The following is a 56,475-nucleotide window of genomic DNA, read 5'->3' as shown; positions in this document are numbered from 1 at the left end:
CAGTTCCTCCCCTGAATTTTCTACACCAAATTTTTTTTTACTATACTATATATAAAAATATTAATTTTCGCGAACCATTTAGGTCACGGAAATTCCAAAATATGGCATCAGTAAGGAGAGTTGTGCAAATAATGTAAATACACAGAACCCAATCCAAATTTTCTTTAGCTAAAAGTATTCATCATTTTCTATTTTATATGTACTAACAACATTCCATTTTTCTATAATTTCGATTAAAAAATTCCAAAATCTGAGTTAAAATAGGTCGAATGCCCCAAATAAACATTTTCTGATTGGTTAAAGTACTATGGCGTCGATGATAAGGATAGCAAGCCTCGATATAAAGCACAAGCTTCACAGGAATAAGGAGAGTTTTACAAATAATGTGAATACACAGATCCTCCATCCTATTTATGTTTTGCTGAAAATATTAATGTTGCAGTGTTCATCATTTCTGTTTTGATTCTGCTAACAGCATTCCATTTTTTCTATAATTCTGATTTAAAGATGTGGAAACCCGTAATAAAAATAGATGGCCTCAATGATTTGAAAGCAACGCAAAAAATTCCGTTAATATAAACATGTTGAACTTCGACCCTGAGTTAATAAACCGATTCACAAATAAAGATCTCCTTGCGCTCAAATGTAATTCTTAGTGAAGTATACGGGTAAATTCGTTTACGGAAATTTATACACACTTTTATCATTAATATATTACCAGGCTTTTGCATATTCACGTTTTTTCATGTTCAACTTTAGTCAAATTCAATTCTATACATTTTTTTTTACGTAAAGCAATAGGAGTAAGAATATTATTTCGCGCCAATTTAACCAGCATCACCACCACCATCAAAATTATTTACCGTTATCTTTGTGAAGTTTCAGTTATATAGTTTATTAATTAGAGAAATTTTGGTAAGTATTACTTATAAATGTTAAGGTTCTACTGATGTGCTTCTCTAGAACTTTTTGTTGAAGTAATAAAATGAAATATTGACAATATGTACACGAAAAACTTGAATTTATATTATAAACAACACAAGTTTACAGTTTTAACAGTGTTATCATGATACGTGATATATCTGTCAACTTCCGGATTTTTTTACCGAAAGTGAACCGTTTGAGTAATTTTTTTTTGTCGTGTGGCCGTCCGTCTGTTATTCAGTATTCGTACGAGAATACATATGAAATTTTTCTTTTAGACAATTTTGAATAAAACTTAACTATTTACATTTATTTAGGGGCTCCATTAAGCAGAGGAAGTTCCCTTTGTATTATGAATCTTTTATGATATCGGAAATTCGTTACCGGCTGAATCAGCTGTTGGGTCATTTTTTAACGTCTCCCGGCCGATCGTACGAGAACATTATGGTCAATGCCTTAGTAGTTAAACACTCCCATTCGTTGAAGCAGAGACTTTCTAAACTAAGTATATACTAGTTTAGAAAGTCTCTGGTTGTAGTTATATACATGTATGTTCAGCTTTCAAAAATATTGAAATTCAAGGTCATCGACAAAAAATATCTTGCTTTCTATGATCTTGCTTTATATGTTTTTTTAACTTACCAGTTTGATTTCTAACAAAAATATCTTTAAATACAGTTAATAATTGTTTGTATAAAATTCCAGAAATACTGATGTTTCTTAAAGTAAGGAAATCGAAGGAAAACGGGTGATTTTTAGCCCTATTGAGAACAAAATCCGCGGTCACAATGTATTTAATGTTAATAATTATAGGTCAAAGTACGGCCTTCAAGGCGGAGCCTTGGCTCACCCCGAACAGCAATCTCAGTTTGTTTTTGCATAAAAATTGCTTCCAAGTCCAAGCAATACTGATGTTTCTTAAAGTAAGTAAATCGAAGGAAAATGTGTAATTTTTAGCCATTTTACTGTGAGAAAAACATCGGCGGGGGCTTAGCCCCCAACCCCCCTCTCTGGGGCCCACACTTGGTGGCCCCCAAACCCCTGCCTCCCCTGAATTCAAACCCTAGTTACGGCCCTGAACAGCCTAATTTATGTACAAAAAATGAACAAAAAAAAACATACAGAAAAAAATCCATTGGATGTGTACTAATTGCATTGGATACTTTAGTTTGGGAGAGCATGATTTATTTATAAGTTGTAATTGCATGTCTTTCGGCTAGATTATAGCTTTTAGTAACTGTGAGTACTCTTATTTCGGTGCTCTGTGTTCATTGGTTTTATGTTATTTGTTTTTGTTCTGTACCGATCTTTTGAGTTAAGCTACGTGCAACTGATTTTTGATAGTTTGTTCTTATGTTGTACTTTTACTCAAATGGCGGTGGCGGTGGTGTGTGTGCGTGTGTTGGAAAAGAGGGGATGGGTAGAGCTTACAAACATGTTAGTTTAACCCCGCCACATGTACGTGCCTGTTCTAAAACAGGGGAGTCCGACTGTTGTTCAGCGGTTGCCGTAAGTATGTATGTCATGTTTGTTTTTATTTAATTGTTTTGTTATAGATTCGGTCGTTAGTTTTTTCATTTAGTTTTTCACATTTTCATGTCGCGGCCTTTCATATCCGGCTATACGGTATTGGTTTTTCTCATTTTTTGAATGCTTTTAATTTACTTCATTTGAACTCTGGTGGATACATGTTATTGTCTCAAAAGCAATCATACCACATATCCCTATATATATATTTATTGAATACCAAACTTTGAGGAAAATTCCAAACGGAAAGTCCCTAAGCAAATTGCAAAATCAAAAGCCCAAACACCTCAAATGAGTCATATTCCTGACTTGGTATAGACACTTTCTTGAGTAGAAAATTGTGGATTAAACCTGGCTTCATATGACTAGCTAAACCTCTCACACGTATATATGATAACTGCATAACATTCCATTTGATTGACAACGATGTGTCAACAAAACAAATAGACAATTATAAAAGGTAAAAATGTAAAACATTAATGGTACAGCAGTCAACATGTGACTGCTATGATCTTTAAAATAACTATAAAAATAAACAAATATGTCAACAAAGAAAAACATAGGCGCAAGGACAGAGTACCTCAGCTGTACGAAAGACAAAATACATTTACCATTGCACTATAACATAATGTATAAGTTCTGAACCACGTCATATGGATATTACCAAAAATATATTAAACATTACCAAGTAATAATTTACAAAGACTAAAAAGGAATACTAAAACACGTTAAGATGATAAACAATTCAGTACGCAGAATCTATACTTCAAGACCACTGTTAGTTTAGTCTATATTCTTGGTGAAGTTCATAATCAACAAGGTCTTGGGTATCTTCCGATGAACTTTTCTTGGATACCGAGTGAGTATTCACACACCCAAAGAATCGAAATATGTATACGTACTTTAATAAGGTAGTATGGGTGTTTTTCGCCATCTTGGATTGTAAAAAACAGAGATTCTAAGGTCCAGATTTTCAACCAAGTTAGCAAAATTTGATGCAAGAATGCAGATTACTAATGTGAATGTTCATTCAAAAGAACCAATTTATAAGAATATAACTTATACATATTAATATTTTGACGAGTGTATATTATTTTGGTTGATTTTATAACTTTTTTAAATTGGCACTTTAAGGGGAGGTCACTCTGAAACAGTGGATTTTCTGAAGGAATCTTCGTGGAATTTTCCTATTTTGTATTTTAGCTGGAAAAAAAACATACGTCGACCCTATCTTTTCTTTTGATATTCTCAAAGCCTTGTCTAAAAGCTATCTTTTTGTAATTTATTTTACAATTCTATCATTTAGTTTAGATTCCAATAACAAAATGGTGTATTTTCATGTATAATTCATACAAAATTTGCCATTTTGTCACAACCTGTAGCTTGAGACAATGCACGGTGACCTATATCATTTCTATTAAAGTTTTGAACATACATCAATATTATGATATAGATATAGGAAGATGTGGTGTGAGTGCCAATGAGACAACTCTCCATCCAAATAACAATTTATAAAGGTAAACCATTAAAGGTCAAAGTATGGCCTTCAACACGGAGCCTTGACTCACACTGAACAAAAAGCTATAAAGGGCTCCAAAATTACTAGTATAAAACCATTCAAACGGGAAAACCAACGGTCTAATCTATATAAAAAACGAGAAACAAGAAACACGTATAAATTACATAAACAAACGACAACTACTGTACATCAGAATCCTGACTTAGGACAGGTGCAAACATTTGCAGCGGGATTAAACGTTTTAATGGTACCAAACCTTCTCCCTTTTTGGCAAAGTATGAACAAATTCTATCATTTTTATTTTAGGGCTCGTACCAATTAATTGAATTTTCTAGACGATCACCAGATGTTAGAGATTGTTAAGGGTATACTGGAAGCGTTTTTTTTTTCTTCTTCTCCTGGCTACCAAATAGTTAAGTACAATGTATGAGGCTCCCGCAGGGTCAAAAACGACCTGCGACCTCTGGGCTTTTTAGAGGCGACTACCGACCTGAGGGCCTTCTAAAAACGACCTGCGACCTGTAAAATTTGGAAAAAAACGACCTCCGATCGACTTCCGTCCTCTGTGTTGGTAAAAAAAAACGACCTGCGACCTGTACATTTCCCTAAAAAACGACCTCTCGACGAATTTAAAAGCGACCTTGCGACCTGAGGGGGGTACCCTGAGGGAGCCTCATGTATATACGTCAACTAGCAAAAATAAGAACTTGATCACGATGTACAGCGTGATTTATATGTATCGTTATGTTATTTCGGTAACCTGCAGTAAATAGTCGCAACATGAAATTCTACGAATGCATTGTCAGCATCCAATTAATGCTGCATAGCAATCCGAACTGAAAACATTCCCTTCAGACTATATAAATCCTTGCCTCCACGTACAAACATTTATATTTTGGCAATTACATATAATTAAAAATATACAAAGATACTATCATGGATAAAAATATTGAAAATCTGATTAACAATCTTGAATTTAATCTTATAAGTTAAAACTTGTTTCAAATTAAGTTGCACACTCTGTATATTCAATATGCAGAAAGCTAACGATTCAGCCCTTATAGAAAGTCAAGTGAGTGGAAATCAAAACATGAAGAGCAAGACATAGCACTTGTCCTTCACAAATTCGAATATTCTTGTCCGGTTTGGGACCCCCACACTTCAGAATTTATCTCAAAGATAGAGATGGTTTAAAGGAGAGCTGCTCGTTATGTCGGTAACACTAGCAGTGTATCATTATGCTCAATACACTCAAATGGCCACAATTAACACAACACACTCGGATTACGTGCACGCCTGATTATGATGTACAAGATCACACATCAGCTTGTTGCTATACCATCTAGCACAATTTTAACCCCATCAGACTCAACAACCAGAAAGCATCATTCTAACACCTTCAGACATATTTATACACCAAAGACTCGTACAGCTTGTCATTCAGTTCCCCATACACAATAGTAACCGCAATGGAATTCATTACCAAATACATGCTTGTTGGAGCAGCTAACATATACTGCTCTCTCCACTCTCCGATAATTTAAATAGCTTCATCTCCTGTAAAAAGTTTTTAAAATCATTACGTCTGTTCTCTGCACCGTTTTTTTTGTATATAACTAATATATTAACTTGTTTTAAATATATAGGATGGAGAACTTAAAGAAGAAAAAGACAGCAACCAAACCTTACCATGAAAAAAATGCTTTTATATATATAGAGGGAGGCAAGGGGTTTAACTGTTATGCTGTTATGGGGCAATTTAATTCTTTGTTATCTGTTATTTTGAAAATATATTTGCTGTTAGCTGTTATTGTCTTATTCTTTGTTAGCTGTTATTGGGCTTTTAGTTTTTTTGTTATCTGTTATTGTGATAATGTATTTGCTGTTAACTGTTTTTGAAAATTTGAATGTTAGCATTTTTTTGACAGTCAATATTCGGTATAAATTGAAGATCATTGAACATTGGGGTCTACCACTACTAATATGTTTGTCCCGTATTCAGAGAAGGATTCCATTAACATATACCCATCACAGAAGTGAGGTCCAGGACAATTCAAGTATATCTTATGATTATCCTTTGTAATAAATTCCATTCTTTTTATGAATGTGTATTTAGAATTATCTTATTTTTTTTGTATGAGAATAATGTTCCTTGTTTTCCGTACGAACATATTAAATTAAAACAATTCTTAATATGACAAAAAGGAAAACATATGGCCAGGAATATCTGACAAGGGTCTCAATTAAGGACTAGGTCCTAACAACCACTTAAACTTTTATATAATATGGTACATAGAATCAGCTCTTTGATTCTTTTCAAAGCAGAACCAAATGCGTTGTACAATGAAAGTTTCAACCATGTACTTGGGTCTGAAGCTGCACATAACTCATTACAAACAAAGATTTATTTCGTTTCAAGCCATTGTTTCCCAACAATGAATATTTCACTTACTAGTACACTTGGTACAATCAAAAACCTCAGCTGATAAAAAAAATAATTAAATAAGGCCTTTGAAAATAGTGGAATAAATTGCTTTTAGAGTGTCAAAATTCGTTCGAAGTACTTGATAAATTGCATACTTATAATTGGTGCTTTTGATTTTTCTACCCTATATAGCACTTTGCCTCATAGTTTTATTAAGAAAAAATCACACACCTCATTAAATGGTCATTTAGAAAAAGTCAGAATATTCAAACTCTTTTAGGTCATTTTTTTTTTATTAGCAACAAAAGGAGCTTCAGTCAATATATATAAACAACACACCAACGTTTCATGAGAACTGCTGAAAGCATTTTTGAGTTATTTTTGAAAACTAGAACATACCACCTTTTCTAATGAATAAAATCCCTTAACTCAATAACAAAATCTAAAATTAATAAAAATCGAAAAGGAGTTTACAACAATAGATATAAACATTTCAGCAAAGTTTCATGAGAGCTGCTGAAAACATTTTTGTGTTAATGTCTGAAAACTGGAAAATCCCCCCTTTTTAATTAAAACCCGTTAACTCGGACACTTAAAATCTAAATTTATAAAAATTGAAAGTGACCTCATGTTAATAGATATAAACAATTCACCAAAATTCCTTGCCGCTTTGTGAAAGCATTTTTGAGATATTATCAGAAAAGGGAGCTCACTTCAGTAGATATAAACAAGTTTAATGCAAATTGGTTAAAGAGTTTTTGAGTTAATGTCCCACATTTGGACAACAGACGGACAACAGTATACCACAATACGTTCCGTAAACGAGCGTATAAAAAATATTATAATATATTGAGTGATAAGTTAAACACATTCTAGATACATAAATTAATACTAAAAACTTAGTCATAGAAAATGGAATGCATTACAAAGGATTATATCCGTAATAAGAAATACTGATTTGTCAAAGACCGAATTATTTTAATATTTCATTTACTGTTATCTGTTTTTGTCCATTTTAATTCCTTGTTATCTGTTATGAGCCAAATCAATTTGCTGTTTTGCTGTTATTGGGATCGCCCTTGCCCCCTCTATATAGTGATCTCTTTATTTTAATTCTAACTTTTATCTTATAATATTTATCTTTTTTCGTATTTCCTATCTACTGTTTCCTGAATACTATTTGTATTACATTATCAAAGTTTTAACGTTGTCTTGACTTTTCTAGCAATAAGCAGTTTACTATCCATATACGTGACTGATTTTAGTATACGGATATGGATAGTTAACAGCACATTGCAAGCAAACAAAGAAATATCGGCGTATACGGATATGGATATGGATAGTTAAAACTGCACAATGCTAAGACGGCGTGCACAAAGTTGACGGCAACTGTAAAATGCACTTTTTAAATAGTTTATACAACTGTTTATAATATTTTTTGAAGAAGAATTGTTTTTATCATAAAATGATGAATGCATGCCATTAGAATCCACATTACTAGTAAGGTGAATTAAAATTTACTCTTTAAAGCATGAAACGGACATGAAGAAAACGACAAAAATACGGTGTAACATTAAATTAGCACAAAATAGAGTTTTTGACCTAAAATTTAGACAAATTCAACATATTTTCCCTCATTTTCGTATAATAGAATTGTTCAGATTTGGACTCGGACATCATATGAAATTTACCGCAAAAAAATCAAAAAGAACCATGGTAGATAAGTTTGGAATGATTTTCGTTATGTGTAAGAAGTAGTAATTTAGAAAGACTAATAATCAAAATGGAAGAATCGGTAAGAAAAATATCTTTTTATTTTCAAAATAACTTGGTATTCCAAATGTGCATAATCTGCAACATATGAATGCCGGTTCGATAGTCCAGACTGAACACCCGATTTTTTAAATGTCCAGCTTTTATGTTAGGGACATCAAAAGTTCAATGAAGGATAAAAAACTTAATTCACATAGTTTTTTCACTGACCCCCACTGTGACCCCCCTCTTAACTTAATTTGGGAAAATTTGATTGACCCATATGGATATATATTTTTTTTTTTATCTTACATTGATCTTTTGATGTCATCGCATTTTTTTTTTTAGCTGTAAACACTGTCCTGACTTTTTACTTTTCACTCTGTTCGGTCCTCAGTGCCTTTTTTTTTTTTTTAGTTAATCCTGACTTTTTTTTTGCAAGCATCTCATCCTGCCTTTTTTTTTTTACTCAAAACTCCTTTCCTGCCTATTTTTTTCAAATTTCATCCTAGACCCCCCCCCCCCCCCCCTAGAAATCAAATGGTAGCTCCCTTACAATATAAATATTTTTATCTTTTAACAAGTGGCCCTTTTTAAACTTATCAATTTTAAGTTTTATTCATTTTTTGATTTTTAAATCTAATCAGTGTTTTAATCTTATGGCAGTATGATCTGTACGGTGTAAATACAAGTTTGACCTTTTATCCTTTTATGAGGGGGGATAGGAGGGGTCCTGATCCCGATTTCTCGGGCTTGAAAAAACGAAATTCCGAAATCCCGGGCTTAAAAACACAAAATCGCGAGGTCCCGAAATTCGCAAAAAAGAATTCCCGGATCCCGAAAGGGTCAATCCCGAAATCCCGAGATTAAAAACACCCGATCCCACCGATCCCGGAGTCCCGATAACTTTAGGTCCTATCCCCTCTTTTATGTAAAACAAAGTTACATATTTAAACCTAACAAATTTTTAATATTTTATAAATAAATAGTACGCAATTTAAAAAATTATCTAACACTAGGATATTTTTAATGCGGTGACTCTGCAAATAGGGTGGACTTCCGAAGAAGAAGAAACAGAAGAAGAAGTTCAAGAAAATTGAAACAGCCTGAATGATCCATTTCCCGTAACTCAGAAGAGTTATCTCCCATGATCGCAGCATCAACAAACAAGATGGAGGACGCATTAGATAGATTTTCCAAATGGTTTTGGAATCCAAATTTTTGGCTTCCTGTGGGATACACATGGGAAGACCTGGTAGCTCAAACTTCCAAAGATGAATATTATCCAAGAGTAGAAGATATATTTTTGCCTTCTATTGTTCTCGGCGTCTGTTTATTAGTGTTTAGATACTGTTATGCTAGGTTAGTTCCTGAATCCTGGTTAGCATGGTTATAGTCGATAATGAAACCGGCATCTCAACATTTCGGCCATGGTCGTTTCGGCCTATTATTTTTTTTTAAAGCACATGCCTATCATTAATGTTTTGAATAAATGATATTAACTGAACTTAATTGAAGTCATATAAATGTGACGGATTGCTTCCCTTATATATAGAGGGGTATTTTTGTTTAGACTGGCTTTAAGGTTCATCATAAGGCAGCAACCTATTTTTTCGCGACAAGTCGAAAACAATTTTTTTCTTTCCATCTACATCTACATCTACATCTACGACATAGCGGAGCTATGTCGTCACTTGAAAAGGGTACTTCGACCCATCACTCAAGTATAGTTTTAACTTTTGACGTCCTCCAACATGACAATAAACTTCTATATTTACAAACAATGGTTCCAAAATTGTGCTAAAAATTTATATACAGGTGCAGGTTAAAAACATTTTCTACCAGTATCGACTGTCTGTGTTGCTAGCCACTACAGAGGAGCTTGGTGAGTTTGGTCTTGAATTCCTCACTGCTCTCGATCTCTAATAGTTCATCTGGTAGTTTATTCCAGTCTCTGATGGTCCTAGGGAAAAAGCTGTATTTGTAGATATCTTTGTTTGGCCTGATTTGTACATATCTTTTAGTGTTCGGTTGGTGGAGTCTCGACGTTCTTCTTGGTTTTATAATGTGCGTTGGAATAGGTATAGCAACTCTTTCATGGATGGCTTTATGAAAGAGTGTTATACGTGCTACTTTTCTTCTTATTTCTAGTGGTGTTAGATTTAATTCTTCTAGAAGAGTTGTTACTGTTCCAGGCTCCCTTGAATAATTGCTTTTGATAAAGCGTGCTGCACGGCGTTGGACCATCTCAATCTGATAAATATGTTTTTGTAGGTGAGGGTCCCATGCGCTGCAAGCGTATTCAAGGTGCGGTCGGACAAGGGCAAGATAGGCTTGTTTTTTAACTGCCTCTGGACATGATCCAACATTTCTTCGTATGAAGCCTAGTGCTTTATTTCCTTTGGTGACAACTTTGTTAACTTGTTTGTCCCATGACATGGTGTTGGTGAGTTCAGCTCCTAGGTATGGGTTTGATGCAACTGATTCCAGGATATGACCATTGATGTTGTAGTTGAAGTTGATGGTTTTCCTTTTTTTGGTTATTGTAAGGACATAGCATTTTGAAGGATTGAATATCATTTGCCAAATTTTTGTCCATTTTACCATTTTGTCGAGATCTTCTTGTAGATGTTTGCAGTCATCCTTTGACCATCTTTTACTTTCAATTTTAGCATTACATATACTACTATCATATAGTGGCAGCTGAGGGTGAAACAAACAATTTTTTTTCTCAGAATCAAAAACAAATTATTTTTTTCTCCAAAAACTGGAAACAAACTTTTTTTTCCAAAAAAAAACATAGCCCCCCCAGAAAATCAAATGGTTGCTGCCTAACAAATGTACAAATATGGTCGTATTTTCACCTCAAAAACTGCTCTGTGTACAGACTTACCTGTGCTGTTTGGAAAGTTTTAAGGCCTAGCATCCACTAGATATATAAAAGTTAAATGCATTTTGTGTTTAAAAAAGATAAAATATTTCTTGGTTTTTGATGGGCATTTTTTTCATTTCTGCAGAAGGTGTAAAAATAAACAAACGTCACTCTTCTTCTTCTTCTTCTTCTTCTTCTTCTTCTGCTAAAGTGACAGAACTTGAAATCTATTGTATACCTATCTTAACTCCTGATCAACAACAAAAGGGACAGTTGACCTTTAAATTTTATATTAAATATAACAATAGAAATTCTGTTCAGTGAGGCATAACTGAGTAGAATTAACCTGATGGAGGGGATCTAATGCTGTAAAGGGGTTTATATTTTTCTTCAAAATTTGTCAATTTCAAAGTTTTTTAAAAGTTTTAAGAAGAAATATAGTATTACACAATAGATTTTAAAGACCTTGGACCACTTTTATTTTGTGTCACAAACCTATATTATGTCAAAAATTTGATCAAATCCAAATTCAGACAGTATCACGCTCGAATATCGTGTCCAAGTTTTCCCCACTCTACCTCTGTGGTTGTATAAGCCTGCGCTTTTCGATGCATTTTATAAATATTGTTATCTATTTTAAATATTTTATCAACACAATGTACATGAATTGATGATAAATATAAATGCTGTCCTACACAACATCTAGTGTTGTCTGTTATTGTGCTTGAATGCCACATGGATATGCTGTCTGTCTGTTTAGTCTGCATGCTTGTCTAAAAAAAGCATGAAAATAGACCATGTGTTGTCAGGTGTATTGCAAAGTTTTTGCCATGCAGGAATACTTTAGATTGGAATAAAATCTTATTTATATGTATTTTCATTTAAGATTTGTTTCAAACAAAATTTCATTTCTTTTGCAGATTGGTTGTTATACCCATGGGTAGATATTTGGGAATTAAAGAACCGAAGAAATACCAGCTCAAACAAAATCCTGTACTTGAAACAGCCTTCAAAAAATATAAATCTAAAGTAGAAAATAATCTTACGGTAAATTTTTACATACTGAAATATATCTATGGATGTATTTACAAATGTGCTTATATAATTTGATTGATGAACAAGGCCTGCAGTACTTCTTAAGACAGTTACAACAAGTTGATGAAAAGAAAACAAACGCTCTGAGGGAGGATTAAGATCAAACTGGTGAATTTTTGCTTTCTTTATCCTCTATATGTTCATCAATTGTCACCTTACTTAGTTAGGGCCTAGTGACTAGTCAACAGATGTCCTGTAACAATCATTCTGTCTTTGTCTATTTGTTTGTGTGACTGTCTTTGTCTATTTGTCGGTGTATCTGTCTTTGTCTATTTGTCTGTGTGTCTTTCTTTGTCTATTTGTCTGTGTGTCTGTCTTTGTCTATTTGTCTGTGTGTCTGTCTTTGTCTATTTGTCTGTGTGTCTGTCTTTGTCTATTTGTCTGTGTGTCTGTCTTTGTCTATTTGTCTGTGTATCTGTCTTTGTCTATTTGTCTGTGTGTCTGTCTTTGTCTATTTGTATGTGTATCTGTCTTTGTCTATTTGTTTGTGTGACTGTCTTTGTCTATTTGTCTGTGTGTCTGTCTTTGTCTATTTGTCTGTGTATCTGTCTTTGTCTATTTGTCTGTGTGTCTGTCTTTGTCTATTTGTCTGTGTGTCTTTCTTTGTCTATTTGTCTGTGTGACTGTCTTTGTCTATTTGTCTGTGTGTCTGTCTTTGTCTATTTGTCTGTGTGTCTGTCTTTGTCTATTTGTATGTGTATCTGTCTTTGTCTATTTGTTTGTGTGACTGTCTTTGTCTATTTGTCTGTGTGTCTGTCTTTGTCTATTTGTCTGTGTGTCTGTCTTTGTCTATTTGTCTGTGTGTCTTTCTTTGTCTATTTGTCGGTGTATCTGTCTTTGTCTATTTGTCTGTGTGTCTGTCTTTGTCTATTTGTCTGTGTGTCTGTCTTTATAAAAAAGAAGATGTGGTAAGATTGCCAATGAGACAACTCTCCACAAGAGACCAAAATGACACAGAAATTAACAAATACAGGTCACAGTACGGCCTTCAACAATGAGCAAAGCCCATACCGCATAGTCAGCTATGAAAGGCCCCAAAATGACAATATAAAACAATTCAAACGAGAAAACTAATGGCCTTATTTATACAAAAAAAATGAACAAAAAACATACATACATAATGTGGCGGGGTTAAACATGTTAGCAGGATCCCAAACCTCCCCTAACCTGGGACAGTGGTATTACAGTAAAACATAAAAACAAACTATAAAAATCAAATGAAAAAAGCTTAACTCATCAGATGGACGAAATCACAAGAGGATGTGGCCAGGTACTTGTACATTTCAACAACAAAAAGACACTAGGAACAGATCTGTGAGTACTCGCAGTTAACTGACAGCTAGTTCGAAGCTACTAACAACTTATAAAAAAATAACTATTTAACTGTGTGTCAGAATACCTGTTTGTTCATCCCACGGGGGGGTAACTTCGATATTTTCTTGGTAGGGTTGTGCCATTTTTGCCTCATAAAACGTACCCATTTTAATATAACATTCACTGAAATTCAGTACCTATAGTTATATACAATATCAAGTTAAAATATGACCCATGCTTATATAAGCACTAACTCACCGGGGTTCATTTGGGAACTTATTTGAAAGCACTTTGTTTGAAAGGTGAACTTTCAAATGAATTGATTTAATTTAATATAATAATTGACCATTAATAATGTATGATTCTCAATAGCATATTTATATATGATATGTAGATCATACCCCGAATCAATATATAGTTATCAAATGTAAATGCATTTTAATATAGGATGTCATTAAAAAGGAGGGTCATTTTTATATAAAATCTCGCAAAATTATGACCCATATTTTTGGCACATCCCCGTATACCCAATAATAGGAAGTTGACCCCCCGTGGTTCATCCAAATCCTCCATATGCTTACCAATATAATTTTGTACAGTGTAACTACCTGTAAAAGATGGGTGTTTTTTGTTGTAAAATTTGCGCACTATATGTGCATTCTCAGTTATATAAATTCCAAAATTAATTTTTACTTTTCAATTATATAAACTCAAAATTTTCTTTTTCTTTTATATTATATAAATTCAAAAAATATTTTTCTGCATCTTTTTATGCTGTAGGAACTCTCAAAAAGGACAAGTATGTCAGAGAGACAGATCCTGAGATGGATGAGAACAAGGGCTAAACTTGATGCACCAAGTGTTATGATGAAATTTGAAGACACATGGTAATATACTGTTTACATAATCATGATAATTGATATGTTGAATTGATGTGCACACAAATTTTGAATAATGTGTAAATATAACTGATTTAGCTGTAGTTTGTAATCCAACTTGAATATATATATTTGTAGATCACCATCTTGTCTGTAGCAATATATAAATTTCAACCAGATTAAACAAGTGTTGACACCTTAAACATATAAGATCAGCCAATTAAAAAATGTAAAGAAAAGTTATAATTGATTTCCTTCTTCCCATTATCAGTTTGTAATTTTCTTAGTTCTTTCTAATTGTAGGATATATACATAATAAAAATTACATACTTCGTTGTCCTCTTCTTTTATCACAATTTCATGTTCTTCCTTCAGTTCAACGAGAAAAACGGAAAAAGTAGCGATTAATGTAATAAATAATATTAAATTTACATGTTATTTTAAAGCCTTTGTTATGTATTAAAGAAACATAATCTGTATCATTTACACTCATTACAGTTACATGTACTGTTTAAATCTTAAAGGTCTGTATTAATACTTTTATATAAGATCCAAAACTATTTATGATGATCGTACGTGAAGTTTCTATACATATATTGAGACTGGCTGTCTTTATGCTTCACTGGACTCCAATTTCTTTACAAAGATGTGTTAGCACATCTTTTAAGACAATTCCTCCAGTTTTTGATAATACCTAGGATTTTTTTTAACTTTCCATAAAATTTTTGATATAATAAATTTTTATCATTTTTAAAAGATGTTGTATTTTCTGGATTTAAGTGTTTCCCGTGTATGTTATGTAGATATTTATATTACTGACTGTTGAGACTAAAGGACTTCTCTATCTGATTCAGATATTTTAGATGGAAATTTGGTGCATTTCTGTCTGACTGAGAGTGAAACAAAGCGTATATTTTATAGTGAGAAATTTTTTATTGTCAAATTGGAGCATGCAGGTTCCTGTTAACAATCTTAGCTTTAACCTTTTTAGATTGTTCCTGATTTTGCAGTCCTTATTACAAACTAAGATACTTTCACCAATCTCTTAGTTAAGACTCTCTACAGAGAACTTTAAAAGGATTTTTTTGCACTATGTCATTGGCTAGATGAAATTCCTTGAACAATCAAGATTTAATAACTGTTAACTAAAAACTTGCAGATTTTCTTGACAATCGTAAATTTGATGTAGTATATTGTCGAGCCTGCAACTCTTGTTGCAGAAAGCTCGACATAGGGATAGTGATGCGGCTACGACAGCGGCGGCGTTAGCTCACTACTTAAAAGCTTTATAATTTAGAAGGTGGAAGACCTGGATGCTTCATACTTTGTATATAGATGCTTCATGTTACGAAGTTTCCGTCAGTCACATGTCCAATGTCCTTGACCTTATTTTCATGGTTCAGTGACCACTTGAAAAAAAGTTCAAATTTTTTGTAATGTTGAATTCTCTCTTATTATAAGTAATAGGATAACTATATTTGATATGTGCGTACCTTGCAAGGTCCTCATGTCTGTCAGACAATTTTCACTTGACATCGACCTCATTTCATGGATCAGTGAACAAGGTTAAGTTTTGGTGGTCAAGTCCATATCTCAGATACTATAAGCAATAGGGCTAGTATATTCGGTGTATGGAAGGACTGTAAGGTGTACATGTCCAACTGGTTCAGTGGTTATAGTTAAATTTTGTGTTTTGGTCTGTTTTTCTCATACTATATGCAATAGGTCTACTATATTTGTTGTATGGAATGATTGTAATGTGTACATGTCTAGCGTGCAGATGTCATGTGACCTTGACCTCATTTTCATGGTTCAGTGGTCAAAGTTAAGTTTTTGAGTTTTGGTCTTTTTATCTAATACTATATGCCATAGGTCAACTATATTTGGTGTATAGAAATATTTTATGATCTTTATGTCAGTCGCGCAGGTTTTATTTGACCATGACCTCATTTTTACGGTTCATTGCACAGTGTTAAGTTTTTATACGACCGCAAAAATTGAAAATTTTTTGGTCGTATATTGGTATCATGTTGGCGTCGTCGTCTGCGTCGTCGTCGTCGTCGTCCGAATACTTTTAGTTTTCGCACTCTAACTTTAGTAAAAGTGAATAGAAATCTATGAAATTTTAACACAAGGTTTATGACCACAAAAGGAAGGTTGGGATTGATTTTGGGAGTTTTGGTCCCATTATTTTAGGAACTAGGGGCCAAAAAGTGCCCAAATAAGCATTTTCTTGGTTTTCGCACTATAACTTTAGTTTAAGTAAATAGAAATCTATTAAATTTTGACACAAGGTTTATGACCACAAAAGGAATGTTGGGATTGATTTTGGGAGTTTTGGTTCCAACAGTTTAGGAATTAGGGGCCAAAAAAGGGCCCAAATAAGCATTATTCTTGGTTTTGCACAATAACTTTAGTATTTAAGTAAATAGAAATCAATGAAATTTAAACACAAGGTTTATGACCACAAAAGGAAGGTTGGGATTGATTTTGGGAGTTTAGGTCCCAACAGTTTAGGAAATAGGGGCCAAAAAGGGGCCCAAATAAGCATTATTCTTGGTTTTCGCACCATAACTTTAGTATAAGTAAATAGAAATCTATGAAATTTAAACACAAGGTTTATGACCATAAAAGGAAGGTTGGGTTTGATTTTGGGAGTTTTGGTCCCAACAGTTTAGGAAACTAAAGGGTCCAAAATTGAACTTTGTTTAATTTGATTTCATCAAAAATTGAATAATTGGGGTTCTTTGATATGCCGAATCTAACTTTGTATATAGATTCTTAATTTTTGGTCCTGTTTTCAAATTGGTCTACATTAAGGTCCAAAGGGTTCAAAATTAAACTTAGTTTAATTTTAACAAAAAATGAATCCTTGGGGTTCTTTGATATGCTGAATCTAAAAATGTACTTAGATTTTTTATTATTGGCCAAGTTTTCATGTTGGTCCAAATAGGGGTCCAAAATTAACCTTTGTTTGATTTCATCAAAAATTGAATTATTGGGGTTCTTTGATATGCCAAATCTAACTGTGTATGTAGATTCTTAATTTTTGGTCCCGTTTTCAAATTGGTCTACATTAAAGTCCAAAGGGTCCAAAATTAAACTAAGTTTGATTTTAACAAAAACTGAATTCTTGGGCTTTTTTGATATGCTGAATCTAAACATGTACTTAGATTTTTGATTATGGGCCCAATTTTCAAGTTGGTTCAAATCAGGATCCAAAATTATTATATTAAGTATTGTGCAATAGCAAGAAATTTTCAATTGCACAGTATTCAGCAATAGCAAGAAATCTTCAATTGCACAGTACTGTGCAATAGCAAGAAATTTTCTATTGCACAGTATTGCGCAATAGCAAGAAATCTTCAATTGCACAGTATTGTGCAATAGCAAATATTTTCAATTGCACAGTATTGCGCAATAGCAAGAAATATCTAATTGCACAATATTGTGCAATAGCAAGAAATTTTCAATTAGAGCTATCTTTCTTTGTCCAGAATAGTAGTTGAATCAACTTAAATCATTGTTTTATACAATATACAATGTATATTCACTTTTACTACCAACTGATAAGTTAAAACAATCTTTACCATTCAGTGATAACAAGCACTTTATTTTACATTTTAATATTTTATGTTGTATTTAAATGAGTAGTTATTGTTGCAAACTCCATTAGAAATTTGAATTGAGATCAGTTTTGGAAAAAGGGAAAGGAGGATGTGAAAAAAAGGGGGGGGGTTACATTTTTCTCATTTCAGATTTTATAAATAAAAAGAAAATTTCTTCAAACATTTTTTTGAGAGGATTAATTTTCAACAGCATAGTGAATTGCTCAAAGGCAAAAAAAAAATATTTTAAGTTCATTAGACCACATTCATTCTGTGTCAGAAACCTATGCTGTGTCAACTATTTAATCACAATCCAAATTTAGAGCTGAATCCAGCTTGAATGTTGTGTCCATACTTGCCCCAACCGTTCAGGGTTCAACCTCTGCGGTCGTATAAAGCTGCGCCCTGCGGAGCATCTGGTTGTGTTTTGGTCAATATTTCTTCAACTATAAGTAATGGGTCACTGTATATGTTGTATAGAAGCATTGTTAGCTGTACATGTCTGCCTGGCATGGTTCATCTGACCTTGACCTCATTTTCAAGGTTCTTTGGTCTTTGTTTAGTTATCTTGGTTAATGTTAAGTTTATGTGACAGTTGTAATAAAGCTTAGCTTTATACTTAGGACTATCAACATAATATCGATGATTAATATAGAAGGGGAGACATTTCAGCGTGTGCACTCTTGTTTTTCTTTATGTCCTTATAATACCATCATGTCTACATGAAAAAGCTGCTTTTGTAATTAAGATTTACAGTAATTTTGCAAGTGAGAACTGTCTCATTTTGATGGTAAAGTTCACATTAGTAAATAAATACAAGATTAAGTGGTTCTTTGATGAATGAATGTTTCATTTTCACTTTTTAATTTTTTGAGAGTTTTTAAGAGACCAAGCTATGAGTTAAAAAAGGAGGTGATGCCAAAAATATGTCAATGTCATATATGTGAGGAGTTAATTAATTTTGGTGGCTACCAATTTTCTTGGATTGAGATTTTTTTTTTATATTTGATATTTTATTTTGTAGTTTAGCTAAAGTCTGCAAATAAGCCATATACATAAAATTTGTTCTTCATTAAACATTTAAATTCATTGTCAACCTATACTCATGCAATCAATGAAAATTGGTATCCCATTTAACATAATGAATAATGAATCCACAGTATATCTCATGAAGTTTATGTGTCATATATGGCTTTATATGTCATATATTCTCATGAAGTTTATGCATCAACACTATATTTACTTTGCATTCCTATACTTTCTTTCTAATTTCTATCTTTCATGTATCATGTTTGTATAAAATATATATATATTCTTTTTCTGCTCTTGTTTAAGTCATATGAGACAATTTAATCATATGAGACAATTTTCTTGAATTTGAGAAGACAATAATTCTATAGCAGTACATATCTGACATTTTGATAAGATAAAGTATTTTCTTTTACAAGGCAGTCCATGTACACTTGTTTTATAGTAAAACTTAGCCATTCAAGTATATATAAAACAACATATTTAACTTCTGTTTTTTAATTATTAGGGTCCCGCCAAAGGCGGTCCCCTATAGTGATCAGTCTGTCCGTCCGTCCGTCCGTCCATCCATCCGTCCGTCCGTCCGTCCGTCCGTCCATCCGTCCGTCCGTAACACTTTGTGTCCGCTCCATATCTAGAGAACCATTATGATTTCATATTTTATACTTTACATGTTTATTTACCACCACCAGAGGGCGTGTCATGATGTATGTACAACTTCCTAGGTCAAAGGTCAAGGTAAAAAAACTTTGGTTTCAGTTGACAACCCTGTGTCCTGTGGTGAAGATCGTGTCCGCTCTATATCTTGAGAACCGTTATGATTTCAAAGTTTATACTTGACATGTATATGAACCAACACCAGAGGGTGTGTCATAATTTATGAACGACTGCCTAGGGCAAAGTTCAAGGTCAAAAACTTTGGTTTCAGTTGACAACCCCATGTCCTATGGTTAAGATTGTGTCCGCTCTATATCTTGAGAACCGTTATCATTTCAAAGTTTATACTTGACATGTATATAAACCAACACCAAATGGTGTGTCATAATTTATGTGCAACTTCCTAGGTCAAAGGTCAAGGTCAAAAACTTTGGTTTCAGTTGACAACCCCATGTCCTATGGTAAAGATCGTGTCCGCTCTATATCTTGAGAACCTTTATCATTTCAAAGTTTATACTTGACATGTTTATAAACCAACACCAAAGGGTGTGTCATAATTTATTTACAACTTCATAGGTCAAAGGTCAAGGTCAAAAACTTTGATTTCAGTTGACAAACCCATGTCCTATGGTAAAGATACAATTTTTTTAATGCACATTATTCACAGCAGGGCCCACAGAGATGGCTCCCATCTCAATGATATCTAGTTTGAAGTATCATATGACTTTTAAACTGAATAAACTGCTTACCCAGGAAAGGGCATTTCTTTTGTATTCATCTGTTCGACATATCTTTCTGATGCTTGAGAAGAGTCTTCTTTTTGAGTTTTTGTAGGGAGGGGATTTTTATTCCTCACATATTTATCAATTATAATGTATTGATGAGGTCAATACATAACATATGGACCTATTCATATTATATTGACCAAGGACAATGTCTGAGTGTCAATAAAATATTGTAACATGTCCATAATCTATTGACATATGAAAGTAGTGTATTATGGAAATGGACTACCTATAGTTGTTAATTTCTGTGTCATTTTGGTCTCTTTTGGAGAGTTGTCTCATTGGCAATCATACCACATCTTCTTTTTTATATTCAAAGTTCTGTATGTGTACTTTTATCACTGAACCAGTATATATATTTGTTTAGGGGCCAGCTGAAGGACGCCTCCAGGTGCGAGAATTTCTCGTTGCATTGAAGACCTGTTGGTGACCTTCTGCTGTTGTCTGCTCTATGGTCGGGTTGTTGTCTCTTTGGCACATTCCCCATTTCCATTCTCAATTTTATTTACATTGTAATTTGCAAGTTTTTTTATATTGCTGGCGACATAGATCTATAAATAGAAACTTAGCGTCTGCATACTTAACCCTCTTGCCGCCAGTTGTTTTTCAGGGTTGCTTTTCATATACCAGAAAATACAACCACCCGACGTTTTTGACGCGACATGCAAATCAATGACGTCATTCGATATATCACGTCATGCCGTAATGACCGTTACATTTGACAGCCATTGTAGAAACATATTACACTTTTTAATTTGCGGTCTTTTATATTGAAAGAGGTACAGCAATGATAAGGAGCTTGCAATAATTAAAACGTGGACATATGTGTCCCTCTGTCACAATAGGTGTGGACATATGTGTCCCTCCTGCAGCAAGAGGGTTAAAAAATACAAACAAGGACATAGATGCATGGAAACCACTTTGAATCCTGTTTTGATTACAAACAATGAAAAATGAAGAATGCTTTACCATATGTTATATTTAAAGTTATGATTTTGGTATTGCAGTTTGATTTCTTTCTTTTCTAATGAAGAAGACAATTCAACTTGGAGTATGGTTACCTCAAATGTATATTTAATGACATGCATCCGTCTTGTTTAATCTTTGTTGTCCAAATTTGGAGGGTTGAGATACAGAGATCAGCTTCATGAAAAATCTTACAACTAAGGTTGATCATTAGTATAATGAATTGTTCATGACTTAAACTTAAAATCAACTTTAGTCCTAAGTTTTTGTTGTGAAACTGATCACTGAATCTTAGATACCCAAAAATAGTCCAAGCAGTGTTAAGCTTAGCTATATATATATATATAAGTGTCTAAGAATGTAACTTTAACACACTAATGAGTGTTATAAAATTAGTTGTTATATTTTATGTATTATTCACGCAATATTTCGCTAAACAAATTAGCTTCATCGGGCGTGTGCATCTATCTAGGTGAAATCGGATGCATGACAAAAAATATCTTTGTAGCTTGAGCTACACAAAATTCGTGTAAAAGTTTAACATATTGATTGATTGTCTATATAAAACATATTTTTGCAGTTTATTGTACGTTTATTGTTGCTATTTTTAGACACTATATATATATATATATGTACGTTGTACATATAATAAAATGGTTCACCATAATTTCATTTACTTACCTAAAATATAATTTTATTTATTATTTCAATATTAAAGGTTAATGACATGTTTGTTCTTCTGTTGTAGCTGGCACTTTCTGTTTTACATAGTTCTGTTTTGGTATGGACTGTTTACCCTCTGGGATGTAAGTATTCAACAAATAGAAAAAAACATGTCACTAGTTTTAAAATACATAAAAGAAAAAAAAACGTTATTTAATTTTCAGAAAATATTTCTATTGGAGATCAGAAATATGAATAATATTAATCATTTAAATGCAAGAATACTGTTATACTGATTTTAAAGATGGTGAAACGATTGTGAGCTGTTCAAGATACACAGGGGAGTGTCAATCATGTGACTTTGCTACTACATGTATTCATTCTCTAGATCTTGGCCAATTGAAAATTGAAACAAAAGTTGGTCACAACTTATGTTTGAGTTAGGAGTTAAATAATATTGAGGAAAATAATAGATTTCAGATTTGTAGAACTTTGATTGTTTACTTTAAAGGGTATTTCTTTTTGCCTTGATTTTCCATTAAAAAAATAACAATTTTGAGCTCTATTGGCCCAATGGGCAAAGTGAGCTTTTCTTATCACTTGGGGTCCTTCTCCATCCTCTGTCACAGTTGTCCATTAAATTTTACAAAAGTCTTCTCCTCTGAAATTACAGAGCCATTTTAACCAAGTCTACAATGTTGAAGAGTATACACATAGACCAAGGTGAGCGACACAGGCTCACATACAATCATATTTGATCAGTATGATTGTATTCAGTGAAAAAAACAACACTTATCCATCATCTTTCAATGAAGGATGAACTAGAGTGATAGAAATTTTGACATGGTCATCATTGCTCATATATAGCATAATGATGTAAAAAGTAAAGACTGAAGGGAAAAATTTGTTGGATAAAATTTTGATTATTGTTTTTGTCCAGTTGAAGATATATTGTAATGGTCTCTCCATCCTTTTGTCTGTGTGACTGTCCGTCATAACTCATCAATACTCACACTGTTTGACAGCAAGCTTTCATACTTGGTAGGATTATTTGTCATCGTGTGTAGTTGACATATTATAAATATTTGACTATCTTACCACAATGACACATTAAAACACAATGATTCGTGAATGTTATTCCTCATTTATGTATTGGAAGGGTCAATGTGCTATGATGTAGCAATCTTGTTCCATTTAATATGCATCATTTCACAGAAAATGTTTCTATTTTAGTACTTACTAATTTTTTTTAAAAGTTTTTAAAGATCTTTGATGCAAATTTGTAGTTTAAAGCAGGACTTCATTTGCAGTCATTAGAAAAAAATCAAAAGTAGACAAGACAAAGCAACCTAATTTTATTCTTTTAAACCACTGTATATAACTGGTACAAACAATAAAGGTATAAAACATAGTATACATTATAAATTGTGCAAATGACAGGACAAGAATTGTATAAATATGTATGTTCATGATCATTATAGAAAAACAGATAACAGAAAGACATAGTAGTTAATTTATATACTGCTTTTGTGAGTAGTGTAGAGATCTTTAACTCAAAAGAAATTAGATTTGTCATCTTATTCTGGATATTGACATGAATTACTCCATCTACTTTGTCTATCTAAACCTACCAGCTTCTATTGGTATTCTGTGATTATCTAAATCTACAAAATTTAATCCTATCTTTATCTGCTTATATATCTTAGTATTTAATTACTAACCTCTGTGTGTTATAATCTGAGTGCCAGTTTTATTAACATTGATGTGTTCTAACTTTTTGGATCAGCTGACACCTACTTCCTGCTACATCCTTGAATATTTCAATGTAGTGAATGATCTTAAAAATTTTCCTCACACATTTCATTAATACTACTGAACAGAATGACTTTAAATTTGATAAGGAATTGGGGAAAAAAAATTCTAAATTATTTCTAAAGTCTAAATAAATATTTTTTGTTTTTGTAATGAGAGACAAGTCTTAAATGTTAATTTTTGCCCCCTATGCAACTTGTTGCAGTGGACTAAGAAACACCTGGCGACTATCTGTCTGTCCATCAAGTGTACAATTTTGGTCAGATTTTTATATTTATATCAAAGATTGTAGTAGCAATGACATGGACAAGTTCGAAATTCAGAGTTGATCATTTATTTTTAAAAGAGTTATGCTCCCTAGTAATGCCCTATATCTTCAGTCATGGTTCATTGAATATGAATGTTTTGCATAATTTACATGTTCATGTGATGCTATTTTAATTTCAACATTTGCATTTTATTATTTTACAAAACTACAAGTAGGCCTGGCATATCTCTATGTCAACAGTTTATTATTCAACATGGCATAAAAAGGCAATTACTATTGAATTTTGACCATCACACAAAAAGAATATGTGACAAACTGATTCAATAAAAAAAAATCATGAAAAGAACCATTTCATATAGAAAACCAAAAATTGTGTCTTGGAGAAGATTTTTTTATGTGTCACAAGCAAGGACTGAGTATTGTTTATCTTTTACAGAAATCCTGGTTTGTCAAAACTGAAAATTGCTGGGTAGGATGGCCAAAACAGGTATGGTTTATTTTCATTCAGTGGAATTTTTTATCATATATCATATCAAGACAAATTACATGAAATGAAATCAGACATTTTAACCATTTAGTATTCAGTTAATATGAAAAAAATATATGTAAACATGGTTAATAGCAGATACACTTTTAGTTCACATGATTTGGAGGCCCAAGTGAGCTTTTTACATCATTTGACATATAGCTAGTGAACACAGTCATCATGGGGGTACCTAGTTTAAAAATGTGTCCAATGACCCTACATGCCAACTTACATGGTTAGGCCTACATGGCTAGATATAGAGAATTGTTATAAAATGCAAATTATTCAAGTTTGTGTTAATGTCAGTTTATAGGGAGACGTTTAAGAAGTCAAAGATATTTGATATGCGGTTGTATTAGGAGATTAGCATTGGCATTTCTAATATCCATATAGGTAACTTGGCAATGCACCATTAGCCATGATTTGATGACTATGGATGCTTTACATAGTTAATGTTAAAGTTAGCTACTATAATTTCAACATTTGCAAACTTTTGAAGTTTTGAGATGCTTTTCTTCAATTTTGTTTAACTTTATGAAATTATATCAACGAGTTATGAGGTAATTGTTTAGAATTTCTTGGTTTTTTACAGCATGTTACAAATGATGTGTACTGGTACTATGCAATAGAACTGGGATTTTACTGGAGTTTATTGTTTACGTTATCAACAGACCATAAAAGAAAGGTAAAGTAATACATATAAGGAGAAAGAAGACATAGGGATTTAGTCCATCATTACAAAGTTATATATAGAAGTAAGGAGATGTGGTATAATTGCCAATGAAACAACTATTCACCAGAGTTTAAGTGACAAAGATAAAACCTTATTGTTGGCTTTTAAAGGCCAAAACATACCAAAATGTGAAATTTCAAACCAGAAAATTGATATGACAGGCATACCTGTATTTTAGCATTGCACAATGTCATGTTTTTCTCTGACTTTACACTAAATTCATTGGATGTGTATATGTAGTTTATGTCCTGATTAATACTTTAGTCTTAGATACATGATTAATATGTTTTCTTAGTTGTTATTGGCTTTGAACTGTGCTAATAACTACAAGTATTGTTGGATCTGTCCTTAGTGGCTTTTTTGTTGTAGGGATGTATAATACCCTGCCATGTCCTGTAATTGAACACACTATCAATATTGATGTAAAATACAAGGCAAACTGAATAACTAAGATTTTTTACTTGCAAATAAATATTACTTTGCAAAAAGTATACCAAAAATTGAGTTGTTAAATACTTTTACATGTATAATCTTATAAATTTCATTTGCTTACAGAAGATGATAGTAATTATTCGAAAACATTCAATAAGAATTGAAAAGTCATTGTATTTTGTCAAATTTAATCCAACTTTTTAAGATCAAGATTACTAACAATCTGCATTCTCTTACAGGATTTCACAGAAATGGTCACTCACCATGTAGTTACTATATTCCTTGTGTTTTTCTCGTGGGTAACTAATTTTGTTAGAATTGGGACTCTGGTACTGTGTGTACATGACGCTGTAGATTATTTCTTAGCAGTAAGTATCAACTATAAGTCTCAATTTTATAATTAGTTGTCTCCTTTAATCATCTTTGTAATAAGGGTACAATTTGAATGTGGATATTTTTTTTGTCATTTAAAGGTTAGTTTTTAGCATGGCTTGATGCATGTTTCCTCCTGGCTTACGGGGAATTTATTTCAAAATTAACATAAGAGTTATTTTTGTTGATTTTTAAAGATTTGTCTTATGTAGTTGCACTCTGTAAATACAGCTGTTTCACAAACCACACCTCTTTTGGGGAGATAAATGATATTCATGGATATTTTGTTTTGTTTACATAAAGGTTCCCAGATATCATCTCTATGTTTCATCTCATAGAGACATAAATACACATGGTAGAGGCAAAAAATTGAATTCTGAGGAAGACCCAAAGTGAAGATAAGGGTAGTACAGAATTTGAGTACCAGTTTAAAACTCTTAGAAGTTTGGGGTATTTGAATGTTGAAAATATGACGCACAGCCCTACATTTTGACCTTTGAATAAAATAATCGTGCATATCAACTTTTCATTCTAGGATATAATTTTTTACAAAACTTCATAGTAAAAGTGGCACAGTTTAGCTGTAAAGGAAATTCCAATTGGAAATTGCATTGTTGATATTTATTGAAGTGCAACCTTTAGTGTAAATTTAGAAGTTATTATATGCATTTATTATTGTCATTGTTGGACAACTATTAAAAAAATGAGAGATGTTTATTTGATTTCAGGAAATGCTATAAAAATTAAAAATGTAAGTTTTGAAGGAGAAGGTTTGGTGTTTCATATTTGTGAGTGTTTACCTTACTGAATTCACTTATAAATCACCTTTAATTGGTACATACAAGCTGCTGCACAACCCTAACACTGAACCACAATAAAGAATATCAATGATAAGACTGAAGTAATAAACAGTGTGAGGCAAAAACTACTTTTGTTGAAATCATAGATACTTTTGGGATGGTGGATGTATAACTACACTTAAGATTCACACATACATGTGGCAGGGGTGTGGAAATACTTGTTGTGAGTACTTGTCCCTGGGCAAGTAAAACTCAAAATTTTACTTGTCCGGAAAAAAATTTACTTGCCCTGATGATCCCAATAAATATTGAAGTATTTCTTGTTAACTAATACATGATTCTTACTTAGCACTATTGTGCATAATAAACAAATGAAATCCATTTGTTTTAAATCTGTAAAAAATTAGGACAGTAGGAAATGGGTTAACATCAATGGAACAGAAACCTAACAGCAAACCAACCAATGAAATGACATATTAAAGGACAATTTTGCAGCAGTTTTGGAATAAAAATTGTAGCCAGTAGGTACATGATATACTAAATTTGAGGACAGTGATTGAAGAAATGTAAACTAAATAATAGAAAAAATATTGATTTTGTGGTGTTTCTCTCAACAGACACACTTGTTTTTTCTTGATTATTTATTATTGTCTTGATGTGCAATCAAAGCGTCCCTTCTATTTACCAGTTTGACAACACATAATGTTAACTTTTCATCTATAAATAAGACAAAAATTTAATTTATTTTCCGAATTTCCATAGATAGCCAGGGGCAATCTGATATCCACGATGTCTGAAATTCTCGCTTCCGTTTTTTTTTTTTCTTTTTAAATACTCTGTGTCCTCCGTTTGCATTTAAGGTTTTCTACTCGACTCATGATTCTTTTTGTCTTGCTTGCCCAGCTTTTTATTAAGTATTTGCCAATCTGAATCTCGATACAAAATTTAAAGAAATGACACTTCCGGTAAATGATGGATAAAACTTAATCGACGATCCAGGGTCAATGGACAAAGCCAATGCAATGTTACGCGACTTAGCATACTTTATCTTATTTATTTTGGTTATCGATCTATTTCCGGTATCATGTAATATTTATCGTCATGAACATTGATGTTTTTACTTGCTGAACATTGGTTTCTTTTACATAAATTAAACATCTTTATATGTTTTGAAATTAATTTCATGTTTTTGTTAAATTTGAACTTTGTCTTGTATATTTTTTTACTTGTCCACGGGCAACCAAGACAAAAATAATAACTTGTCCGGTTGTTCAAATGTACGAGTCGGGCGAGTCGGGCATAGCATTTCCACACCCCTGTGTGGGATAGTAAACAAGCACAAGACTTACAGAATGTCAAAGCCTTTAAATGAGAAATATTTTTTTCCCAATAATAGCAGATACAATATTAATTCAGTTTGATAAATTTTAATGAAATAATTTCTCTGTTCATTTAACAATTTGAATTCACATAAATTTGGAAGTCTGGCATTAATGTACTAAAATTTGCAATTTCAGGGACCAAAATACAGCTGTTATCATACCTTCTTTTTTAATAGGATACAATTGAGTCACCTTGTGTATTGTATAAGAGCACTGAAAAAACCTGCACATATGCATCACTTTTTGAGCTTTATATATAACATGTTTTTAAAGTTTTCATGCTTAACCGCACATGTCTTGTATAAATGTTTTTTTTACTTAACATATGTATGTCTAGTATACATGTTTGTTACCAATGTATATTATATTAATATAAGAGGATGTGGTATGAGTGCCAATAAGACAACTCTCAATCCAATCCACAATTTGTAAAAGAAAAAAACATTATAGGTCAAAGTATGGTCTTCAACATTGAGCCCTGGCTCACACTGAAGAGCAAGCTATAAAGGGCCATATATATATGTGTGTAGTATATGAGTAACTAATACTGGGTCAGTCGAAACACCTTACTTTAAACATTTGTTAGGAATATCAATATGTTAAAATATCATAGAAGATATGATGCATATTAACAACTGTCTAACTAAATAGTACATGTGTTTTGAACAATTTACCTTTCCACTACTAAAACATTGACTGATAAGAAATTATTGAAATTTAAACTACCTGAATGCCTGCTTGACAGGCTCCTTGTTTTATATTGATAAAATTACCCAAGATTTTTGTATGTTAAAGGGAATCAATCATCCTGTTTATTAGCAAAAATAATTAAACTTTTTTACATTCATCAATTTCTTTTAATAAATAAACTTTAAGAAAGATTGGATCCATTTTTTAGGCTTTATGTGACTTTAACCATTTGTTGGGGTATTGTGACAATTACTAACCATTTGTTGGGGTATTGTGACAATTACACCTTGTGAACACAACTCCTCTGAAACGATATGAAAGAAAGCACTCATATTTGGTTCTATTGTTTCCCTTCAAATGCAGCATATAATACAAGCATTTTGAAGGCAGTTGTGTTGACTTGGATTTTTGTTTCAAGGATTGTTAGAATAACACTTTGCCAATACTAGTACTTCTACTCTGATACTGTTAGACAGAAAACCAATTAGCATTATATATGGGTAGTATTTTTAGCCATAAAGTTGAATTGACCATAGTGTAATCATATTGATTTGACCCTTTTTATACAACCGCCAAAAAATTTTGGGATCTTATAATGGTATCATGTCATGGTCTGCATCATTTCCGAAGACACATTGGTTTCTGGACAATAACTTTAGTTTAAATGAATGGATTTCTATGAAATTTTTTGATTTTGGGGATGATATGATGGTCCCAACCGTTTAGGAATTAGGGGCCCAAAACAAGTAGTTTTCTAGATTCAGGATAATAACTTGTGTATAAATATTTCGATTGCTCTGAAATTGTACCACAATGTTTGATACCACAAGTAGATGGTTGGGATTTATTTTAGGGATTATGGGGCCAACAGTTTAGAAAATTAAGGGTAAAAAAAGGGCCAAAAACGAACATTTTTCTAGTTTCCACACAATAACTTGTGTGTAAGTGTATGGATCTTTCTGACATTGTACCACAATGTTCTATATAGCAAAAGGGAAGGTTGGGATTGAGATTGGGGTTAATTGCCCCTAACATGTAGGAATATAGGGACAAAAAAGGGACAAAAACCAGTATTTTTCTAGTTTCCAGACATTAACTTGTATTTAAGTGTATGGATCTCTCTGAAATTGTACTACAAGGTTCCATATTTCAAAGGAAAGGCTTGGATTGAGTTTTGGGTTTATTGCTCCAAGGGTGTGTGTGGTGGGGGATATTTTTCTCACAATTGTTAAGGATTCATATTTTCAAGAAGAAGTCTTCAATTGCACAGTATTGCCCAATAGATTTAAAAGATCTTTGACCACATTTATTTTGTGTCAGAAACCTATATTATGTAAAAAATTTGATCACAATCCAAATTCAGACAGTATCAAGCTTGAATATTGTGTCCAAACTTGCCTCAGCTGTTCAGGGTTCGACCTCTGCGGTCATATCAGACTGCGCTCAACAAAGTATTTAATTACTGAAGTAATGGTACATTGTACTTTTTTAGTGTCCTAGTATTCTTTGCCATCAGGTATTGTTGACTATAATATACCTTCTTTTGATCTGACCAGTAAATCAATCCCAACCTTCCTTTTCTGTATGGAACCTTGTGGTACAATTTCATAGTGACCTATAGACTTAGCTTGTACTCAAGTTATTGTTTGGAAACATGATGATCCTATTTTGTTTGCCCCTTATTCCTAAATAGTTTGGATCATAACCCATAACTTCAATCCCATCCTCCTTTTTATACGACCGCAAAAATTGAAATTTTTTTTGGTCGTATATTGGTATCATGTTGGCGTCTTCGTCATCGTCGTCCAAAGACATTTGGTTTTCGCACTCTAACTTTAGTAAAAGTAAATAGAAATCTATAAAATTTAAATGCAAGGTTTATGACCATAAAAGTAAGGTTGGGATTGATTTTGGGTGTTTTGGTCCCAACAGTTTAGGAATTAGGGGCCAAAAAGGGCCCAAATAAGCATTTTTCTTGGGTTTTCGCACAATAACTTAATTATAAGTAAACAGAAATCTCTGAAATTTTAACATAAGGTCTATGACCACAAAAGGAAGGTTGGGATTGATTTTGTGAGTTTTAGTCCCAACAGTTTAGGAATTAGGGGCCAAAAACAGGTCCCAAATTAGCATTTTTCTTGGTTTTTGCACAATAACTTTAGTATAAGTTAATAGAAATCTATGAAATTTTAACACAAGCTTTATGACCACAAAAGGAAGGTTTGGATTGATTTTTGGAGTTTTAATCCCAACGAATTAGGAGCCAAAAGGGGCCAAAATTAAACTTTGTTTGATTTCATTAAAGAATGAATTATTGCCATATTGTGGTTCTTTGATATGCTAAATCTAACTGTGTATTCAGATTCTTATTTTTTTTTTTTTTTTGGTCCTGTTTTCAAATCGGTCTACATTAAGGTCCAAAGGGTCCAAAATTAAACTTAGATTGATTCTAATAAAAATTGAATTCTTGGGCTTTTTTGATATGCTGAATCTAAACATGTACTTAGATTTTTGATTATGGGCTCAGTTTTCAAGTTGGTCCAAATTGGGGTCCAAAATTATTATATTAAGTATTGTGCAATAGCAAGAAATTTTCAATTGCACAGTATTCCGCAATAGCAAGAAATCTTCAATTGCACAGTATTGTGCAATAGCAAGAAATTTTCAATTGCACAGTATTGCACAATAGCAAGAAATCTTCAATTGCACAGTATTGTGCAATAGCAAGAAATCTTCAATTGCACAGTATTGCACAATAGCAAGAAATATCTAATTGCACAATATTGTGCAATAGCAAGATATTTTTAATTGCACAGTTTTGGGCAATAGCAAGAAATATTCAATTGCACAGTATACGTATTGTCCCATTTTCAAATTGGTCTACATTAAGGTCCAAAGGGTCAAAAATTAAACTTTGTTTGATTTCAACAAAAATTGAATATATGGGTTTCTTAAATATGCTGAATCTAACCATGTATTTAGATTTTTAATATTTGGGCCCGGTTATCAAATTGGTCCACATTGAGGTCTAAAGGGTCTAAAATTGAACATTATTTGATTTCATCAAAAATTGAATTCTTGGGGTTCTATGATATGCTGAATCTAACCATGTGTATTTAGATTTTGGATATTGGACCATAATAGGTAAATGTCCAATTTAAAATTTTGAGTTTTTGAGTTTAAGTTCTTAGATCACATTCATTCTGTGTCAGAATCCTATGTTGTGTCAACTATTTAATCACAATCCAAATTCAGAGCTGTATCAAGCTTAAATGTTGTGTCCATACTTGCCCCAACTGTTCAGGGTTCGACCTCTGCGGTCGTATAAAGCTGCACCCAGTGGAGCATCTGGTTGAGGTATGAAACCTTATGGTACAATTTCATAGAGATCCATACACTTAAACAAAAGTTTCTGTCCTGAAAGAAGAAAAGTAATTATTTTTTGTCTCTTTTGGCCCCAAGTTCATAATAAGTTAGGGCAATAACTCCAAAAATCTATCCCAACCTTCTTTTTGTGGTATGCAACCTTGTGGAAGAATTTGGTAGAGATCTATACACTTCTTCATTTTTATGGTTAATTATAAGTTATTGTGTTTTGGTCTGGTTTTCAAGTACTGTAAGCAATAGGTCAAAAGTATAAAGTGTATAGAATGATTGTAATGTTTCAATGTCTGGTTATATCTGACCTTATCTTCATTTTCTTGGTTCATTGGTCAATGTCAAGTTTTTTGTGTTTTGGTCTGTTTTTCAAATACTACAAGCAGTAGGTTTTTTCTGTTTTATGTGGGCAAAATGACACAAATAACAAGTATATGCATTAAAAGAGTGATACAGACCTAAATCAGCCTCTTGTTTATTTGACAAATTGAAATTGTTAACATGTATTTAGTTATTATTTTTTTTTATTTCACTGATATAGCATCCTTTCTTTTCTTCAGGGAGGTAAAATAGGAACGTATATGAAAAGCGACACACTTGCTACAATTCTGTTTGTAATGTTTTTGCTTGTGTGGATTGCTTCAAGACTCATCATTTTTCCTTTCTTGTAAGTAAAAGTTAGGCAATAGATGCTGTACCTTATGAATGACAGTATTATTATCTAGATCTGTGTTACTGGAGGTTACAGAGAGTAAACTATGAATATTAATCATCTTAAAAGTCAGAGGACACCTATGATCTTCACTTTTGACCTAGAAAAATATTTTTCTAATAACCCAAAACTTTTAAATATATACGGAAAATTTAATGAATCATGAGTGTTCTACATAATAAGACAAAATTAGTTAAGTAAAGTGGATATCAGGGATCATCCACGCCCCAAATGTTTAAATATCTTGAAAATGGATGACACCCCAAAAACCATATATTTCTTTGCTTGTCATGTCAAGAAGAATTAAAAATGATATATAGGGTGTGTCTACCCATTGCCATTTAAGAATATTTTATTAAATTTTATACATGTTTCTTGTAAATGGTTTAGATTGCCGACCCCTAAAACATATTTTTTTGTGTTTCATATCAACATGAATTGAATTATATTTTGGGTAAGTCCCAAGGGGTCATCCACATTCCATGTCCTCTGCAATGTTCAAAATCTTGTGAAAAGTAGTGATCCTGACCCTCAGCCATAAATTTTATATTTTAAAAGTTCATATCCTGGGTAGCTTTCCTAAGATTTAAGTGAGGATAAACTTTCCTCCATTCATTCTTTCATATTGTCACCTATTTGTTAAATGGACAACGTTTGGCCATTTTTGTTGAATGATGTATTTTAAAATGTATTGATCTATATATCCTTTCACATCCACTCTTCAGCATGACAGTGCCTAACATACAATTATATATTTATTTATGGTTCAATCTCTATTCCAGCGTTATTTATAGTGCTTCGGTAGAATCTAGGATAATACAAGGGGTGGCAGAAAGCTCCACATATATGTTTTTTAATGGATTACTGTACATCCTACAAGTTCTACACATCATTTGGAGCTACATGATATTTAGAATAGCTTACAGAAAAGTAACCCGTGGCAAGGTTTGTGTGTGTCTTACTGTAGTGAACTGGAATTTCTTATTTTTAGATATAATTTTGGCTCTGTTATAGGACTTATTATTATGCCTTAGTTTGATCAATTTAAACAATACTGTGGATTCATTATTATTCGTTGGATACCAATTTTCGTGGGTTTCGTGGGTACAGGTGAACCACGAATTCATATGTTCAACAAATTACAAATTTCCTATAGGCTTTGTATATAGAAATCGGCAAACCACGAATTCAGATATCCACGAAAATGTAAATTTTCTTCAATCCACGAAAATTGATATCCACGAAAATAAATGAATCCACAGTAACTCTTATCCTTAAGGAATCATGGCTTGTTTTATGATAAAATCATAATGAGTCAGTTTATTAAATTGTTATAGGAAGAACATAAGCTTATAAGACTGTTTGACTTAAATGGACAGGATAAATAGTTGAACTTTGTAATTTTTGGAGTATTTCCTTGCATAAGAGGAGCATTTCCGGATAACTTGTATTACAGTTTGAATGCTTGGAAGTTTTCACTATTTTGAAGGTGTGCATATGTGGTCAGGGTTTTGATTTTTAGCTCACCTGGCCCAAAGGACCAAGTGTTCTTTTCTCATCACTTGGTGTCCGCCGTCCTTCATTCATCAGTGTCATCCGTCGTCATCATTAACCTTTTACATTTGAACATTTCTAGAGAACCACTGAATGGAATGAAACTAAACATGGCAGGAGTGTTCTTTATGAGGTGCTTACTAAGTGTTGTTACTTTGTAGCTGATCCATCATCCAAAATGGCCACCAGCGGATGACTTAGTTTAACATAGGACCCTATGGGAAATACATACAAAAGTCTTCTTTTAAAGAACCACTGAATGGAATGAAACCAAACATGACATGAATGTTCCTTCTGATGTGCTGACTAAGTTTTGTTACTTTGTAGCCAATCCATCAGCTTAGATGGCTGACAGCGGGGGGACATAGTTTAGCCATGGCATTGTCAGTTTATTTTTTGATCTATGAACTTGACTGTCCCTCTGGTATCTTTTGCCCCTCTTTCATTGTGATACAAAATGGTTTTCAAAAAGAAATGAATATAGTTTCAAGGAAAAAAAAATGTTTCCAAATTATTGTTATATCAGTTATAGAACTAAGACTAACAACCGTGTGCTGCATTAACTTCTTTAAAAATAAGTTTGTTTTCACTATTGTCCATCATTTTACAATGGGTGCCACTTTCACAATTTCCCCAGAATATCCCGTTTGTCATTTTATAAAGATCATATGTTATTCACATAAACCAAATAATTTTGTTATCTAAAATAGCTAGTGTACTCTGAACATGTTTGTGTTATATACTTTAAAATAAAGTAACAAATAATTTATACATTTATAAGTTTGTTACTAATTAATCACCTTTTATTAAAAGCCTTTATTAGATCACCTGACCCGAAGGCCAAGTGAGTTATTCTTATCACTTGTACTTCGTCATCTGTCTTCCGTCGTCTTCATCGTCATCAACTTTTCACATTATAAACTTATTCTAGAGAACCACTGAATGGAATGGAACCAAACATAGTATGAATGTTCCTTATGAGGTGCTGACCAAGTGTTGTTACTTTGCAGCCGATCCATCATCCAACATGGCTGCCATCAGAGGACTTAGTTTAACATAGAACCCTATGGAAAATACATACAAATGTCTTCTTTTGGAGAACTATTGAAGGGAATGAAACCAAACATAGCATGAATGTTTCATATGAGGTGCTGACTAAGTGTTGTTACTTTGTAGCCAATACATCATCCAAGATGACTGCCATCAGAGGACTTAGTTTAGCATAGAACTCTATCTTTTTTTATGTGATTTCAAAAAACCCATGTAGAGTCAGGTGAGCGACACAGGCTCTTGAGAGCCTTTATTTATGTATATATACATGTTCAAAGTTAGCAAAACATTCTTTTTCTGTTTAAAAGATTTTTTTTTAAAGTTTTATTACAAAGTTTCATTGTTTAACTTATGATATTTTTTTGAACTGATATATTTTTGAAAATGCTTCATTAATATATTTACTGTAAGTGAGGATCTTTGCTTCTTTTTTTAAGATAGAAGATGTGAGAAGTGATTCTGAAGAAGATAAAGATGAACTAAGTGAAGGTGAAGATTACAAAGGCATTCCTAATAATGTCAAGGACAATAGTCCAAGGGCAAGGCCAAAGTTCAGAGGAGACAAAGGGTATCAGTGACGTAATTACTGTAGAAAAGATCAATGTTAGAATGTTTCAATGGCAAATTATTATTACATATAATATATAGGGTTTTAAGTCAAATGTAATCTGAAAGCTCCATTGTCCAAAGAAGAACACTGCATAGAAATCCAGAGAATCTCACAAAATTAAATGAATTTAAGTGCCTCAGAATTGTAAGTCACTGCTTTACTTGGTGCAGTCATGGTGTTTCTTATGGCAAGTAAAATTTTGGAGTTTGGTGTCTAGATGTCCATAACAAATTTTTTTTTAACAATTTTGAAATAATAGTAAAATTTATTCAGGCAAAAGGAAAATTATAAGCACAAAACCGTAAAAAATTGACAAAAGCCAAGATTCAGTACAGTGAAATTTAAAAAAAAAAAAACTATTGAAAGTATGTTTTTCCACTTAGACTAGTTTGAACAGAATTGCCTTAAACCATAGGATAAACCTCAAAATAGTTGAGGCTTATTTGTAGTGTGGAAGCACTCATAGTTATGTTATGCAGCTCCTTAAGAATTCTCTATTAGCAGGGTTTGTGCTATATTTAACAGAGGCTAACATAGAAGTTTTTATTTTTTGTTTTTTATTTATTCATGGGGTTGCTTTTGTTGCTTAGAATGTTATAAACTGTATGTATATGTTAGACTCAGATCGACGTCCGGCCTCTAATCGACGTCCGTTTCTCAAATCGACGTCCGTTTCTCAAATCGATATCCAAATCTGACGTCACATTCGCAAATCGACGTCCAATATTTTGATACTCTAATCGACGTCCAATGTGACGGCATGTATTGCTAAAACTACGCCCGATTGAGTGTAGTCGTCTTTAATTGATGTCCAATATTAATAAATAATAATTCAGGATTTAATTGTTTACACTTATACATGTACATGTTTTGTAGGGTTCAAGCATTTATGCATACTTTCCATATAGATTTCTTTCAACCCGAATTAGTTATCATGCATATTAAAGTTTGGGTAAAACTTATACATGTACATGTTTTGTTTATGCATACTTTCTATATAGATTTCTTTCAACCCGAATTAGGTATCATGCATAAAAAGTTTGGGTCCAAATCTGACGTCACATTCGCAAATCGACGTCCAATATTTTGATACTCTAATCGACGTCCAATGTGACGGCATGCATTGTTAAAACTACGCCCGATTGAGTGTAGTCGTCTTTAATCGATGTCCAATATGAATAAATAATGAATTCAGGATTTCATTGTTTACATTTATTATAAAAATTTTATACATGTACATGTTTTGTAGGGTTCAAGCATTTATGCATACTTTCCATATAGATTTCTTTCAGCCCGAATTAGGTATCATGCATATTAAAGTTTGGGTAAAAAGTTAATTGAATCGATCTACATAGTAATGTGTCATTCCTATGCATGTTGATAAATGACATACATGTAAGTGTATGTCAAGGAGAAAACAACATAACGTCAAAGAAAAACAAACGACATCTTGAGGTCATTATTCAATATTCAACAATAGACAAAATAAAGAAGTATAGCCATTGTTTTAAAGAGTATTATAATTCGGACTTAGCAAGATATTTTTATCACATTTTTTAGTTTTACACCTGGAGTGAAACATATACGCAAGAAATCAGCATTGTGTTTTATGTTGTGCTGTTACACAACTGTTCTCCGTCATATACGCAAGAAATTGGTATTATGTTTTATGTTGTGCTGTTACACAACTGTTCTCATATACGCAAGAAATTGGTATTATGTTTTATGTTGTGCTGTTACACAACTGTTCTCATATACGCAAGTAATTGGTATTATGTTTTATATTGTGCTGTTTCACAACTGTTCTCATATACGCAAGAAATTGGTATTATGTTTTATGTTGTGCTGTTATACAACTGTTCTCATATACGCAAGCAATTGGCTTTATGTTTTATGTGTGTTGTTACACAACTGTTCTCATATACTCAAGTAATTGGTATTATGTTTTATGTTGTGCTGTTACACAACTGTTCTCATATATGCAAGTAATTGGTATTACGTTTTATATTGTGCTGTTACACAACTGTTCTCATATACGCAAGTAATTGGTATTATGTTTTATATTGTGCTGTTACACAACTGTTCTCATATACGCAAGAAATTGGTATTATGTTTTATGTTGTGCTGTTATACAACTGTTCTCATATACGCAAGCAATTGGCTTTATGTTTTATGTGTGCTGTTACACAACTGTTCTCATATACGCAAGTAATTGGCTTTATGTTTTATGTTGTGCTTTTACACAACTGTTCTCATATACGCAAGTAATTGGCATTATGTTTTATGTTGTGCTGTTATACAACTGTTCTAGGTTGAGTGCTTACACACATGTTTATAACCCCGACATATTCTTTATGGGCCTGTAGTGCAGTGGTTTTCGATGGTTTATGTCTGACATTTTTCTTTATAAATAAGACCGTTATTTTTCTAATTTGAATTGTTTACATGATTCATGTCATACTACATCTCCTTAATATTTTTATATAATCTCTAAAATTAAAAAAAGAAAATGATATCACAACCTGTTTACATATATTTAGTCTAGTCTTTTATAAATCTTTAAAAAAAATCAAAAATATAACCTATATGTTTAAACGTCTAAAGGTTTCAGCTGCTGTCGGTTCGGGTCAATTGTGTATTCTTTGTCCAAAATGGACGTTGATTGGAGAAGCTAGAAATTGGACGTTGATTAGAGAAGAAAAAAAATAGACGTCGATTAGATAGGCATTACATTGGCCGTCGATTTGGAGGATATTTTATTGTGACGTCAGATTTGGACGTCGATATGAGGAACGGACGTCGATTAGAGACCGGACGTCGATCTGAGTCTTACATATATAATGTGGGATATTTTTACAATTTTGTACCTCAGAATATTTTTTTACATTTATAGTTTATTTAAATTACTGAAATGATTCTAGAATGTTAGAATGAAGATCTTGCGTACATGAATTTGTGGACGATTTAACTCTGCTTTTCTATCTATGATATATAAAATGTAAAGGTGACAACCTGTTGGATATATGGAATACAGACCTTTGTTTGTTTCTATTATGTATATTTTGCAAATATAAGATATATTTTTTTATGTTCATTACATGTTAAGTTTTAGATAGGCAACCAAAATTTTCCAATGCTATGGGTATGTTTTTGTTGTCAGTTAGTCTAATTCCAATGTATATATGTTTTCTCTCAGGATTTGTCAATTGGTCCCATTGATTGTTAGGTATTATTGTTTGTGAGTATGACAGGATGAAAGTTAATTGCTTTCCACTTTACAGTGTTTAGTTATACCATTAACCCATTTTCAGATGGGTTTTTGAACAGTAACTTCCTATTAGGCCAATTAAAATTAATTGATAGATTTTCATCCCCGCCCGCCCCTCTGAAATCGTCCCGCCCCGATTTTTTTTATTTTGGAAAAATTACGATTTCCGGATTTTGTTCATGTCCGTTACCGGTAAACATCGATATGTTCGTTTCATTCAAAACTTCCTGTTTCACATTTCGGTTTTGTATTTCTTCGAGTTATCTAACGAAAATGATTAAGTCGACATATTCTGCAGCTCTATGATGTCAACATCATGTACCGAGAATAGAGATAGTTTACGAGAAGGGCATGAAATATTCGGGTTTATACGAGTTGAACGCTGTGTCCAAAAACGCAAATCGCGATATGTCACATTAGAAAACCGTTTTTTTTTTTATTTATGATCATTTATACAATGACTTTGTGTCAGGAAATTTGGAATATGAATTCAACGATATCGAAAGCGCAAGAATCGTTGAACACATTGGTACAAAAAAACATGTCAGGATTATAGAAATTATAAGGAATTGACACCAGCACGAACTTGTTAGATTGATGACCGTATATTGAGCTAAAACAAGGGTCGACAAACATTAATATTACAGCAATTCCTTAAATTTTAATACCCATGGCTGTTGTTTTTTGTTGACAAACAGCAAACACCCTCTGTCCCAATACCCTCAATATAGTCATTAAACAACAACTTCTTTTTAGTTCAGTTCATGTTTTACATCATAATTGTATTTGCATCTTGCTTTAGCACCAACCCTATTGCTTTCAACATTGTTGGAGTTTTCATTTAATTCTGTACTCATAATACTTGTATTGCATATATTTGTACAAGTTTACTTAATTTTTTAGGAACTTCAAACCATCGCTTAGAAAGCAAAATAAATTTGGTGTAGGAATAGTCCAACTGAAGAGAGCATTAATTTTCTCCATGTTTTTGATGTTTACTATAGATAGGTTTCTAAAGTAGCAATTACATGTAAAACAGTCAATTGTGGTTGCCTATCAGAGATATTTATTTTTAAAGAGTTTGAAAATTTATGAACGATTCCTTATACATGTATATACAATATGATATATTAGCTTATTTTACACTTGTTTATACCACTGCGGTATAAAGAACTCGTCACTAGAGGGTTTCTTATGAAATAAAATTTAAAAAATAAAATCCTCCCACCCGCCCCATTTTTTTCAAAAATTTGGATGAAAATCTACTAATTAATTTTAGTTGGCCTTTGATGATGCTTTGAATTTTATTATACCTACTGAATATGAATTTAACCCAATTTGTACTTATTACCTCTGATCCTACTATCTAATTGTTGTTAAGTTTGCCAACACAATGTAATACTGTAAAATATACCATGCTGCAATGTCACATTAATTGATGTTAATCCACATCAATTTATTTATGAGCCCTCATGACCTCAATGACTTCTCAATTGTTTTGTAAGAATTTAAAGAGTTGTATTTTTTAACGACTTCATATAAAATCAAATTCTGCCAAGAGAAACATTGCTGATAAAAAGAACTAATTCTGACATTTTATTTTTCTATACATTGACTTCCTCAGCTAGAATATCAGCTCACCTTAGCTGGCTTACTTGACTATTATTACTGATTTTAAATCATTATCAAAAATAAAAGTGCCATTATTATAAAGTTATCATTGCTCATTACACTGCTTTTATTTGGAGGAAAGATATATTTACTACAATTCCACTTATACCTTATGTTTGACTGTACCATTACATATTACCAAGCTTTTGTATTAAGTAATGATATGATATGTGTTCTTGAAATTTTAAATGTTGAGTTGTACCATGTTAAAGATGTTCAACAGTATTGTGGTATGCCTACTGAATATATTTTCTTTGTCTTCCATGTCAAATAATATTAGAGGTATTACTGCATTACATTTAAATGACATCTTGATGCATTATTTTTCAGATATATTCTTGTAGAATATGTCAATGTGTTTCAATGTAGAAAAACATGTTTGATTGACTGTAGGCAATGGTATCTTGGATATTTATGCATATTAAATTTGTTATCTGAAAGGTTAAAAATTATTAGATTTAAAGGGGCACTAGCTGAAAGGTATATAAAAAATGTGATTTTTTTGTTGTTAAATCATTAATGAAAGTGAAATAGTGAAATAGTAATTCACTTTTAGCGACCAGTTTGATTCAATGCTATTATCAATTATCGATTTTTTCAAATAAGAAAAAACATTGATGATGAATTATTCACATGCAAGTGAATAATTCAACCTCATTGAATCCATATTCATGTGAACTTCAATTTAAGAAATGGATAACCCATGAATTGTGCGTGTTAAGTTTTTTAAATGGAAAAGAATGTCAACATTGAAAGTGAAACAAAGGTAACTCATTAGATTGACTAATTTGGTTCACAGAAAAATCCTTATTATACAGGTAAAAATGATGATGAACATATATTTTTAATCTATAATATTAAAAAATATAGACTTAGAAAAATCCAATTGCACGAGTTGGCATTCTATTTATGTCTATATTTATGTTTATATTGCTTATATGACCATTGGAGGTAGGTGGGGGTCAACTCGATAGTTAGATTAGATGGCGTCTAGACTAAAATACACATGAAACAAAAAGAAGCTAAATTTTATTGAGCCCATGTCCTGTAAAATGTTTGTTTTAGACTTTTATAATTAGGATAAAATTATTCACAATATTCTACCAGTAAATAAAATACATCAAAAGTCCCCCAAAACACACTACAATCTACACAATAATTTACCTTTACTTATATAATTGACATTTTATTTTTTGTACTTTTAACACCTGGATTACATTGTTATGTGTCGGTCAGTGATTTTATAGGTCACATGCTCGACCTTGTAAATGCGTGTATTGTATATTTCTATAGTTGGATGTATTATTATGTTCTAAAAAGGAAAGGAAAGTAAGTACAAATTATTACATCACTTACTAATGTATAAGATTTATTATAAGTTTTATTTCAGCTGCAAAATTTTCTTTTTTAGATGATAATGATTTGTCCATAGATTCAATTAAACTGCTCAGTTCCCGTTTTGCATATGCTATCAATTGACTGGAAGTAAAACTTTTAGACTGATATTTGATTATATTCCTACATTTCCAAATAATCCATTTAACTGTATTCATAATCGTATTAGTTATGACATTGTACTTTTTGTTGTAATCGTACATTCCTAGTATGATAAGTTCTTCGCTCAATGGAATATATACAGTGTTATTAAGTACATTATATGTTTTAAGCGCATCAAAAATGTGTTCCCAAACAACCATTATAATGTTACAGCTGTGAAAAAGGTGTGCGAGAGTTTCGTTTTCTGTTTTACAAAAATGGCATTTGCCATTATTTAATTTGCCGATTCTAAATAGTTTTTGCTCCGTATAGATAATGTTATGAACAATTTTCCAGCTAATTTGATTTGCTTTCCTAGAGGACATACTTTTATTTAAATTTATCCAGATCTTTTTCCACGGTAATTATGAATTATACTGAATATTCCATTTTATTTGACAGTTTGGAACTATATCTAAATTTAACGAATATTGGATTATTTTCAAAGATATCTCACTTGGGATTACTACTTTATTCTGTTTATCGTAAAATTCAAATGTATTTTTAATGTAATAACCATTTTTGGGGGGTTCTGGATCAACGTGGACGTTTTTTAGTCTGTCCTTGAACAATTTTGGAATAGCTAATTTCAGCCTTGTCCATTCCGAGATCCAGTTTCTCTTATCTTTAAGAGTATTGTATATAAAGTTGTCGCTTTTGATGTTTTTCGTTTCTTCATCCCAAATATCTTTTATTGTATGAATTCCACTTTTTCCGAAGTTAGCGAAAAAAATAGGTTTTTTGTTGTATTGAATTTTTATGTTTCCAAAAAGTTGTTGGTTTAGGATATCGTTTTTATTTATTGGACTTTGTATACTTAAAAATTTTGACCACGTTTTTATTAACTCAAGATAGTATTTTGGAAAATTTTCCAATTGTAATCCTCGTAAGTCCAAACACTTTGCTAAAAAATTATCACAATTATATTTGATATCAAACTTCTGTAGCCACCATTTGGCTATTGTATTCCAGTTATCGGTTTTTGATCTTAAAATCTTTTGCATACTTTTGATTTGTTTGGATTTAATGAACGAGTCTATATTGATCATACCATTCCCCTCTTCCTCTACCGGTAAGCAACACACGTCCCTTTTAATTAAATTTACTTTTCCCTCCCATATAAAATTCCACATAACATTGTTTATTTCTTTTTTATATTTTTCAGGTATACCTCGCATTTCGATTTCGAACCCTATTTTAGATATAATCAATGATTTTAATATTAAGACCCTGCCCTTCAATGTTAGGTCACGAGATTTCCAAACCTCAAGACACGCCTTAATCTTCTTTATTTTTTCTAACAAAATAGCTTCTATATATGAACACTGTATCCATGCATGACTCCCAATGCTTTAATTGGTTCGCTTGACCACCTAATTTTTAAAAATTTTGGTGTTTTATTTTTCCAAAGACCCAAATATACCCCTACAGTCTTTTCATAATTTATCTTAGCACCCGATGCTTCCTCGTATATTTCTAAAACCTTGAATGTTTCCTCGATTGATTCCTCTGTTCTATTAAAAAATTGTGTATCGTCTGCAAACATGTTAATCTTAACCTCTTTCTTTTCATTTTCTATGTCAGGGTGGGGTAAATTTATTCCTTGAATTTTCGGATTAGCCCTAATTGTGGCTGCCATCGGCTCTGCTTGTAAAATGTATAGCATCGGCGATATTGGACAGCCCTGACGGATTGATCTAGAAATTGGGACGTATCTTGATTGAAAACCGTTAGTCATTAAACAAGTTTTAGCATTTTTTAGTAACATTTTAACCCATTCCCGAAAATTTTCCCCAAATTGAAATTTTTCTAAACATGCATCTAACCATTCCCATTCTGCATAGTCAAAAGCTTTTGTTTGATCAAGAAAAAGGATTGATCCTTCTTCGTCTTCCATATCTATAAAATCGAAAATATCTTGCAGCATTCTATTAGAATCAAAAATATTTCTGCCCTTAACAAACCCTTTTTGGTCTGTTTCTATAATAGATGGTAGAACTATTTTCAAACGTTCAGCCAGAATTTTTGAGCAAATTTTATAGTCTACATTTAATAATGTTATAGGTCGCCAGTTTTTAATATCCTCCCTCTCCCCACTTTTATATAAAAGGCTTATCATTCCAAGTCTCTGCGATTCGGAAAGTGTTTTATCAAAAAAGGTTTCTTTTAATATTTGCGTAAGCTCATTCTGTATCAAAAACCAATATTCCTGATAAAATTCTGCAGTTATGCCATCTTCCCCTGGTGATTTATCCCTTTTCATTAATTTAATAGCTTTGAAAATTTCATCTTTTGTAATTTCACTATCACATAACCGTTTTTCTGCTTCAGATAGAGTTTTATTTACATTATATAGTAATTTTTCCCCAGCCTCTCTATTACAACCGCCCGAGGTAAAAAGTTTCTCATAATATTTTAATTGTTCACCTAAGATTTCATTAATATTATTTTTGTATGTGCCATTTTCGGCTTTTATTTTTGACCATAGTTTTTCTTTTCCTCGTTTTTGTTCTAATCTGAAAAAATAATTTGTGGATTTTTCACCTTTTTCATACCAATTTGTTTTTGATCTTATGCGTGCTGCTTCTGCTTTTTGTTCGTAATATTTATGTATATCATTTTTTAGTTTTTCAACCTCATTCAGATTTTGTTGTGTTCCATCATTTTCTAACAGATTTTCTAATTTATCTTCCAAATTTTTAACTTTATTTTCATTTAACTTAAGTTTCTTTGAAACAGTTATTGTTATGTCCTTTATTTTAGTTTTTGTTAAATCCCAGAATCCTTTTTATCTTTAAAATTATTTATGTTAAGTTTCCAAGATTTCCAGAATGTTTCAAAAGTATTTTTGAAAAGGTCGGTTTTAATTATACTATTGTTCATTTTCCAATAACCCGGGCCTCTTTCTGGTTCGACGATGTTCATAGTAATTGTTACGCCGTGGTGATCGCTGAAGGGAAAATAAACAATTTTTGCATTGTTTACTCTACAATCGATATTGTCACTAGTGAATATATAATCTATTCTCGAGTATGATTGACCCCTTGAAAATGTATATTGTTTTTTGTTTGGATATCTGAGACGCCAACTGTCCGTCAGTTCATTTTTTTCAATGAAATTTTTTAGTTCATTATTTCCCGCATCTTCACGTTTGGGCATATGTTTTCTATCTAATTTCCTATTTAGACAACAATTAAAATCTCCCATAACGTAATTCACAATATCATTTTCTTTATCTATTTTTAACTTATTAAAGAAATGTTTTCTTTCTATGCCATTATTAGGGGCGTAGATATTAAAAATTCTAATAGTTTCGTTTGAGTCTAATTTGAATTCAACTATCAATTTCCTTCCCTCCGCATCTTTATATTTTTCAGTAATGTTTATATCTAAATTTGGTTTCACTAAAATTGCTACCCCTTTGGAAACGGAAGTCCCGTTACACCAAAAACTTAAACCTCCCCATTCTTTTTTCCATTCATTTTCTACAAATTTTGTACAATGAGTTTCCTGCACACATATAAAATCAAAATTCTTTTTCTGACACCACTGGAATAATGCATTTCGTTTTGACTTATCTCCCATACCGTTTGCGTTTAATGAAACTAAACGAATAGACATACTTTATGGGAAAAAATAAATATGTATATTATTGTCTTCAAAATTCTGAATATTTAGTTTGCTATACAGTTCACCGATTTCATTTATGTAATACAACATAATAAAAGTCCAACATATATTCAATATATTTACAACAAATGAATTTGCATGTACACTTACAATGCATTTTTTTTTAGAGTTATCTCCCATACCATATATTTCATATATAATCATTTTTTGCGTCCTTATTTCACCAACAAATACACATATTTGTATCACTAACATAATACAGTTCAATAATTTTCCAAAATATTTACAATAAATGCAAGATTTTGCATACACAATAATAGCATGGATTTTTTTTAAGTTTTTCATTATATGATAAAAAATTATATTAATATATTATATACATTTTTACACAAAGTTCTCCATAGCTCGTTTAAGAAATGTGCCGGGATAATTTACTTAGAAACAGTTTCTTCCAAAGAAGAGTTTTGTCTTTTTGATTGCTGTTTCTCAGCTGATCCTGGTGTTGAAGCTGAACTTCGAGTTCTCTTTTTACCACTGGGTGTTACGTATTCGCCTAATCTGTCTATGCTCATAAAGTTCTTGACAAGAGAAACAAGTTGTTTTGCTCCTTCTGGATTGATATGTACCCCGGATGGGTCATTTTTATCAAACAATGTTTTAATTGGGTTGACACCCATGCCTGGTCGACAGAAATCATCCCAAAGATCGATAAAATATAGCCTTTGATCTTTTGAACATACCTTTTCCATATACAAATTAACAGAATGAGATGTTAAATTACATTTTGTTAAAGTTTGACCTTTGCCCTTTCTTGGCAGTATACTGAATATGCATATATCTGCATTAGGAAACTCTGCTTTAACTTTATTTATAGCATTTGTCATGTTAACGCAAATCATTTCTTTATCTGTCATGTTTCTTGTGACGTCGTTTGTACCCAAACAAAAGATGACCTTCGACATATAATTTATATCAACACTTTTGTCCAGTGAGACTAAAAGTTTGTCAATGTCTTCTGCTGTACTACCAGAAACAGATGCATTGTGTATTCTGTTGTCAGATATCTTGAGACGGCAACAGTTTGATGCACCTAAAATGATTGTATTAGGGGGTAATGGTAAACAATTGTCTTCGTTTTCAGGAACAGATTGTATATAAGCCGAGTGTTTAGTGGTATCGTTGTCAATGTAGACATTTAATTCCTCGATCTGATCTTGTTCCGTAGTTTCTCGTCCCTCCCTAATTTCATGAACATAGTCCCCGTATTCATTATCTTCGGTTATTTTCTCATTTTGCTCGTCTTTTCTAACGGTTTGTTCATTTCGATTGCAGTTTCGTTTGATATGACCTTCTTGACCGCATTCGAAACATACGTTATCTGTGTGCGGACAGTCTCGAATAATATGGTCGTGGCTACTGCAACGAAAACAGTATCGCTGTCGTTCTTGTCTTTGTGGTTTCATATCACAACGGTATGAAGGGTGGTCCGTTCGACTACAGTATCGACATTGGGTTCTATTGTTGTCAGCAAAAAGTCGGATTTCAAATCTTCCGAGTTTGGTGATATTGGGGATGATTGGGACGCAATTTATCAGCTGAATATACCGCGTACCGGTTTCAATGTTAGTACCTCTTATAGTCCCCCTTTTAATTGAGTCTTGGACTACTTCACCGTATTGTCTCATAAATGTACAAATTGAAAGATCACCCAACTCGACAGGTGCATCCTTAATCGTAACATGTGTCACCTCTTTTTCAACATCAACAAATTTGTAATGATAGTTTTTAAGTTCGATACCCTTTATTAGTAATAATGTTTTCGATGCCTGATCATCAACCGTTACAACACATTCTCTTTCAGTCAGTTGTATAGCTTTAACCTTTTCTCTGTTTATATATTTTTCCAGTTCGTTTAGAATATCTGTATGTGTGATCCCCTTGATATACTTTGAACTAAAGTGTACTGACTTGTATCTTTGTATTTGTTGATTATTGTGGTGAACTGGGTCTAGTTCGCTCGCCATTTTGTAAACAAAACGATATGTGTTCACTTAGAAATCAGTTTTGACAATTTTGACAGTTTGTTTACTTCATTTTCACTTACTCTTGGACGGAAAAGACCTCTGCAATGGACAGTTTGTTTACTTCATTTTCACTTACTCTTGGACGGAAAAGACCTCTGCAATGAATTTAGGTTATATATCCGACGAAAAGTACAACAAGCAATAGGTTTAAACATGTTTTTTTTAAATTTTACCGGAGCTTGCGAAAAACACTACATGTCACATCAAGGGCAAATAACTCTCCTGTTGTACATTGTTATAAATCCAATATGAGAATTTGAGTCAAATCAGTGAACATGAATTTGACAGCTAGTGCCCCTGTAAAGGCCTTAATGGGAGAACAGAACAGATAAAACAATCAAAATCAGCAAATCAAGTATCAATTTACTCTTTATAGAAGTTATTAACTTTTTCCCATTTTTTAGCTCACCTGGCCTGATTTTTTTTTTTTTTTTTTTCTTCCGTCTGAGAGGCTTTTTTGTCTTACAACATATCGAATGGATTTTTTGGCCAATGATGTTGTACAGTAATTGGGGTTTCAAAACTCACCCTGTGTGACCGAACACTTATTCTTATAGGAGTTATCTCCCCGCGTCCCCTTTTTCTTGTTATCGCTATATCTCTGAAACCGTAAAATATTTTAGCAAACTGTTTTCACAAAATTGTTCATGTACTCTTGAGAATGATTTGGTTTATTTTGACTTGAGTGATCGGAAGACATCTTATGGGAGTTATTTCCCTTTGAAAATTAAAGATAGGCGATTTGTTGCATAAATTCATACGTTATAAGTCGTAGAGGCCTACAGTCTTTTGATATGAAGTCCTTTGTCCATTTGAAGGAAATTGAGGTCAAGGTCAAAGGTCAAGGTCAAAATCTAAATTTTGAATTTTGCTTGTTATCATTATTCCACAGAAACTGTGACAGTAAATGGTATGATGTGTTTGCCAAATAACTGTTTACAATAAGGTGCAACTTCAACCTATTTCAGTCAAAGTGTTTTGGTTAGCCCGTATAGGAGTTTTCTCCCCTTATGTATTTCAAATCAGTATTTCTCCACAACCATACAAGTGATTGACCTACGGTCGTCCGTTTTGAGTTCACTGACCTATGACCTTGAAATTGAGATCAAGGTCGAAGGTCATGTTATAAATTTTGAATTTTGCTTGTTATCGTTATTCAAAAGAATTTGTTACAGTTAATGATAAGATTTGTTTGCCAAATTACTGTTTACAATAAGGCGCAACTTCAACCTATTTCAGTCGAAGTGTTTTGGTTTACCCTTATAGAAGTTTTCTCCCCTTATGTATTTAAAACCAGTATTTCTCCACAACCATACAAATGATTGACCAGGGGTCTTTTGATTTGAGATCACTGACCTTGAAATTGAGGTCAAGGTCAAAGGTCAATTTGAGGTTCTAGATTTTGATCTTTGCTAAAAATTATTTTTTGTTCTTAATAAAACAATTAAGTCTTCTCCATATACCTATTAATCTTATTTTTTTATATCAATTTGAAGAACCAAAATACATCAACAAGGAGTGACATTTTCTAACATCCTTTTTTAAATTTCATTCTTTTTATCAAGGTGGAAAGACCTTCAATTGTTCTCTGAAGAATTGGTTTTTAATTTATTATATTTTTATACTATTGTAGATAGTAATTGCACAATTCAGAAATCAAGTGATTGGTTATCATGATTTATTAAATATTGGTCTCAAATTATGTTATTAATTATTGTGATATGCATATGAAATCCATCATAATTACTAGTATGTATTACACCATATGAAAGTTTATCTATGAAGTTTTGTGAGCTTATACATGAGTTTTAAATAAAATTAAGGAAGTTTTATGAGCTGAAAAGTGAGTTGAAAAAAAAAATCTGCAAAAAGTGTCTATGCAATAACCTTTTAAACTGTTCAATCAATGGTTTTCAAATTAAATATATTGTTACTGATGACAAAACGAAAGTCAAGCTCAATATTGACTATTTTTGTACTTTTGCTGTTTAGGAGTTATGGTCCACGATAGATTGGAGATTTGCACTTTGGTCTGAACATGCAATTTCAATTTCATTCTTAATAGCTGCCCTCAACAATGGTTAATGAACAAATGGTATACTACTGTTGTTTTTATTTGCCCTCAAAAAAACAGAAAACACTGTTTGCTGCCAATTTGACAGCTTAATTTCTTGTCAAAAATATGTCATGGAGCTTGTTTTCAGGTAACAGGCTGTGAAAACATAATCATTTAACAAGGTCTATAGAGGCATAACCGTTATTGAATAAATCAATAAAAAAGAAAAGTAATTGACAGAATTTTAAAATAAAATATGAGAAGGTAGCTGATTTTAGAAAAATAAAAGAATACATGGTGTCTTTTCATTTTTTTCCCATCTATATTGAAAAATAGAAAAAAAAATGCTTTGTAAATTCCTTTATGAATTTGAATGACTTGAATTATCTGCACTGAAACTAGATAAAAGTTGTGAATCAATCGAATAATTGAAAACAAATAAATATAATTGTTTCTCAAAATGATCAAAATATTAAGATAACATCACATTACTTTCGTCCTTTCTAAATGAAATGTTACAAATGAATTGCATTTAATGCCAAGAATTTGCTTGTTTTATTGTAAATTTGGATGGACTGTTATTCTGATATTTTTTGATAAGTTTGCTGAAGACCCTTCAGGAACGAACCTTCAACTTACTACGTTTTAAAAATTCTTGTGTTTGATGTTAAACATCCCAAACTAATTAACACTTTACCATAAAATCACAAAATCACAAAACTGAGGTGAACTTCAGATTATGATGTGTTTTTATTACTAGGGAATATTATATTTTTAAAGAAAAAATGTAGCTTTACATAAAAAAAAATTTGAAGAACATTTGTCTTGATATTGCTAGAAAAAACTTTAAAAAAGCTTAAAATAGTTTTTTTAATAGTTTTCAAATGAGTGCTAAAATATTAATTTAAAGATGAATAAATTATGTTGTAGCATTTTCATAATTATCATCTCCTTTAGCAGCATCAGGTTCCTTGTAAAAGTTGTCATTACTATGTGCAAAAAATGTACAAATTTATTGTTTTGCATTAACACATTGTTTCTTTACATGATGGAAATAATTTTATACATGTTGTAATATAATATGTCTTTTCTGTTTCGTTAATTTTAATATTTTTTACATTGTTTTCTTCTTTCTTATTTACTTTGTTCTATTTAGAAGTTATTGTTACTTTTACTTTCTATTGTTAGAAAACAAATATTTTGTGTTACCAACATTGCAGAGTTGAAAAAAGATCATTATTTTTTGTCCAACACTATTAAAATTAAGATAAATTGAAACAAATTAGACTTCCTTAAGCTTCAGTATGTAAAGATAAATGTTTTTATTACTTTCATCAAGCAAAAGAAAAAAAGGTGTTACTCATATTCATGGGGTAATGTTAATCTTACCTGCACCTTCCCTTAATCCACCAACCACCAATCAACCAAGCTTTGATATCACGAAAAATGAACCACTCTTGAGTAGGCAACTTTCCTAATTGTTTTTTTTTAATTCTCTATTGACCTTTGTATTTATGTAAGGGTTTTATCAAAGTATTTATCTCAGTGCTTTGCACCAATTGGCGTTTCATTTACACTGAAATAATCTTTCATTGGAGCCACAAACCATATTTCATTTGTGCCAAAATAAAACATTTCATTTGCACCAATAATATAAGTAAAAACAGGTAAATGATATGAGTATGAAAATAGGGGTTTTTAAAAGGCACTTATAATATCAATTTTAAAACACAGTTTTTGATTGCATAATAAAACATATTCCTCCAAAATCAGTCATCTTAACCATGATAAAAGCACTATACACTGATATGTTCTAAATAAGAGAATTTTCATAATAGTCTTGTAACTCCTAAAATTTAGATCCTAAAACCATCAAGAATGCACCATACACTGGAGTTAAACTAAAAGTTTGTCTGACACAAGACTTGCAAGCAATGGCTTGGATGAAGCATGTACATTGGATAATTGGATAATTTGTGGTCATAAACAAATATTTCCTCTATATAAAAAAAAGGAGATATGGTATGATTGCCAATGAGACAATTATCCACCATAGTTCAAATGAAGTGGATGAAAGTAATTATAGGCAATGATATGGCTTTCAAATATGAGAAAAACTCCTACCGTATTGTTGGCTAGAAACAGCATGACATGAAAAATATGAAAGAATTCAATTGAAAATACTAGAGGTCTGTTTGTCTCAGAATTTAGAATTTCCATCTTAACACCTCGTTCCAGTCATGCTTTAATGATTCCCTTTATAATCAACCAAATTTTTCCATTGAAAGGGTGGACCCAGGGCCCCCCCCCCTGGATTCGCCTATGATTTTGTAAAAATTGGCACAAATGTAATGCGCACTTCTACCTATATATATGTCTATCATCACATTGACCTTGATGTTATATATCTATTGTGTTCGCCTAAGAATTGTCAACAGACATAACTGTACAAGTTAATATCTTTATATGCATTTAGTATACATTATCTATAATCTGGTTGTGTTTGATTTTTGTCGAGCCTGCAACTTTTGTTGTAGAAAGCTCGACATAGGGATAGTGATCCGGCGGCGGCGTTAGCTAACTTCTTAAAAGGTTTATATTTTAAAAGGTGAAAGACCTGGATGCTTCATACTTTGTATATAGATGCCTCATGTTACGAAGTTTCCATCAGTCACATGTCCAATGTCCTTGACCTCATTTTCATGGTTCAGTGACCACTTGAATAAAAAGTTCAGAATTTTTGTAATGTTGAATTCTCTCTTATTATAAGTAATAGGATAACTATATTTGGTATGTGCGTACCTTGCAAGGTCCTCATGACCGTCAGACAGTTTTCACTTGACCTCGACCTCATTTCATGGATCAGTGAACAAGGTTAAGTTTTGGTGGTCAAGTCCATATCTCAGATACTATAAGCAATAGGGCTAGTATATTTGGTGAATGGAAGGTGTACATGTCCAACTGGCAGGTGTCATCTGACCTTGACCTCATTTTCATGGTTCAGTGGTTATAGTTAAATTTTTGTGTTTTGGTCTGTTTTTCTCATACTTTATGCAATAGGTCTACTATATTTGTTGTATGGAATGATTGTAAGGTGTACATGTCTAGCGGACAGATGTCATCTGACCTTGACCTCATTTTCATGGTTCAGTGGTCAAAGTTAAGTTTTTAAGTTTTGGTCTTTTTATCTAATATTATATGCCAAAGGTCAACTATATTTGGTGTATGGAAATATATTATGATCTATATGTCAGTCAAGCAGGTTTTATTTGACCATGACCTCAATTGCACGGTTCATTACACAGTGTTTAGTTTTTGTGTTTTGGTCTATTTTTCTTAAACTATAAGTAGTAGGTCAACTATATTTGTTATATTGAAGCTTTGTTAGCTGTACATGTCTGCCTGGAATGGTTCATCTGACCTTGACCTCATTTTCATGGTTCATTGGTCTTTGTTAAGCTATCTTGGTTAATGTTAAATTTATGTGACAGTTGTAATAAAGCTTTATACTTAGGACTATCAACATAATATCAATGATTAGTAAAGAAGACCAGACATTTCAGTGTGTGCACTCTTGTTATTTTTAGTGGGATTAATATATATAAGACACATATCTATTATATAAAAAAAATGTACCAATATATATAAATATTTGGTTACTATTAAATCATACTAAATCTGTGGCTGTCAGCTGTGACCAGTTATATATTTGAAACAACAACAACCTCATTGAAATACAAGCTTTATTGCCTAAAATTATTTTACATATTTAATGTTCAGTTTTATTATAGCTTTTTATTAAATATCTGTTATATGAATACCACTTATACATTAAAAGAAGAGCCATGAATGTATGCTTGTATTTGAATAATACTACGTCTTATGTGATGACCAGATTTTCAGGTTAAAATGCATGGCTAACAGATTTCTTCTTAAGTTATCAAAAATCAGACTCTTCAAATGTTGGAATAAAACTAGCAAAAATAGTATATCTTCTAATTGCCAAATTATACAGACTATAAACTGTTATGAGAGTCTTTAACACTTTATCTACCCTACTGATATACCACTAATTAAGTAGTTTGGAATCGTCAATCACCAGAAATGACTTTTTGATGAAATGATAAATATGTATGGGGTTTAATCAATAGAGACAAAAAGCAAAAACAATAGAGAAAGGGGAAATTGGAGCCCCCCCCCCCCCCCCCCTAAAAAAAAATAAAGATAAGAGAAGAGGGTGTGCTTTACTATACAGAAAAGAGAATAACGAGCCCAACAATTTAAGAATAGAGAGGAAACCACGAAGACGCACACACATTCGTATATATGCTTAAAAAAATGCATAGCATGAATTGCAAAACATTGACTGCTAAACAATATTTATTGTCAAAATCTATTATACTATGTCCAGACAAAAAAATCAAATCAAGATGAAAAACTTTCAGAAAACAACAAAAACTGAATGTGAAACAAAAAGATTTAATTGAAAAATAATTAGTATTTACTTAATTTAATGTCATTTAAAATTGTATGAAATATTTCTATTGCAAACAGTTGTCTTCTTTGCATTGACAGTTGACTTCTATGTCAATTAAAATAAACAATTCGATCTGTAGTGCTAACATAGGGAAGGAAGTGTATTGAATTTATAATTTTAAAACTGAGAATATAAGATATCAAAATTATTGTAGTCTAAACTTTTACGTGTAATGCACAAGTCATATTTTCGCTAATAAAATATTTTAATACACAAATTTGTTAGCATTTATTTGATTTAACAGAATTATTTTTTTCAAGAACCGAATTTGCTTTATTTAACAAAATTGAGTCCTTACACTCATCTTCAACACAAATTTTAAACAAATATATTCATTATGTAACTAAACTTGAATATGTAATTGATCCTTGAAAACTTGACGAGTGTATATCTTTCACTTGATATGACCAAGGAGGTAGCAGTTCGATCAGAGAAAAATGATAAAAAAAATATAAAGAAACCGACATGTTTATCACCCACTTGACATGGCCCTCTGATGTACCGGGCTGTTACCGCGAGTAGTACGGGGAAGGTCTATTAACAGGACAGATAAAACCAGGACACTTTTTTTCGATACGTTTTTATCTGTAACTTTTGTTTTACTCAACATATGGTTAAAATTTTAATTGTATAATAAAGAAGAAAGTATTTACTAACATTATTATTAAAAAAAAAACATATAAAAAAAATTAAGAAGTAAGAAAAAATCTGCCAGGACAGTTATATTTTAAGAAAAAAATGGCTGAAATTGCCGTGAAAAGTTTACTTATAATTGGAATATTTTCTCCAAAACAACTGTCTGGCATAATATTTTGGTACGATTGTAAAGTTTATGGAATATCAATTATAAAAATCTATAATCTTATTTTTTTTTCATCTGTTAAAGGTAAAAAAATCTGCCAGGACAGTAGCCTTTTACATTAGAAAGTTTGTTGAAATTAGTTCAGAATCAAAATATAAAGTTGAATATCTTCTTCAAAATAAATGTCTGGTAAACAAATGTTAGTTCATTGGAAAGTTTAGAATATACGCTTTATGAAAATATAAAATTATATGAATTTTTATGTCATTAACGTAAAAAAAATCTGCCAGGACAGTAGCCTACTCCATTAAATTTTAAGCTAAAAACGGCTGAAATTGCCGAGAATTTTTTACTTATAATTGAAATAATTTCTCCAAATCAACTGTCTGGCATATTATTTTTGTATGATAATAAAGTTTAACGAACTTTAATTTCTAAAATCTACAATTCAATATTTTTTTCGTCTTTTAAAGGTAGGAAAATCTGCCGGGACAGTAGACTATTACGTCAGAAATTTTGTTGAAATTAGTCTAAGGTCATAATATAAAGTTTAATATC

The 56,475-nt window shown here is 32.0% G+C and overlaps 1 protein-coding gene across 3 annotated transcripts; it reads left to right on the top strand.

The window, feature by feature from the left end:
- Positions 1–9,286: 9,286 nt before the first annotated feature.
- Positions 9,287–38,698, top strand: LOC143064749 (ceramide synthase 2-like). 3 transcript variants are annotated; one of them, XM_076237820.1, is made up of 10 exons: positions 9,288–9,509; positions 11,940–12,066; positions 14,209–14,315; positions 22,100–22,157; positions 24,531–24,581; positions 25,213–25,305; positions 26,025–26,153; positions 32,968–33,074; positions 33,902–34,064; positions 36,161–38,698. In XM_076237820.1, the coding sequence occupies exons 1-10, from the start codon at positions 9,295–9,297 to the stop codon at positions 36,299–36,301; spliced, it is 1,191 nt and encodes a 396-aa protein (XP_076093935.1). In that variant the 5' UTR covers positions 9,288–9,294; the 3' UTR covers positions 36,302–38,698. The 3 variants fall into 3 exon arrangements, with proteins under 3 accessions (XP_076093936.1, XP_076093935.1, XP_076093937.1); XM_076237821.1 differs by lacking the exon at positions 26,025–26,153 and having other exon boundaries at positions 9,287–9,509; XM_076237822.1 differs by lacking the exons at positions 9,288–9,509; positions 11,940–12,066 and adding an exon at positions 12,129–12,222.
- The last annotated feature ends 17,777 nt before the right edge of the window (positions 38,699–56,475 follow it).

Source organism: Mytilus galloprovincialis, chromosome 2 (genome assembly GCF_965363235.1).
Source record: "Mytilus galloprovincialis chromosome 2, xbMytGall1.hap1.1, whole genome shotgun sequence".
Lineage (NCBI taxonomy): Eukaryota > Metazoa > Mollusca > Bivalvia > Mytilida > Mytilidae > Mytilus > Mytilus galloprovincialis.
Note: the sequence above shows the minus strand (reverse complement) of the source record. Positions and strands in the feature narration are given on the sequence as shown.

Excerpts from the sequence above, each read along its gene's own strand:
- LOC143064749 (XM_076237820.1), top strand. The coding sequence starts at position 9,295 with ATGATCGCAGCATCAACAAACAAGATGGAGGACGCATTAGATAGATTT. Across the intron at positions 9,510-11,939 it reads TTTAGATACTGTTATGCTAG|ATTGGTTGTTATACCCATGG; the intron begins GTTAGTTCCTGA and ends TTTCTTTTGCAG. Across the intron at positions 12,067-14,208 it reads AAGTAGAAAATAATCTTACG|GAACTCTCAAAAAGGACAAG; the intron begins GTAAATTTTTAC and ends TTTATGCTGTAG.